The sequence below is a fragment of the Poecilia reticulata genome, linkage group LG3 (assembly GCF_000633615.1).
Source record: "Poecilia reticulata strain Guanapo linkage group LG3, Guppy_female_1.0+MT, whole genome shotgun sequence".
Taxonomy (NCBI): Eukaryota; Metazoa; Chordata; class Actinopteri; order Cyprinodontiformes; family Poeciliidae; genus Poecilia; species Poecilia reticulata.
Genome location: NC_024333.1, coordinates 4742251 through 4814339, shown reverse-complemented (window position 1 = coordinate 4814339; position 72089 = coordinate 4742251). Strand labels below are relative to the sequence as shown.

The window sequence follows — 72089 nt, the reverse complement described above, 5'->3', positions numbered from 1 at the left end:
CACACACACACACACACACACACACACACACACACACACACACACACACACACACACACACACACACACACACACACACACACACACACACTTACTTCACTTCCTCCAGCTCTTAAAAGCAATTTAGATAAGACTCGTTCTCGTCTCGGACAGACGTTTCCAAAGAGGTAATGCCGATGCTTTAGTTGCTCAGGTATGATTTTCTCTTCAGGCTTAATTTCTTCGACTATTAGATCGCTCCAGCCAGTTGTGCTGTCGTGTTTCTGTCTGAATAGTTGAAATATATAAAAATGAAAGGGGAGGGAAAAAAATGAAGATGACGCTTCTGCTGAATGGAAATGTTTAAAAGCTCAGTATGAAGCGCCTTAAAGCTGCGTTAACGTCAGAGCTCGATTGATGTCCCGTTTTCTTCTTCTCTTTGAGTCTGGTGAATATCAGGTCTGTCTGTTATTTTCCATGGAGTTGCCTTATGGCTTTAACCGTTTCTGACTCTTCACTCAATACTGTTCAAAGAAATGATGGTACAGACTGAGATTTACACGCCTTCATGTTTGGTTGGCAACATATATCTGATGTATATTTATTGCCCCTCTTATGTTTCTGTGGAAATCTTTGAATAAAATCAGGTGGCATCGTGTTATTTGATCTAAACATGATTGGTGTAGAAGTCATTAAACTTTAATGTTTATGATTATAAGTTTGGAAACGTAATGTCCTGTCTTCATTCCTTGGTTTTGGAGTGCAAGTAACATAACCTATACATGGTGGCTTTACATGTGTCAACAGAGTAAGTTAGATACAGGAATGTGAAATAGCAACACAATAAAAAAAACATGAATCATTTTTCTTCCACTTCACAATTATTCTCTTCTGTTTGTCTCAGACATATGACATACATACACTAAGAAACAGGAGTTTGTTTTAAGTCAATAATTCCTCAATATTGATGAAAAGGTTCTAGCTCCATTGGTAGATTATTTCATTTATAACAAGACAGTTTAATCATAAGTGGAATAATCTACCAGTGGAACAACTAGTGCTTTTCCTTCAATATTAAGGAATTATTGACTAAAAACAAGCTCCAATATTTTGCTGAAAAGTTACTTGTAAGTTAGTTTTGTCTTATTCGAAGTGTACGTATATATTCGCACTAAAAACTAGACCAAAATACTTGGTGAGATTTTATGTTTTTGCAGTTGCAATGTAGCAAAATTTGTTCTGTGTGTTTTGCATGAATCAAATGCCTCCATGTAAAGATTTTGTCATTAACAATATGGATGCACGCAGAAAACATCGCCATCATCGGATCACTATCAATGCACCAAAACGAGAGACTTTATACAACTATTTTATTCTATTTCTAAAGTCTACAATATAAATAAAAGAAATGTATAGATTAGCTGTGACGCAAATAAACATTTTTCCACTGAAGATAAATCATTTTCTACATGTCATTTTGATATAAAGATGGAAATAAGAAATAAAAGTGACTCTCCTTGTATTGTTTTTTGTATTCGTATGAATGCATTTTTGTGATTTATAGATTTTCCTCCCATCCACTAAGAGAAATGTGTTTTCTTGTTTCAGTGAAACTATTTTGATACAACAAAGCATTCAAAGTACACGGATGATGTCAGCTGAGTGAATGCTTTGACATATTCCAACAATGCAAAATTTTCAGCATATTTTTAGCACGATACATGTGAAATATGAATACATTCAAGAAGCAGAAACGCGTGCCAAGCAGAAAGTGTTACACATGTACTTTGCTCTGTCATTTGTCATGAGACTGTCATGAAGTTTATCCCTCTGTGTTTGTTTTGAACAATCTGCAGAATTAACCAAAGGAAACAGTTTCCTTTTGTTAAACAGCCTTAAGCCAAACACACGTGTTGAATGTAGAGCAAGTTTACATCTCCATCATGCACCTGAAAAGTGATAGGAAATGTTATTTGTCAATATTATCACTAATCTACCTGCCCCAGTTGGACAATTTATTGTGTACATGCAGCTACAGGTCACTTTGAGCCTTCATCAGTTTCATTTCATTCCTTTTTACGCTCATTTCTTACCTTTAAACAAAATGTCATACAAATGCATTTTTTGTGTGCCAGTTTATTTCATATTACAGGATAGAACTTTACTTAGTTATCAACACCAGAGTGAAAAGCTGAAATGTCATGTGTAAATATGGATCTGCATATAATTTTCTGTCTTCTTTCATTCCGGTTCTGACCCAGGCTTGAGGCCCGATGACTCAGACGAAATATGAGAGTTTGATCCCGTGGGCAAACTAAAATAACCTTGGGGTGCGTCTTGCGGTGAGATGTTTATTAGTGTCACATTACCGCATTTCCATAAGAGGAGACGATGAATAGAAAATGGAAGACTGGTTATGAAAGTGGGTAAGAAGAATCAGGTACAAGCTGATGGTCGGTCAATGCAAAATACCTCAGGCAGGCGACTCCATTTCGTATCTCACAAAACGACTGAAACGCAAAAAAGATGACGTGACAAGCGTTCTTGCTGAATGAGGTGAATCTAACTGTGCTCTCTGTTCATGCATTATATTGAATTTGCCCTCCTCCTGAATGCAGCTTTTGTTAGAGTTTGAGATTTGTGAGAGGCGAGATCTTCTTCTGCAAACATGCAAACACTTGTTCTCGATGGAATTCCTTCGCCGGCCGACACCGAGTGGTGTTTCGAGGCGACATGGACTGACACGGTCTGCAGGGGGGCCTGCAAGTGGAAAGATGCTGTCCATTAGCTGTCAACAATGACCAGTGGGTTTACCCTCCCATGGGACTAGTAACCAAGGCATCGTCTCATCCCGAGTCTGGCTTAGAGATCACACAGGCCCCCCATTGTCTCAAGCAGCCTGGGGTCTTATTGTAGCGGCGCCTCTGGGAAAGGACGAGCCTTCACGTCCACGATCCGGTAAAGAAAGGCCTTTCTCCTTGCCGAGGGCTGGACAACTGTATAGAGATGAACTTGGGGGAACGCGGTGAGGCCACGGACTGGATTTGGAAAGGGGCTCTCCATCGTCCAAACCTCCCTCTCCCTCCTCCCGGGTTGACCTCCCTTCTCCACCTCTGTTTAATAAAGCTTGGGCCTTGGTCATTATTTTGGGCAGATGGAGATGGGGGCAACCCGTGAAAGGAGTTGGTGTCACTCCTGAGGAGAGGATGGTAGGGATGACAGAGAAGAAAAAGCAAATCAGAGAAAAGATCAAAAGCAGAAGCTCGCCTTTCACTCGCCTGAAAGCACTAAAGAGGATAAGGAGCGATCGGGCCTGGGGTCTCCTGTCCTCACTGGCAATTAGACTCAGCTGATAGAGAGAAAGGCATGAATGGCAGGGTTCAAGGCCCTCTCTAGGACTCCCACAACGGGAAGGAGTTTTTTCCCCGACGCCTCCTTTATCTTCCTCTCCTTTCAGAGTGTCAGAAATGCAGCTGAAATATCTCTCCAAAAAGACGGCACAATCCCCAATGCCAAACCTTAATCACAGTGGCTGATGAGATTGAGAGGGGGAGGGGCGCGTTGGAGTAAAAAAAAAAAAAACACACACACACATTCTTTTCACGATTCATCTTTACACTTTTATATGAGCCCAAGATTCAAGGGCGGCATGGTAGGTTTATATGTGCTAATTAAATTGTACAAATAGGGGTTTATACTTTAATGGCAGAAAGACACACATTAAGTCATTGGTGCAATGTTTAATTACCTGTATCTCATTGAAAATACAGAAATAGTCAGAGCTATACAAAAGCCAAACAAACTGGAAGCCCTTTCCATTTCAACATTCCCTACCAAGTACAGAAATTTCAAACTCAAAAGTATCACGCAAAACAGACGCCTGAGTCTTTTAAGTAGCACACATGCACTCAAACATATCTGGTGATTGTGAGAGGCACAATGGGTATGGTACAATGGCTTGGACCGCTTTATTGAATTTAAAATTCATTTTTGAGGGCTACAGCCACAGCAACCTGTCCCACAGGAACCTATTACCATCCTCTGCATATGCAGGAGTATCAAAAGGCCGTCGATCAACCTCACAAAGGGACTCGATGCTTTTGATACAACTTCAACAGCTTGTCAAATGAAACACATGGGGGATTTTCATTATGCAGGTCATGAAGAAGAAGAACGTTTTGAGAGGATGGGGAGTTCACCCAAATTTGATCAGAAAAGGGTGCGAGAAAGTCATTTGTAAATTAAAGGAACATGAAAAAGGCTAAGGTTGTCAGAGCTAACTAGCAATCGAAAACAAATATCAGACAAAATGGACAAAAGACCTTTAGATGACATGTTTAAAGACTAGGTTTGTCTGCGGAGTCCTTCCTTTACAGGTTTACTTTAGGCTTAGCAGAGCAGACCACCACCCATAATCCTCCTACAGACACACCTTTATAAATGTCCTGGACTGAACAGAAGCAGACATCAAACTTCAAGGAGTCTCTCCACAGCAGTTCTCTCCAGAAGCTCCTGAGTTTCCACATTGACCCTGAAGATGACTCCCTCCACTAGCCTCCTGCTGCTGCTAATGCTCGGCCTCTCTCAGGCTCTTCCTCTAAAGGAGGGAGGAGAGCAGGAAGAGAAGAAAGAAGGAGGAGAAGTAACTATGGACATCACCACCAAGATTCTGACCACAAACAACGTCTCAGACAAAATGCTGCTGGAGGGAGACATAGTGCTTCCTAAAAACAGAAATGCCATGAAGTGCTGGTACAACAGCTGCCTGTGGAGCAAAGCCTCCAATGGCTACGTTGTGGTTCCTTATGTGATTGGTCGAGAGTTCACCAGCTATGAGAGGCAGACCATCAAGACCAGCATGAGGGCCTTTGCCAACAGTACCTGTGTTCACTTCCAGGAACGTACCAACAAGCGAGACTTCATCAGCATCTGTGACCACACATTGATGCAATATGCTTAAAGGAAAGCTAATGTCAAAAGGCCTTTTGTAAAAACTAAACTCACAATCAACCGCTTGGCTCAAGCTCAACTAAAATAAGTTAAACTTCACTCTATATTTGAGTATTTACATTTGGAAACATTGAAAAGAGAAGGACAGTATTACCAACAAATTAGATTTTTCCAAACAAGCGATCATCTCTCACCTTTCCTCGCAGTTTTCATCGAACGACTTAATGCAGCTCAGACTGAACAACCGTGTTGTTGTGAAGCAGTGCCGTGAAGAGGGTTGTCTATTGTTGGCTATGTTTTCTTTCTTTTTACCTGAACCAGGCAGGATGTCTTCCACATCAATGGAACCTTCTGTTGGGTCAGGCTAAGGTTGAAGAGATGCTGCAGAGCCCCAAAGAGCTCCTCTACAAGCTGCTCTACACAGACCCTCAGGACTCTGGAGCCGACACCATGCGGACCTGCAGACTTGCTCCAGTTCAGGCTCTCCAGCTGAATTTTTACCTGACTTCTAGGGAGCAGCAGCAACTTCTGATTTGTGTGAAGGAAAACATGTGGAAATAGACGGGTATATGACTCAGTTGGAAGATAAAATATCTCCGATGTGACAGGGAAGCTGTGGGTTAAAGGAGGTCTGTTTGGATGTGGCTGGAGAGATGGTTGAAGAGCTTGTTCCTTTTGAATGAATGTGTTTGGTTCATTTGCTCTGTCCAGGCTTCCAAATATCTGATCCTCCTTTGGCTTGAAGCCTGTGATCATCTTCATCTCTGTCCACTCTCTGATATTGCTCCTCTGTTTGCTCTCCAGCTTCTGTCTGTACTTCTCCTTGCTCTCTCCGATTTTTGCTTCTGTGTACTCCTCAATAATTCCCCGTCTCGTTCCTGAATACCTTTTTTCTTGTCTAGTAGGTCCTTTAAGTCACTGATGATCTAGTTTGTTATTAAGGAAACGTCTCCTAAAAAGGAGAAGGATCTAAAAAGAAGTTTAAATAGTCAGTCCTCTCCATGTGCCTGGCACAGAGCAATCCACTCTGTAGCCTCAAAACAATCCTACAAGACTTCCTGTGACGCCTTTCTCACAGCTCCATTATTTACAGGTTGCTCCTGAACAATTAATTCAGAGGGGATACAAAGATAAGATGAATCTAATTTTCCAAGAAGAGGTCTTTCTTTTGGAAATGCATAAATCCCTGACATTTGCATAAAACAGTCAACATTTTGTTTCCTTTGGTAGAGCTGCTGACAAACTGATGAAACATTGGCAGAGAGCGAGGCATGATTAAAAATCACCAGATACTGCTACGAACGCATTGGAGAGAGGCTGTAGGTTAGAAACAACTGAACTGATGACTTTACATCCATCATCTGTAACACCTGAATGTTGGTGGCTGCTAAAATATCACTGGTGAACTCTCTTGGTAATAATATGGACAGAAACTTACAGTTCAATATCTGGGCTGCAGAGACATTTCACAGTAACGTAACGGCACAGGAACATAACGGCATCTGTTGTTGACAAGCACTGCTCATTCACGTCCTTTTCTTTATCTCCTTTCTTATAAATACATTTTTTTAAATTACATTCACATCTGGGTCTCGCAAAAAATCTGAGAAACTCTGCAACATTGTTGGGGAGGCCAATTCAAAACAAAAGCAGAGACAGCCATGAGGCTTTTGTAAGATGACTGAGCTCACTTACTGAGATTGTTTTGTATCTCCCCTGTCAGTCAGAGCTGCTGGCGGCTCACCGCCTCAGGCTCTTCTGGGTGGAGGACTTTGATGTCGGCCTGCTGCAGGACAACACAGTCATCCACAGGCTGCGGGCAGCAGCACAGCCGGCACACACTACGGCTGTAATTTGCTTGGACCCAGAGACTCCTCGTGGAATTTTTGACACTGTGGGTTAGAGGCAGCAGTGGGGGGGGGGATCCACACGATCAAAACCAGGCTCATTACTACAAGCAACTAATGACTGATGAGTGGATAAAAGGTGAAAGAAAAAAGAGAGGTACGGCTAAAAGTCAGGATCCATTCTGGCAAAATATCCAAGTTGAATGACTGATTGGCAGCAGCGATCTCTTGTAAGCAACCGATTGTTTGAACCAAATTGATTTTACAGATTTGAATTTCCAATTGCACAGTGGTGCAGTTGGTAGAGCTGTTGCCTTGCAGCAGGAAGGTTCTGGGTTCAATTCCCGGCCCTGGTCTTTCTGCATGGAGTTTGCATGTTCTCCCTGTGCATGCGTGGGTTTTCTCCAGGTACTCCAGTTTCCTCCCACAGTCCAAAAACATGACTGTTAGGTTAATTGGCCTTTCCAAATTGCCCCTAGGTGTGAGTGTGTGTGTGCATGGTTGTGTGTCTCTGTGTTGCCCTGCGACAGACTGGCAACCTGTCCAGGGTGAACCCCGCCTCTTGCCCGGAACGTTAGCTGGAGATAGGCACCAGCAACCCTCCCGACCCCACTGAGGGACAAGGGTGAAAGAAAATGGATGGATGGATGGATGAATTTCCAATTTTCAGAAGACTTGTGGTATGTGCGAGTTCCCCCACTGTTGCTCAGTGTCTTCCTTGCTTAGAAGTCAGTCATTTGTAGAAGGTTATGTTGTAAAAAGTCTAAAAAATGGAACATAACCACAGATTCTTGTTTGGAGAGTAAAAATGACAAAACAAATAGAAGGTGCAGGCAATCTAAAGAAATAGTTAACTATTAAGAAGCTACTCTCATCAAATAGACTCTGAAATACTTTAGTGTGCGATGGGCAGCAACTCAAAAACTAAAGAACCCCACATAAAATTCTAACATGTTTATCAATGCTACTGTGAAAAATTATTTCTCCCCCTTTGGATGTTCTCCGTTTCTTCACATTTATGTCTCACATCATCAGATAAATCTAAATATCATTGAAAGATAACCTGAGTAAATTCAAAGTGCAGTTTTCAAATGATGATTTAAGTTTTTAGAGGGAAGAAGCTATACAAGCTGTTCCTACGTGAAATGTAATTTCTCCCGCTTTTAAATCAAGAATTATTGCAATTAGCATAACTGTTTTGGCATTATTTCACTAGCTTGATCCAGGAGTAAGAATCATTAAATCTTTTACATGACAACTGTCTGACATGAACATGAAGTCGGCCAAAAAGAATCTCAAAAAGCAACACAAAAAGCTGGAGATGACTTTGGTTTAGGAACGGAGTCAACTTCAGCAAATCACAGTGACGGTGGTAAAAAGTGGTTTTCCTGTCGACATTTCTCCACATTCATTGACATTTGCAGCTTCCAGAGTAGCAAGCAGTTCCCTTAAACCGAACTGCATCAGTAGTTTACCATTTGGTTCAAGTATTTCGCTCTGTGGTCTCTACATTTCCCATGACTGAAATATTCATTTTGAAGTATTTTAGTCTTCTGCCACCTGACTGGATAACATGGCAAAGTGTAGATCTAATTCAAACCAGATCACACCTGGTGTCTGTGCTTTGATAATCTGGTCTCAGGTTTTTATTTGTGTTTGAGAATGCTGGGGGTCAGATGACCTTTATATTGAAGCTGTTAAGGATCCTAATTACTCAGTTTTTCCCTCAAAGCACAAAATTGACATCTCTGTGTGGATCACGGTCTCTGTTCCGCTGTAAGGTGAACCATCCATCGTCCATCAACTCTGACCTGCTTTTTTGTCGCTTTTGAAGGAAAACAGAACAACGCTTCCCCCACCATCGTTCACAGATGTGGACGGTCTGTCAAAGGTGATGTGCGGCTATAGTTCTCCATCACACATGGCTTCCTCTTACAGCTGCGACACTGAGTTTGATAATGGCTGCCAAACAGAAACCGTTTTTTCCTCTCAACTCCTGGTGTGTTAGCCGCTAGAAACGGGGGTCAAAGGGTCACGTTTTTTTCCGTCAATGAAGCGCTTTGGTGTCATCAAAACTTACATCAGATGTCTAACAAAGGTAACACACCCAGAATTTTCCAATTTTATCTTCTTTTTGGGAGCCGGCTTGCATTAACGCTGGTCAGGTTTACGCCAACGCCTCATTTTAATCAAGTTTTAGGCTTAACATAAAAATAAGCACATAAATGGTTTGGCAGTCGCTTGCAAGAGGTCAGCAGCAATAATGATGATGGTAATAGCTATTATTATCCACACAATTATACTATAATTACATATCTCTTGTGATAAGTGGCGATGTTACGGAAGAGGAATACATGATTGGACAGCTGCGATCCGCTCGGCTGAACTGGGTCGCAAAATTCTTACATGCATTTGAGTTGAAATTATGTGAATTTGAATGTGTATTGTAGTTTCTTGATACACATGTTACATGACCCTGCTAGTGTTCATAAAAATGACAAAGAGTTGGTTTGAAAGGGTTGAGAGAAACTGAGTAACAAGCTCACCAGCCAGCAACATGAAAACCCCCAACTGCTGTTTGCTCAGTCAGGTTCTGTAGTTTTTTACTAATTTCACTTGGTTTGTACTTAGGAGGCACAGGTCAGTTACCAGGATCAGGATATACCAAGTATTGAAAATGTGAAAAATGCTACACTTTTCAGTCATATCTAGAGTTTATTATTCTGGCAGTTTTTTTTCCCTCTGGCATAAGAAAAAAACTGAAACTTGAACATAATTTAAAAGGATGTTTGGTTACTTTTACTTTTTCCAGCATCTCACGAGTTTACTTTGTCTGCATACAATATGAAGTAACGCAGCATGTCCCTCCGCCAGGTGTTGCTGAGCACTGCTAGTCATCTGGATGAAAGAAGGCTACATGTTTCGTTTGCTAAGGGCACTAGCCCAGGGCCCCAACTATTTGGGGGATACCAAAGATGTTTTTTAAACAATGTGCGTTTTTCAAGCATTTTATGTTATATAAAACTGTATTATGTATAAATACATACCATGCAACATTAAAGTAATTGAAAATTGTGAAGTTATAGTAGATTTACTTTGGACACAACCTGTAGCTACTGACCAGGGAAGGTATTAAACTAAAACTACTACGCATCAATTCACACTTGTTCATATACAGGACAACCTATTCATGTGGTCATTTGTATTAGTGAAATAGTTGTTCTGTAGTTACACGACACCAAATAAGGGACCCACATCCTCGTAAATCTGGCCCCATTTGTGTCATTTTACCATTTTACACCCACATGGTTGCACCATAATGTGAACGTTTGGTTTGAAGAAGTTTGGGGCATAAAACTGTCATATCATTATCAATTTCATTTATTTATTTATTTATTTCGAACATGCAAAAAGTAACAAGTAAAAAATAAAAATAAAATTAAAACAAATTTAATTTCCCTTTGGGGTCAATAAAGTATTTTTGAAGTGAATGTGAATTTTCATTTGTGCATGTAACAGAGTTTTGCACATTCACATAGGAATATGCAAGTCCTACTGCATCTGAAAACTTTGTATTGCATTCAGTTGGAGGTGAACCTATTAGATTATGTTATACCTCTTTGTATTGAATCTTTGTGGTGGTTTTTTTTTTTACTTCATATGATTTAAGTATCCGGGTAATAGCTAATGTGTATTCAGTCTCTGTATGGTTTCCTCTGCAGCGCTCCTCTCGGCTGAATCTTCTCCCACCTTATGGAACATCACAGCAAGTCTACGGAGACCAATCAGCCGCTGGTTGTGCGGCTCATCGTAACGCCTGTGCCACATCATATTAGTCCCCGTGTGTGAACCATTATTTCACTTGGCAATTCGGAGGCGTCTCGCTGCATATACATATTCATGCTGAGCCTATAAGTGGCAGATTGAGATGTCCTTCCGGTGTCCGTGACAGCAGGTTATTAATATTGAACACCTAAGTCAACATTATAACTAGACAAAGCGACACGCGGGTCACCGTGTGACATGAGCCGTCTTCCAGGAAGTTGGACAAATTTATGGCTATTTTTTGGGGGGGATTTTTGAGGAATTCATTTATAAATATACTGTGATTTATTTAAATTGTTGCTGATTTTACTTGTTTTTCCTTGTCTTAAAAAAAAAAGAAAAAAAAAAGAAGTTGTTACCAAGCAAAACCTTGAAACACCTGAGCCACTTTCTCTGAACAAGAAGGTCCTCCTCCAGGAACCTGGAGGTCTGCCTAGTCTGCTGCGCTTGATGGGACGCAGGCTGCAGGCGTCTCGTCACGGCAGCTGAGAAGGGGTCGCCGGGGTCCTCCCGCTTGTGGCGACGCCCAAGGGCCGTCGGCTCAGCGGGGATCCCGGGGTGCCGGCGAGGTCTCGCGCAGAGCTGCGCAGAGCTTCATGAAAGCCTAATGAAGAGTTGGAGGGAGGAAGGGGAGCATTTGGGGGGGGGGAGGTGGGCTTCAGAAAGTGAGCCGGTAGACGCCCACAATCCTGCAACACAGGAGAAACGAGAAACGGCAAGCAGGAAGCACTTTCAGAGAAACGCACAGCTCTGATGCATGCATTTATTGCTACTGTAACCGGAAGGGAACAGCGTGTTTATGAGCATTACTGGTAATAAATAAGGGGCTGCAGCACAGGATCGAAGGATAAAACAAAGAGTGACAGAAACCGTAAACTGAACGCAGGCACTTTTCTTTGCATGCAAAACATTCATATTGACACAATTAAATAAACTTTAGTGATTACATTTTTGCATTAAAAGTAAAGATCTAATACATAACTGCTGACTTCTATATGAAAACTATGATTTAGAAAATGACTTATACTTTTCTAAAATACAAAGACATTTACATTCATCCCAAAAGCTGCATAGTTTTGTGTTTTTCTTCCCAGATAGAGAAAAATAAAAACCTACAAGTGTCATAATGCACCAACAATCAAACATACAGCAGTCACTAACTGATCAATATTAAAAGTAAAACTGTACACACGGTAAAACACCTACATTCATGACAAGTATGACCATAAGCTGCTCGGGAAATGCACAAACGGGCGCATTCATTAATTCAACTTTCTTTGGTAGAGAAACGCCGGCCGATTTGAGCTGGGGAGATTAACGAACAACCTGCAAGCAAGACGAAAGGTGAGTTCCCCCCCCCTTTTTTTTTCTCAGATGGAGACGCAATCCTCCGTATGGTGGCTTTCTGCACGACGACGCCTGGCAACGACAGCATCAGGACCGCCATGGAAAAGAACCTCCTTCTTCTACAGGACCTTCTTCTTCCGAGTAGTTTTCAGCTCGCTGTACTGAACCTGCAGGAAGTCGGAACATAAATTATCTTTAGTTACGTGTTAAATGAACAAAACAAGCAAAAAAAAAAAAAAAAGGCGCCAGAGACGTGAGTAAATAGATTCAAAGCTGTAATGAATTCAAAGCGGTCCTCCTGAGTTCAGCTGTAACCTGAGGGGAAATATTACCAAAGCAGGGAAAGTATTCATCATTTCCATGAATGCTAATTAAAAACACGAAGCTTCTTTCTTCTTGAAACTGAGTAACACAATATATACATTTCTTACTCAGCAACGCAGGGCGATATAAAAGCATTCTGATGTTATTGCAAAAACAGTAAGCAAGCTTGCTCAATGAGGAACGGCATTGCTAATGAGTGGGATGCCCATCACGGTTGTATGCGCGCACAATGACACTGGGGCATCTCTTTGCGTCTTAGCGCGTCTCTTTCACTCAACTATGTGACCCAAGGGTGGCGAGGAAGGAGACAAACAGAGTTTAACAGCTTAAAGGGAAGGAGCAAGAAAAAAACAGAGAGCAGAGAGGATAAAAGTCCAGAAATAAAAAATAAAATAGAAGCCTGTATGTGTCTCATGAGCAGTAAATGATAAAAAGTGATAATATTGCTTTTGCATGGCCAACCGGGACGTTGAGTCGCTCACAGCTAACTTGTGCGGCTAAAAGCACGGGCAGGGTTTACAGCAGAAGACCGCCACCAGGGATGTATCGCGACCAAAACACGGGTGAAATTACACAGGGAAGCATAATTACACAGAAACAGAGCTAATTATACAGACAAGAGGGGGAAAGGAAAAGCCTGGGAGTCGTCGTGCTTGGAGGGAGAGCCGGCAGCCTCTGGGATTTCAGGCTTCCTGGCTGGCTGATCCCGCCGAGCTTACCTTCTGCACATCTGAAGGCACCCTCGACAGGAAATCAAGCAGCTCATTGTTGTCAATGCAATATGGGTTCCGCAGCTTCTTGGTGAATTTATTGATACCTAAAACAAAAAGTCACACCAGCATATCATTAGGACTAGTCTCTGGTGGCTGCGCGCTTTGTTTCCACACAAACAGAAAACGCTCGGAGGAGAGGCCGTCCAAGAACTGCTGCTCTCAGCGCCGCATGAACAGTTTTTTTTTTTTTTACTGGGGATGCGCTCGCTTTAGGACCGCAAGATTTCCAAAGTTTCAGACAATAAAAAAAAAAAAGTATTCTTTTGAGTTGTAATATTTCAATGTTAGAAAACAAGCAGAGAAAGACTCAAATGGAACGTAAATGGGAAATAAAAGTGACAAGAGAATGAATTAAATTCGTCTCTGCAGTTTAAAGTGAAAATGCTCACCGAAAATGCCAACAACTTTTAGAGTTTTTACCGTTTTCAGGTTATAATCACAAACTCAAAGTATTTTCTTTGGGTCAAACAGCAGAATAACTTATTCTGTTGTTATATATAACAGGAAGCAAATCAAAAACAAAAATCTGAAAACTGTTGCTTTCATTTGTTTTACACTGCATAACCAGGATTCACCGTAACTACAGCTAGAGATTCTTAGGCCTCGACTTTGACTGGGCCATTTTAAACCCTGCATATGCTTCAGTCCTGGCTCTGGCTGTATGTCTGTCCAGTGTTAATCATAATAAATTATGATTATGGAAAAGAACATCAATGATAAAGATGCATCAACACATCTGAAACTTACCCCATAACAGGACTATGTAGCGAATGGGGACGAAGTATGTGATGACTGCAGCGGTGATGAAGATCACGAGAGCAAGGCCAGACAGGAACGGCACTGACCAGTTAAACGTGCTGAAAGTTGAAGTTAAAATGATTTTTAAAATTAAAAGCACTACAGAAAATTCACAGCAGCCTTGCAATTTCTGACGGATCTGAGAACTTATTACTTTTTAATCCTCTCTCCCAGGCAGGCGAGCTCATCCAGCAGGTTCTGGACCGTGATGATGATGTCTTGGACCATGTGGATTTTATCCAGTAGCCCCTTCCTCTCCGACTCCTGCGGTAGAAAACAACACCATGCTTAAAAAAGGTCAAGAAGTAAAACTGTAATGAAAACTGAACAAAGGCTCCAAGACTTGTTATTATGATATTACTGATGATGAAAAACGAGCAGGAAGAAATCACATAAGCTGCTTCTCTCATATTACAGTTTGAGAAAATAGATACAGATTTCCATTCTTACATGAAGTACAAAAACAACCTAGAGTAAAATAGCTTAAAACAAATTTTCTATCAAAAATATTCATCCATTAGATTATAACAAGTTCATTATCTATAACAATAATCACAAACATTATAACAACATTTTTAAGTCATCACAAAGGAAATGCATTATTTTCACCTGTAAAACTGAAGAAATTGAAGTTTTTTGAAAGTCCTGACTCTCAGCCTGGTGGAACGCCACATTTAATTTCTTTAATATTGGAGTTAAACTGTTTTTGTTTTCCAAATAACCACTAATGAACAGCATCTCCACCAATAAGGCTGTAATGTCAAAATGATTAGTTGCATCCCAAAGCCTCTCAAATGATTCTCTGCACTGCCTTCTTTCTAATCTTCTGTAGCCTCTCCAATACATTTGAGTACCAAAAGTAATAGAAATTAAAGCTGAATACATTCAGAGCTAAAAAATGCGTTTAACCCTTCTAAACTGGGGCCAAATTTGCAGTACCGTAATTCCGCCACACTTAGCACTATCTGAAAAATTCCAACGGTTTCCGAAAGGGGAGACTTTGCACTTTCTAGCCAATATCGGGTTATTACGATAATTTCACAGCTGGAGAGAGTGAAATTAATCCGGGGGGCACTCGTTTAATAGACGGCAAATTGCGAAAATAACTCGCTGAATATTGAAAGTTCCTGTTGTTATGGATAAATGGGTAAATATATCATCTCACAGGACATTTAAAGAACTACTTACAATTAAAATAAGGAAGAAATATATAGGCAGACATTTGAAACTTAGGTGTAAAAGGGTTCTGAACCAAGAATGAAACTGATGTAAAAGTATTTTCCATGCCTCACTTTAAATGTTGATGCAAACTGAACTGCTTCCGAAGTCTAAAATGATGCTACATCCTAACATATTTAAAGTAATATTTGTTGTAAATGAAGATGATTTATTTAAGCTTTGGCTTTCAGGGTGATATGTAATCCGTGTGAGTAGGTTTGAAGGTGTAGCCTCTCCAGAGCGCAGGAGGACACTGAATTACAAAAAGAGATGAAGTATTGTCGAGAAGGAACTCCACACCCCAAAGAACGGCTTCAAAGTAAACAGAAGAGACGGGGCTCTTGGAAGATCTTTGTTCGGACCAAAACATGTCCACATCAAAAGCAACGAGACTAACAGATGGTTAAACATCTAAAGAAAGGAGATGGGCCGACGCGGGAAGGATGTTCTCCAAAAACCACAAGTTAAGACAAACGGCGCTTTGCCTCAGCAAAATATCCGTCAGCGCACTGAAACGCCCGGGCCGCTTTAGGGTCGGGTTCCCAGTGGAATCCTGATGAGAACCGCCATGAATCAGAGCCACGCAGGCCATTCACAACGTCAACAATAAACTGCTGTCACTCTGAAGACATATTCCACCGCCTAAAAGCATTTCAGCACAGTCAACACTAACTTTCAGAAAGAGCTCTATAGAGGCATGTCTAAGTGCTGTCATTAGTTCTATATTGATGGTATTATGTAGTTTGTTAAGCTCAGGGACTTTCCCAAATGCAGCAGACCTTTTCCCCCGCCCCTCCATTTCCATATGAATGTGTTGTGACAAGTGGAAACAGGTTGGTGAGATCTTCATTAGGCCTAAACGTCTTTTGATTTCAAAAGGAGTACAACTGGTGGTTGGCAGGAATCAAAACGCAGCGGAAGATTTAGTGCCGAATAAAAGGCTTAGCAACACACAGCCATAGATCAGAGAGGGAGATACCTCTGTCAACATGGGGGTGGGGAGAGAAAATCATAATTCTTTTCTATTCATACACAAGTCGATGCTGAGCTGCTAAAAATACACCCGACTCAAAAGGTACGATACCTTTTCATCGTCCTCGTCCTCATCCGCCAAATCCATGCTGTCCTGGAAGACAAAACAAACACTGAAAGGTGAGATTCAAAGGATTCATAGATCAGGATAAAAAAACAAATAAAAAAACAAAACAAAAACAAAACTAACATGGTGTTGGTGTAACACCGGCAGCCTGGACTAACTCCTGCGGCTGAGCGCTGACCCTGAGATTAGCCCCCTGAAATGCTGGGCCCTGCGACCGACGGGAAGCACCGGCTTTTTCTCAGGTTCAGCCTCGCATACCAGAATATATTAACAACCTATAATCATGGTTTTAACATCAGCGCTGCTCATAAAAACTCAGTCAAGGAAAAGGAGTTGTCTAAGAAGCGGCTAAAAAAAAGATACACGTTACTGTCACTTTAAATCTGTATTTGAGCTGGCAAAACCATGAAAAGAAAATATAAAGAAGCTTCTTCTTGTTAAGCTATTTATATCTATAAGCTATTTATATCTATAGTCATAGCTGATTTTGCTATGACTATAGATATAAAAACTACAATATTTAGCAAGTGGATATTCAATGCATTAATTGAACTGAATCAATGGATTTTAGGTTAAAACTAAAACGGAGTGCATCAGACAGTGCATCAGAAAGTGGAGAAAAGTGGTTCTCAGCCAAAAGCTTCTAAAATAGGTTCTGAGAATATACGAATATATAAATGATCAAAATAAAACAGCTGTGATAGATTACGGATGACTGGAATAAATTGTATTTCATTTAAAAGGATGTGAGTGATGACCACTAAAGCAGATTAATGGGTGACTTCTGCTTTTCTCAATGAATGTTCCGGAATGATTTTGTTGTGATGGTGACCAATCATAAGTCTCGATCTCATTCTGATTTAACATGCTAATAATAAATAATAATAAAAACAATAAAGAAAGTCAATTGAACATCTGCCAATAGCAGTGAGTTAATACTTTTTGTTGAGAAACTTTTAAATTCATTACAGGTTACAGATAGAAAAAGATAGAAATTCAGAGCAAAGTTCACCAAAGTGGTGTCTACAGACAGCATACTTCCTGTTTTATGAAACATGGAGTCTGGCTGCGTTAGGTGAGCTCACATCTGTCACATCTGGTGGGAAGAGGAACAGCAGCACGTATCCAGTTGGTTTTCTGTGACTTTACCGCCAGATGCCATTGTTCTTTTAAAGCCAATTAAAATAATACGCCTCAATGAAGCCAAATAATTTAAAAAAATGATACATTTCCACCATAGTTTCTAGAGTTAAACTTTTCTTCTAGCTGAGTCACATTTAGCCCGACATTCTGTTAGATATTCCATTATTTTCCTATTTTTGATTAGAAAAGATTAAAATGAGAGATGGATTATTGTTACTGTTTTGCTTTGATATGTATAGAAAAATGAAGTATATTGTGGTAAATACAAACAAAACACATTAGCTGACAAAGCACTTACTTAATTTGTAATAATTCTTGTATTTCTTGGTCAGAAAACTAAATTAAAGACACCAAGTTATTCATTGACTATTTTTTTACATGGAATATTTACAAACCCTATTTAGTTGCAAAATTGTAAACATTTAAATCACTGCTAATCACAGTGAGAACATCCTTCACCGACTTGTGACTCAATAGTTTTTCCCTGCTGTCTCTGGACTCGCATCAGTGAAACTGAGAGATCCAAATCCAGAAAAAAATTAAGTAAAATAAAAACACACAATCCTTTCTGAAGAGAGCACTAAGCACTTTTTTTTTTTGCCAAGTTGACTCGTCAAAACAAAAGCTGAGCTGCAGTCCAATTACAGCGAAGCAGAGGAAGGACAAAAACTGAGGACGGGGAAAGCCGAGTTAGTAAAGGCCAAGCTCTGTAAATGAGCTTTGACTATAATGTGCTGTTATATTAGCCTATTTAGTCGGATTTCTAAGCTTTTGTACTCTGTTATTTTTTTTATTAAGACTCGGAAAGCCATATTCAAACTGTTACTATGGCAACGTATGAGCTTCTAATTACGAGCACAAAACACGGTTTGGGTGGCCTTTTTTTTGCACATAATGAAGAAAAAAAAGAGAGCAGAGAAAAGAAGTCATCAGGCTCTCTCTCTTTCTCTCTCTCTATATATATTTGTACTGACTCACCACGTCTTGACTGAGTCGTCCGGAGCGAACCTGGAAGTAGTTCCAGGTGATGAGCAGAACCAGGAAGAAGGGCAGCATGTAAAAATCCCAGTACCACACCGTGACGAGAAAAATCTGCAGGAGGAACAGAACGTTAGCGGAGGCATAGAGAAGGGGGAGGAATCTGGACGTGACACCCAGAAGTTAACGGCTGATCTGACCCGCTCCGGTCCTGATGAAGAGCGTTCTGGTATTGCCTCAGCCCCGACGTTCATGTGGTGCTCAGTTGGACCAACTCAACCCCTCGCTTACGAGTCGATCATAGATACATAAATCTAATTGCTGTTACTCATCCTGAGCACATTGAGGGAAATTGCTTCAGAGCAGCCATGGGGAAGCTGTGTGGGAATGTCATTACCATCCATGATGTCATCCAGAGCACAGATATGGGCAATTTATGAGATACACCAACACTAAGTAAAGTACAGTGGAAGGGAAATATAGCATGGCTTTCACAATTATTTACGAATAAGAAAGTAAGAGAACTTCTTCTACAGTGATACTCCTAGATTCAAACCAATTGGTAAATCGATCCCCTGCAGAAACCACCTGATTGGTAAGCAAATAGCAATATGTTTTATACCCACAGCAAACACAAGAGAATCTATTCACAGGATAACTTGTGATCTATTTGGAAGAGTGGCAAGAGCACTTAAACATACAGCTTTAGTTTAGCTCAGAGGACAGGCATGTGTCCCAGCCAAAGTCCAGAGTAATAAAAAAAGAAAAAAAATCTATACATTTCTAATTAAATTAAATTGAAAATTTGGGGCAAGACTTGAAAATGTTTACACACTGCAAAAATTTAAAAAAGGGTCAATTTAGCATATTATTGACTCTGGAAAACAGAATGCTTTTGTTTTTCTTTTAGCAAAAGCTCCGACAAACTTGTTTGATTTCCCTTCTTCCCCACAGATGAGCAACACTTTGTGATTCAACACATAAAATCTCCCTCAAACTCCACTGAAGTTTGTAGCGGCCAAGTGTTGCAAGACACTGTGTGAAGCAGATAAAATGACAACAATGTAATCTGGATGTTATTGTTTGAGTTTAAGATCTGAATCAAACTGGAATAATCCTGTCAGAGAAGCAACCTCGGCCAAAAAGCAGCAGTGAGTTAAAATGTTTGAGTGAGGCTTACAATTATGTTTTTTTTTAAATAAAGCTAATAAAAAAAAAAAAAAAAAAAGAGGTGAACATCTGCTAAAGACATCGCTCTCCTGGACTTAAAGCTTATCAGATCAGACCGCTCCCGTCCACAGCCGCCAACACCAGCATCAGCCTCAACGTGCCGAGTGCCAAGCGCACGCTCCTCTGTGTTATCACGAGCCAAAGCGGAGCCTGGGAGACGAGGTGGATGTGGTTTCACGCTGCCAGGGTTATGTTTTATTAGGTAGGACTTTGTAATGACTGAGGGTTTGGAGGGAAAAAACCAAGTCACGCTTTAGTGGAAATGTATACTCAGACCATAAAGATCGGGGTAATTGTAGCTCATTTCAACTTGAGATGCATTACACAGACTTCAGCTGTAAAAATAAATAAATAAATAAAAGGATGTGGGAATATTATGCACCTCACAGGAAAAACTTCAGGAGTGAAAAAGGAAAAGGTTGGTACAGATTGGTAGAAAGAGTTTGCATGTGTCCGGAATCTTTTTCTGTACATCCACATGCAGGTTGTTATACAGTCACTATTAGAGTTCACAGCCTCATTTTCCTACATGAAGAACATTCATGTTATTCAGCAGTGAAGTACGAAATTCCTACAGCATAGCTTCAAGAACTGCCTCAAAAAACTGTCAAAAATCTTTTTAAAACAATGAAGAAATCTAAGATTTATTTTAGTACAATATTTTTACGTATATTTTTTTATTCAGTGTATGTAAACATCTGGTTTCAACTGTGATAACATGTTGCTGTGCACTGTTCAACCAAGTTTATGGTATAACTACAAGAAAATTGGAGAAATACCTGAAAAAAGCTCCAAAACACCTGAGAGTGATTTGGAGGTCCACCTTCCAGCAGGACAATTACACTAAACCCACCGCCAGAGCTACGACGGCTTAGATAAATGCGTATTCGATGTGTTAGAATGGTCTAATCAAAGCGCAGATGTAAACCAAGTTGAGAATCTGAGGTAAGACGAGAAAATTGATGTTTACAGAAGGCATGCATCCAGTTGGACTGGGTTTGAGGACAAAATTTGAGTTTAGATGTGCAGAGCTGGTAGAAACACACAATAAAAGCAGCTGTAATTGTTGTGACAGGTGGTTCTGTAAAGTATTGGCGCATAAAAGTAAGCGTCAGATTTTTATTTGTAAAAACTGTGAATCGTACTATTTTCCCTCATTTCACAATTGTGTTGCACTTCGTGATGCCATCAGGTAAAGTGCTACATAAATCCACAGAAGTTAGTTGTCATAGCAAAGAAAAAAATATGTAAAAAGGATATAAAATGATATATTATATTCCATGTACTTCTCAAGACTTCATGGCAGTCCTGTCCTTACATCTCATTTCATCTATATTATCACTAGTTTTTCAGCTAAAAAAGCTTTAGCTTTTTAGCTTATTTTAGCTCTTAAGCTGCTGTGACCTTACAGTTTACACTGCAAAAATACAAAATCTTACCAAGTATTTTTGTCTAGTTTCTAGTGCAAATGTATTAGCCGACTTGAAATAAGACTAAACTAACTAACAAGCAAGTTTAAGATGTAGGAACTTGTTTATGTCAAAAATCCCTTAATATTGATTAAAAAGTTCTAGTTCCACTCCAACATCATTTCACTTATAACAAATAACATTTTCCTATGTTATGAGTGAAACAATATACAGTATAGCATTGTAAAGCAGTGTTAATTAAAACTTCTTAGCTGTGTATTTTTCAATGCCCGAAAGTTTTTACTCCTATTCAAAAGTTTGTCTATACATGTTTTACAGATTATCGCTTTTTTCACCGCTTAAGTCATTTTAAGGACTTAAAATGCTCCTGTAATTTTCACCAAAAACATTCAGCTTACAGTATTCACAGCGGGTTTTCACAGGAAATGCATGTTTTTCTGGATCACTATGCAACGCATAAGGAATAAAAGTATGGCTAGACGAGATGAGCTTTAGAGTTCATGTGTTTTCCGCCTTGGTTCTGCCGCACACCACTGCTAATTATTCTCAGATCCTTCAAGAACCATAGAGATTCTCCTGGTAAGCAAAAGGTGGAAAAATAGTTGGGAAACCAAATGCAGGAATTAAACACAGTGTTTGCATAATGAGGAACACATTTAAAAAGTGACAGATTCACAGTGAGCACCAGCGCAGACAGGAGGCAGGGGAAACCGAGGAAGTGTCGAGGGGTTACCGTTTGGAAACAGACGGCTCGTTTCGTTTCTGATTCTCAGTAAATTATGAAAAACAAAATAAGGCAAATCGTTTTTATGAATCGTTTTTTTTTTAATTATTTTATTTTATTTTTTTAGCTCAGCGGTTCGGCGGAGGAGGACGGCGGCTGCTGGGGTTAAGGCGTCTCGCCGATTTACGGAGCGTTTCAGCTCCCTGTGTGACAGCCGGCAGATGGTGCAGGTGGTTCGTCAGCGCAGGCTGTCACATAGAGCAGAGCTTTGATTCATTATGCTTATGTGGTGGTATTACTGGGCAGCCATTTATTTCTTCTCACTGAGGCTTGACAAGGCAGTGGGCATCAGTGTGAAAACATGGCTACAGATGGTGCTGTCTTTCAAACGGAGGACGTGCGTGTTGCTGTACTTCGCTCCGATTTTTTGCTTGAATAGCTGTCAGTTAAAACTGGAATGCCACAGCGGAAAGTCGGAAGTGTGGAAGAGGGAACGCTTTCTCTTCGCAGCTAAAGTGCAATGTTTTCCCATTAAATCTCGCGTTTTAATACGGCTTAGACGTTTCACTTGCAAGAGGCTGCTGATTAAAGCCTGCGCTGACCTCTGATCCCTCCCCGTTTGATGCATTTTATGGCCATAAAAGACTAAATGCATGACTCAAATCAGATTACAGCTCCACTACAGCTCCTGTTTTTCACAGTAAACTGAGCAAACTGTGCTACTGGCAAGCAAACCGTCTCCTCATTAACCCTGCAGAAGGCTTCCCCCACCACCTCCCGCCCTCCAACCTCCGACTGAGAGCAAAACTTTAGCGCCATCTCTGGGATGGGGAAAGTAAAAACAAAAAGACCTTTCAATGACCCTGATTGCTTGAATTGTTAATGAAAAACTTGCTCTATGCTATTTCCATCGACTGCGATGTGGGGCGGAAGGCAACGACAAAACATCTGCCCACGCTCGAATTTCAAAGTTGAAACTGTATGGCCGACAAGAAAAAGAAGGAGAAGGTTGCTTTCTGTGTTTCTGTCTTCACATTTATATTACATAGAATGGAGAGGTGGTCATATCTCTGAAGAGCTTTCTAATCGAGACGCCAATAACGGCTGAATAACGTGGGGTCCGAATCAAAACGGAGCGCAGAACGGACGGAGGGGTTAATGAGTTGTCAGGGAGAAAATAGGCCATCCCGACTCCGCTGGGACCCGGCTCTCTCACAGCTGAGGCTTAACTCTGCATCCAGGAGGAAACCGAAAGCCAACCTCTCCGACAAAGAGCTAGCTAGCAGTTTTTTTTTTTTTCTTTCTTGTTTTTTCTTGCGCTGCATTGATTAAGAATCTCTCGGGGAGAGTTCAAGTAAGGGTTGGCTGGGGCTACGGTCGTCTTCCGCAGCCTTGCAGGGAAAACAAGAGAGAGAGAAAGAAATGCAGATAGTGTTGTTGATCAGCAGCTGAAGCTCCTCACCAGGAAGGCCAGCAGGCTCCTCTGAACGCTCTCCCACTGGAAGCAGCTTTTGATGTACTGCAGAGTGGACCTGATAGCCGTGTAAATCACCTTCACGCGCGCCACATTCCTGGCCAAAGCCTGAAAGACACGGATTATTAAAACACACACAGAAGACAAACACATTAAGTTGGAGTCAAAAAAAATTAAGAAAAAATACATCTGTGGGTCTGGTTTTCTTTGGTTAATGTGGGACTTTGTGAGATATATCTGACTTGCAATCAGCAAGAAAACATCAGAGAAACATCAAACAGGTTTTCTTGAAATAGTAAAGATCTCATAACTTTTGACATAAGGTAAAATTAACATAAAAGTAACTCTTTTATGTTACATAAGATATATAAGCTTCCTTTAAGTAAATAACTCCACTTGCAGATTTTCTCACTTAGGTGAAAAAAATCTGTCAGTGGAACTGGTACTTTTTAAAATCTATTTTCAACAAGAACTATTTACTTATAGCAAGCATATATATATATATATATATATATATATATATATATCTTGTTGAAGAGTTACTTTTATGTTAGTTTGGCCTTAAAGGAGAACTGAAATGCTTCAATTGGTAACATTTCAATTAAGTTTTTTAAACTTGATTTATTACATTTGATTAGCTTGACTAATTTAAGTCAGTCATACTAAAATAATTTATTTTACTTCAAATATATAATTCAACATAATTTTATGGAAAGTCATTTCAAAGTTTTAAATGGTTCCAAATAAAAAAAAAGTAAATGATCTAAAAGTACATTTTCACTAACATTAAACTTAAAAATTCAGCTTGAATTTAAATAGTATAAAATGTGTGTTTTATGATGTTATTTCAGTTTGTCCAAATAGGAGTAAAAATACCTTCATGACAATCACAAAAAAAATCTACAATTTCACAAATTAAAGATTTTAAATTTGATTGTGAAAACATAAATTCTGGCTAGTATGAACTATGCATACCAGCCAGTTCTTTTGAAACTTCTTCAGCAATATTACTTGTTGTATTTATGAATATCTAGGTCTTTATTCAGGCAGCAACCTGATATTTGCACTAGAAACTGTCCTTAAAAGAGCGTGTTAAGATGTTGTGTTTTTGCAGTGTCAGTAAAGAAATGTCAGTAATCTGACCTGATTTTGGCAAACGGAGACTTTGAATATTAAAACCGACAGCAGACCTGCACGGTGCAGGCCCAGTCTGCAGTACAGAAGCCAGTTTTGTGGTGCTAGTGAGCAACGTATTGTCTGACAACAATGAGTCGTTGTGGGAAGTGCAGACAGTCAGGCACCCTGTCTCGCACCCTGTCTTACACAAGCTAATGTAGCAGAACAGCAAGCAAGAATTCCCTCCACGTTGGGCTCAATTAAAACGCAGAGAGGAGCTAATTTAGACAAATGTCTGCAGTTCTTCAAAGTTAATCAAAGAACAAAAGACTGGAGTCTGTTTATATCGAGATTTGTTAGTGATTGAAGTGATTCCTTCCTGATGATAGAACTAAAGTCATTTTGTGTTTTGTTGAGATTTTATGTGATTTGACGACACAAAGCAGTGTAGTTACACTCTGCAATAAAAACTTGGAAACAAATAACTTAAAATGAAATCATGCATCATTTCCTTTAACGTTACCCTGAAATTAAATTAAATGCAAATAGTTTCTTCAAAAATTGTGTGTAATTTAATCTCAGTGCAAGTTCAGCTGTTCTGTGAAGGTTTGAGGTTTGTTGAGGAACATAATAAAATATATCTATATATAAATGATCATACAGAATAGAATAGATACATTACGGTATAAGCACATTTGAATTTTCGAGTTTTTTCAACTTGAGAACAGCAAAAGTTTTCAAATATAGAGTAAATACTAAGATAAAATGGACACTTAAAGAAACAAACACACATTTAAGAAATACATTAAACTCCAATGTATAAAAAGATGAACAACTCTATATTGGAACTACTTAGATGGACTTTCACCGTCCTTTTATGAAAACAGCTGATCTTAGTGAGAGTTTTGGGGACATAATGATGATGGAAAATAAAGATGTGGGTTAATTATAATCAATGCTGTTATACAATATTTGACAATATTGCAAAGTTATTATGGTTTCTCAATATTCTGAATGAAGACCGGTTTTGTAGCAGACGGGCAGGAGAGAGAAACCAGAGCCCTCTCCTCCTGCTGCTATTAGCAGCAGAGCGGGTAAGCAAACATTTAGCTGGATTTTTGTGCTCTTCAGAGTGTTCTGGTTGGTCTGTTTAACCAATTACCAGCTCAAATTTTTATTGGACTAACCAAATTTTTTTTTTTTCCAAGGGTGTGATTACACTCGACAGAGCGGCTGAAACGATAATGTGAGGGTCTGTGTCTCCATGAATACAGAAAACCTTCACAATAAAAGCCTAGTGCAAAACCACTTGCAGTTCCCTTTCTGTTCACATGAACACAACAGGAAATGCTGGTTGTGTTGTGTGTTCAGATTAGAACATTCTGAAGACTGTCGCAATAAGCAGTTAATCAATCAATTGCATGATGAATTAAAAATATCTTGATAAAATCCATTCTGATGATAATTATGTTTTTTGAAGAGCAATGTTGTTTACAGAGAAATCATAATACATTTTATTTATGGTTTCTGTGTTTTTCCTCCATTTTATTTATCGTTTTTGGTTGTTGTGTTTTATTTTGGATTTTTAAAATATGCTGCAGGTCCAGTAGGAAGTGTTCTACACAAAGTTAACGTTGGGAGGACTGAATACAACAACTACAGGACATACTTGTCAGATTTTTATTTGTAAACTTAAAAAAAAAAACACTAGCAAGCACTGTGTCTGTATGGGAAATTATCATTTTAATATTTGGTCAAAGCTAGGACCAACCTTTTTGGAAAATTTCAGATTATCCTCCATGAAAGCCCTTTCCTTGGGCTGGAAAGTTCTTATACTTGCTTTGACCTGACGAGAAAGAAAACAGCAGAGGATCGGACGGCATCAAGCTTGTGTTTCAAAGGCTTCCTTCACGTTTCATTGTGTCACAAGTAGAGGCTGAACTTTCACTTACAGGGTTAAAAATAACCTCCAGCTCTAGAGTGATGCTCCCCTTGCACAGTCGGCCCAAGTCCTCCTTCTTCAGCATGTAGACAACCCGTCGTCTCCTCTGGATCTGCAGGACAGAAAGGCCACGAGGTGCTGAACTCAGCCATGAACCCGACCAGCAGTCACGCTGGATTAGATCTCAGAGTCTCCCGTCTGCTGAGGTGTTATCACCCGCTTCACTTTAATTTAAGCCCAAAGTGTAAATAGATTGGCCTATTGTCTGCGTCAGAGTCGAACGCATACCGAGAGCAGCGGAATGGCAACTTTTCCTAGAAAGTCTGGCGCCTTGTCGCCGTCATCATCAAACACGGACACCATGAGGACCTCATGAATGTCCCTGACAGGCCTGTGGGAGCGGAACAAGGAGGTCAGGGACAGACGGAGCAGGAAACAGAGTCGTGTTTGTCATTATTTAAATCTGAGACTCAAACTAACAGAGTGAAGACTTGGTTCCACTCTGGATTGAGGTTCTTGTAGACTGTGTGGGTCTGCAGCCGGTCGTTGCCCAGTTCCAACACGCAGAAAGGGTCACTCTTTCCTGAGGACGAGAGCAAACACTGAAGAGGAACAACAACAAAACTAACTGCGAATGATAAAATTAAGTCTAAATATGTAAATACCGTTTAAATCAGCAGCGATCAGGTCTGCGGCCTTGAAGACTTTGACTTGAAGTAGACCGATATCTCGCAGGTTCGCCAAAGATCTTTGCAAACTCTACAGAGATGATAAGCAGACAGAGTGAGCTGTAGAAGCATAATGATTAGAGACATGCACCGATCCGATATTAATATCTGTATTGCTCCCCATATTGAAAAAAATTCTGCATCGGGTATCGTGCAATGATCAAATTAATTTGGAAGTTTATTTATGTTTGTGTTCAAAAAATAGAAAGGTTCTAAGTAAATACAGTAGTAGTTTTCTGTATTGCATCGAATTTGGCCAATACTAAACCTCAGATACCTGCATCGGCATCAGAAGTGAAAATAGTGGATCTATGCATCCCTAATAATGACTAAAGGAAAAAAACTCAGCAAACTTTAAATCATAATGTGTTATTAATAGAGATTTACCAACACTACATAAACACAAAGTCTTACCAAGTATTTTTGTCTAGTTTATAGTGCAAATACTGGAAAAAAGACTAAACTAACGCACAGGTAACTTTCCAGCAAATATATAAGAGCTGCTGTTAAGTACATAATTCCTTATTATTGATGAAAAATGCTAATTCCATTCATGGAAAACATGTCTTGTTATCAGTGAAATAACCTGGCAGTAGAAGAAGGACCTTTTCATCAATAAAGAAGTTATTTACTTGTCTTGATGAAAAGTTACTTGTAAGTTAGTTTTGTCTTCTTTCAAGTGAACTAAGATATTTGCACTAAAAACTACACCAACAATACTCAGTCAGGTTTTTTTTTTTGTTTGTTTGTCTTGCAGTGAATGGTTTTGATGTATTATTACATACAATAATAAAAAAAAAACCCTTTCTGTTTCTATAACCAAAGACATCTTGGTCATGCAACATTAGCGAGTTCTCTCTTCTGCATCTCTCTTCTCCCATCAAACCTTCAATCAGGACAAAGTTTTCACAACATTTCCATACATGGAGCTGACAGTCAACCCAAATAAATACTCCCTGTGACAGATTACAAGCAACATTCAAGTCCCTGCAATTAAATTCATACTTTTAGGCATTAAGTGTAACTAGCCTTGCAAATCTGACACTCACAAGCGCCTATAATAGTTGACGTGAAAGCTTCTCCCAACAACGTTTAAGCAGATTGCAATAGGGTGCTTTCTCCAAAACAGTAGTTACCCCCTTCTTGTCTTTAAACACGAGCAAGTATAGTTTACCCAGACGACAAACCTGGACTCTCTGCCTGTTGTATACTCCTGATTTCTACAAAGGGACATCATTCGGCCTCCAGGTTGGACTTTATTAAATGTTGTTATTCCGAGTTCACTTTATGATTGCTGCTTGCTGCCATTTAAAACTGCATGAAAACCATTTAACCCGCTTTTTTTCCTTTGAAATTAAACAGATGATTATTTTCAGACCTTTTCTGAACATGTACTGCCATCTACAGAACAATTCCTTCAAGTTTTTACCTCCATCATTTATTTATTGAACCCTTTTTAAACCCATTTTAGGAAATCGATTAAGTGTCCCTGGTTTTTTTGTTTGGATGAGATGCCTGTGATCATCACCGTGCTGTTTTTAAAAAATAAATATAAAAAATTGGGAAGTCTCCAATGTTGTTCAGTGACTTTTTGATTCTTCCTGAAACTACTGGTTCAACTGGTCAAACATTTCTGGGTAATGGTGGGGTCAACATGCAGACTTCCCTTCCTGCACAACTAAAACCGAACTAACAAAAAGGATCCGTAGTCAGAAATGACTGCCAAATTTCAACTCCTTGATAGTGTTTTTCCATTACTGCTCTAATAAATTTCCAAGTTTGTATATCTTTATTTGCATTTCACATTTTGCATCATGTTTTTACTGTTTTATGTGACCGAACGTTCAGGTAGGGACACACATTGCAAATGAACTCTGGCTATAAATGTTAAAGTGTTTGATATTTGTTAATATTTAACATTCTCCTCTATACAAATAAATAAATCCATTTCAATTTAAAGGTAGTGATTCACCTTCTCTCAGAAAAAAACAAAAAACAAACAAACAGAGGCTGCTATTTACCGTTAGTGGCTAACCGCTAATGTGTCAAAGAGTTTAAACAGGTTTGACTCGGCCTGACGTTGCCTCTGCTCCTTGTTTAAATAGTAATAAAACCATTTAGGAGGAAATATGATTGTAACATTGTTAATTATGGTTCTTCAAGAAAAAGGATTCTGTTAAATTTATTTACAAAACCCCCCTGAAATTTCCCAAAACTCTGATCAAGTCTGGAAAAAGCAACAATTGAATCCCAAAAACCTGCAACTTGTGATGACCATCACCTTTTCCTAAAGCTGCATCCATCAGCTGAACTGAAACATTGACTAAATGTAATGTTTGAACTGTTGATTTTATGTTGCACGACATTGTGCTTCTATGATGTAAAGCCCTTTGAAATGCCTTGTTGCTGAAATGTGTTAAACAAATAAAATTTGGTTGATTGATCAATAGATTCAACCAGTCATGTTTTCAGTCCAAAAGAACAAGATTGTTCAGGCAACAAACGGAGTTCCAGAGGTGTTTTAAATGAAGTGTTTAGAGTGTGAACAGCAGAAGAGTAGGTGGGTGGTGAAGTGCACAGTCTGGATACTGACATAGTTCTCCTTCTGGTTCTTCAATTCCTGCGGCTCATCGAGCGGCGCGGCGCTCAGGTCGGAGATGGAGACGCCGCTGCATGTGTTTCGTGTGATCAGGAAAACCAAGGTTCCTCTGTTGGGACTCAGGGACTCCTTAAACAACGCCCGCGTGTTCAACGGGATCTGGGACAGGTCCACTTCACACCTGGACGGGCACACACACACACACGCACGCACGCACGCACGCACGCACGCACGCACGCACGCACACATACACACACACACATACACACACGGAGCAGTTTGATTACAGAAGTGAAAAGCTAGGGTGATTAAAGAAGCAAAGGTTCAGCAGTGTGAGCAAAATATTCAAAAAAATAGAGGCATAAATAATTATTTTGGATTTATTTTAAATTAATTAGTGTTATATTTGTATTATACATACATAAATGTCAAAATAATAAAAACAATAAAAGTAAAAAAAAAGTATAAAGCAAACAAAATATGGATTCTTGGAAACGTAACAGGTGGTTGTTTAATTTCTAACCACCCCAATTGATGCTAATCCTGTACATTTAATTTTCCAAAATCTATATTATAGCACACATTTTGGATATGTGCACCCAGATTTTTTAACAAAAATTGTGTTAATACACATTCAGAAGAACACATTAGAATCACATTAGATCTATGTTTTCGCATCCACCTGAATAATGTGTAGTTGTGCCACTGCCCTCACTTTATATCCCTCTGAAAAATTAACCCATTTAAATAAAGAAATCCCTCCATGGGTGTTACAACGATAGAGATTGTTCATTTTATAGCGGTCCGGTATGAAACGGGTGTGATAGAACAACGGTACCACAGCACTTTTAAATTTCAATAATCAGAATACCAAGATTGTTTCCGTTGTTTTAAAAGGTTTATGTCAGTCTGCCTTTTCCCCATCGATACGCTTCCCAACCGCTGCGCACCTTAGGGGGTTAAAAAAAAAAAAAGACGACGCGCACATTGTGCAAAACTCTGAAACAGGAGAAGTGGGACATAAAACGGAGTGACAAACTCTGTTTTATATTTGTCATAAAAATGGAAAATCCGATGCTGAACAGTGAAAAATCAACACATGATGACGATTAGGCGGCGCAGCAGAAGATTACTGATGGTGAGCGTCAATAAATAAGTGATGCCCCTCCTGAAAGCTCTAGTTTGCACAGTAAATGCCATGTGGATGAAGTTTTATGGATGATAGTCTGATGTCCCATTCTCCTGAAGGCAGCACAGAGCTGCACCACCAGAAACTGACAAACACTGAAGAAAAGAAGAGCTATGATTAATGTAGTTACAGTTCTGTCCATGTTTTAATGTTGCAGAGCTCAGTCGTTTTGCAAATAGATCAAAGTTTAAACTGGCATGTTGTACATCTTTTATCTGGTCATTTTGTGGAATATTTAACAACTAGAAAATGACACAGAATAAGAATATTTGTCCACTCTGATTGGCTGCGGTTAGGCCTACAAATTTTAAGTTGAATGTTCGTTGCATTTTTCATAGACACCTGTGAAAATAATTTCTATTCCCATGGCTTTTTTGTTCTCTGGGAAATTATTTTTGATGATAAATACAGAAACAAGCATAAAAATCAAAACATCTACAATAGTGATAGTAATATTAATGATAAAATAATGGTCAGTGCAAAGTAGCCTACAAATTCTTTGGTGGGGGGCGGTGAGGGACCTGGATAAAGGGTGGGGGGGGCGCTGGCCCAAAAAAGGTTGAGAAACACTGTAATAGAGTGAACAGAGGTGTTCAAAATGTAGGATTCTGCTTTTTAACCTAAACTGTCTTTAACTTCAATGACCCCCTCCCTGACTGTGTTCCTGAATCCCAAAGGCAACAGTTTACACTCCATTTCATTTTAGGGTAGCAGTGGAAAGGCAGCTGAATTAATAGTTTTTGAAATAATAACAATAATAACTTGAGGAGTAGAGTCTTACATTGCCAAACGCTCCTCGTTCCTTCGTGATTCTCTGGACCAGAGCTCCACCTCCAGGATTTGAGGGACTTGCAGGAACTGTCTCATAGTGAATCTCTCTCTCCACTGAGGATTGGTCACTTTGCAGTGATTCTGAATAAAAAAACACATAAAACATAAAGAAAAACACTTTAATTTCCTACAAATTATATTAGAAAAGCACTTAGCGATAGTGTAGGGGTTTGCATGAAGGGGGAAAGAACAAAACGGAAAAAAAGACCAACAGAAAGGAGAAACAAAACAAACGAGGAGAAAGACATTTATGGAAGAGATGGTTTATTTTGTACCTTGCTTTTAAACTGCTGCTCTCCGAGTTTGAAGCGAACAAAGAGATCACCTGTCTGACCGTCCAAATTCAACCCCCGACCTTCAACCAGCGTCACCGAGACAAGCGACGTCCAGATCTGACTCTTCTTCATCGAATCCGACAACTGAGAGTTCTGGGAAGGCCCTCCCTGTAAGAGGAGGTCGGCATCCGAATGAGAAAAATGGGGGAAAGTGTTTGAAGAAGGATGGAAATCAGGAGAGAGAACAAAAGATATAACTAACAAAAAAATCAAGCTAAATTAAATATCCAAGAAAGGCACATAAACAGCAGAGATAGGATCAGAAAAGATAGAAACAAATGAGAAACCAGCCTACTGAAAATGATATTTTTATCATAAACACCTCGCAAAAAAAAAAAAATAAAACCTGTCAAATTTTTGTGGACATTGATTCACATTTTGGATTTTAAAGAATCCATCATTAAGGTAAGCTTAATTAATTTTATTATCCCTGACACCCAACAGAAAAAGTCATAAGCCGAACCAGAGCTGATTACCCGAACAAAAGTTTACCTCTATTCTCTTCTAGATTTCTTCCTCACAGATGGATTTTTTCTATCAGTCATGAAAAACACAAATAGTCACAGTATGGAAACCAAAGATGCATCACCCATCACTGTTAAGAACATAACAGTGTTTTAAAACGACAGGCAGTGAGCTATAAGCAACGTGCCGCATTACCTGGTTAACTAATTACATAGGCCGACTAAAATGTACTCATTAAATTCACGTGTTGCACCTAATACTTTTTTATCTTAAGAATGTTTCTGAGTGTGAAAATAACATCATAAGGAAGCAGTCACTACTTAGTCTATTTTAATCAAACTCTAATTTGTTGGCTTAGAAAGTCCGGTTTGTTGGAAAAGGCACCGATGTAAAATCAAACTCTGGTCCACCTAAAATCCTTCTATTAAATTGAACTCTGGTGCAGTTCGAATGCGTATGTGGATGCAAGTGGACCAGAGCCAGCTCCAAAAGCAGGAAGTGGACTACAGTGCATAGCATTCTGGCTAAAAACAACCAAACCAAATGCATGAGTGTAGCGCTAGCTGGAAAAATGACTCTTCCTGCAACTGACACCACTCCTGTGTTGTTTACATTTTGTGAAGGACGAAGTTGAACTCATGTCTTCTTTAGAGGTTTTTCTGTTGTTTCCTTCAGTGGTTCTTGGTGCAGTGCCACCGCAGGTGAGGAAGGGAACATGTTTTTCAACTGGTTTGGATTGTTTGACACAGAAGAGTGTGAAATCAATCCAAGTCTACGAGGTGTGAAAACACCATGGAAAATAAAACGAAATGTCCCTCTGCCTCTACTGCCACAAATGGCTAATGGGCCACACTTTGGACATCCCTGAATCAGATAACATTATACCGTCACCTTGACATCATGACACTGTGAAAGTGTTTTTTAAAAGTAAAAGTCATCAAACACAGAGGATCCCGCCTAGCTTGATGACGATCACAAACCCTCTCTGTCTGCCAGGTGATGAACAGCTGACGTTACTGTTCTGACACTGGCTAAAGCAGAAAATCTTCCACACTGCATCATGTACACCTGTCCAGTTACACAAGTTACATAAACAAGAGTGTAGTTAATGTGCATGCACATAGTCTCAAGAAGACCACAAGAAGACCGTCTCATGCTGTAACAACAGATTCATGCACTATGCTAAGCCAGCAGCAAGAGAAGCCACAAGACATGCATTTAGAAACTGCTGAGAGTTTAACACCCCTTCGTCACGGTGAATTCAGAACACAACGGTCAGACTTCTTCTCCACTGTGGTCAGGAGGAGGTTTGTAATTGTCTCTTGTGCTAATAAACTACAGAGCATAAAATGTGTGACAATGTTTTGTTCTTAAAAGTGGAACGTTGAATGTAGAAGAAAATCTACTGGCTAAAGGTTAATATGGAAGAAAGATTATTGATCAATTTGCAGACTTGTATTTCAAATACACACACAGATTAAAAGAGAAAACCAAATTAAAATTGGTACAAAAAGGTGTGATTGCATACATCTATCACATCTTAGCTAGAGACAGATGCCCTAAATTATGGTAATTTGCTGCCCTCTTGTGACAGAAAGACACATTTTACATTAAAAGATATCTGCCAAAATACAGACAGTAGCTGACACTGTTTCTTTAATTTCGAGCATGTCTGATCAGAATGAGGTAAAGCCAAACATGATTGTTCTCTTGAGCTTTTTATTGCTGATTCTGTGTTTTTTTTTGTGTGTGTGTTTTTTTTTGGCAGATACCCGTCATAAAGCTGACCGAGTTGATTGTTGCTTATTGTCTGTCCAGTGTGTTCCCTCCACCATGCCTTACCCTACTACTTCGTTTTCTGGACCACTTCTGCTGACAGGAGCATGCATGTTAAGTGCAAAACAAAATGGCACTGAGGTTAGTAAGCCATACAGAAAACATTTAAAATAAAATAAAAACAGATTCAAACAGACACAATTTTAAAAAAGCACAATTTCTCCCAAATCTAAGGTTTTATGTATCAGGACAGTTTACAAAATTAATCGCCCGGAACGTTAGCTGGAGATAGGCACCAGCAACCCTCCCGACCCCACTGAGGGACAAGGGTGTAAAGAAAATGGATGGATGGATTAGTTCTTATTAGAGGTTTGGTTTTTTACCACTGTGTCTTTGAACATAATGTAATATTTCCACTTGGGTTACTTCTGTCAAACAAACATTGCTTCAAAGTCTATTGATAAAAACTTTAATGATAGACTAAACCTTTATTAAGGATTGTTTTTTTAAACATTAAGCAAAAAACAAACAAACAACAGAATAGTTGTGCTTTTTTTCCACCATGCCTGATTGGTGGTAGATCGAACGTAAACAGACATTTCTACTTCCAGAACACATGCAGTCAATACATGAAGGGCTTGCCATACAATGCCTTTCTTGCTGCTTCCGTTTCTGTAGGAGATTGTCATGTCGACCAGCAGGTAGCCCATATCTTCCTCCAGAGTGTTTGGGTCATTCAGCGTGAGCGACAGTTCATTGGGCCTAAGGAAAAGGTCAATAAAAGGTTAAACAGTTTAAGAGAAGTACAAACAAATCAAACCAAGAGTACAAAACCAATAGTTGTCCTGCTGGAAAATGTAGGTTTGCTATTTACAATATTCATATAATGAATGGTACATTCTTTGCTCATTTTTTTGCGCTGCATCTTATTTAGGGATGGAGAAGTAGATAAATACTTATGCGAGCCAAACTTTTAAGATTTATTTTTGTAGCATTTTGAAAACTTTGCATCCTTTTCCTTCCACTTTAAAAATGTGGACTATTTGTGTTCATCTATCAGATAAAATCAAAAATAAAAATACCTTAAGGTTTTGCTCTGTACCCTATGTCAAAAGTTAGAAGGAATTTAGAGGGGGGAAAAAACTTTATTTGATCTACTCCATCATAAAATATCATGTTTAAATGTATTTTTGATTTTACATTTGCTCATTTTATAGTTTAAAATATAACAGTATAGGAATTGTAGTTCCCTTAAAGAAGAAAAACTGACTTTCTCTTTGATTCTGAAATAAACTTCTGAGGCTATTTGAGTAAACTTAATGGGATAAAACATCTTAATGCAAAGATAATTCACAACTGTGAAAGATAATTCACAACTCACAAAATTTACGACTTCTTTGTTGACAAAGAAGTGATAATAAATGGTAACACATGATTGAACATCCTCAGAAAAGCCCACCAGGGGGCACCATTTATCTGGATTCTAACTACACAGGCAAATACACTGAAACTGCCAAAGGTGTTTCCCCATTTTTACTGGCAAACGCTGTTATGAATGAAAGATAAGTTTCTACCAAGTTCACACCAAGACTACGCCCCTCAGACATTCACTGCACTCATAATTCATGACACTTACTTGTCAATTTCTAAATCACTCAGGAGAACGGAGGCTGAGCCCATAAAATCATCTGTAGTCAGATCGCTGTCATACACCTGTGTCATAACAGAAAACAAAGTGTTAACCCCGAGGAACAACACGGGAAGTCACAGTTGCTGAACTTCACCCACAACACTGACTGTGGAAACAATTGTTAGTCTGCAGAGCTAATGTGCTAACCAAGCGTTGCTTTTTTATAACGTGTCTTATTCAGTTTGCTTATTGAAACATTTAATTCCCACACAGCTAAAAGTGACATAACTCAACAGAGGCCAAGCAGCGTGTTGACCTTTACGAACGAGTTCCAGCTGATCCCTACGACTGACTTGCGAACGAGGCGTTACCTTGACGTAAATCTTCTGGTTCAGATCCTTTACTGGCACGGCGAAGAACTCGTTCCATACAGGGTTCAGGTTTTTCTGGATCACTTTGCTCTTAAAGATGCTTTTCCCGTCAAACTTGAACTTCACGTAAGGGTCGCTGGTACCTAAAGAGCATTTTAGGACACACACGAAAAAAATAGAAAGAGGGTGAGAGGAGACATTTTTGAAATTGTAAATTAAGGCTGCAACAACACAAAATCTTTTAAGGTATTTTTGGTCAAGTTTCTAATGCAAATATTCTGTACGAAATAATTAATCAATAGAACAAGCACTTTTTCATCAACATCAAGGAATTATTGACTTAAACAAGCTGCTTTATCTTGATGAAAAGTTGTGTGAAAGTTAGTACATTTGAAATAAGGCAAAACTAAGATATTTGACTATAAAAGTAGACCAAAAATCCTTAGTGAGACTTTGTGTTTTTTGCTGTCTGTGATATTTGAGAATCTGAAATTAACAATTGCACTCAGACTCAATGCTTTCATCCAGCTGTTTTGGCTTCATAAATCTACTTTTCATTATGAAGTTAAAAACAGACTTGACCTAAAAACACAGAAACCCCAACAAACACAGACCTGCTTTTGTTTCATTATGTTTATATAAAGTTATTCACAGCTCTATTGTCTATATAATATATTTACAAGGAAATGTACCAATTTCCAGTAAAGAGGTGGCCTGGCCTGCTCACTTTATTTCTCATGTGTGTGTGGAGGATGTGGGGGTTTTTTCTTTCCTCCCCAGGCAGCAGGACCACAACTTCCTGCTCTAAAAGCCAACTAAACTTCAGCCGCATGAAACCTGATGGCAGTTCAAAACGCTAATTATGTGTGATTGCTCGTCTTGAACTCGGTTTCACATGCAGGAGGCCAAACTTGGAGTTCATGCCAACATTTGTATGGATGTAGTATTTTCTCGTTGTTTTATGATACTTTCACTTCAGAAGTTCCTCCAAGCTAATCGTGATGGCTCTGTCAGCTATGTGAGAAAGAGTGGGGGCTGCCACCAACCAATCGTGGTTGGAGAACCTTTCACAGATCGGCAAGTGCCAATAGGAAAGTTGGTTTGTTGTTTTAGGCCAAAATGCATTTGGCCTAAAACCTGCCATGCTGCCTCCTGTTGCTCAGTACTAACCCAATGATGGACTCAAAGTTCAGCAAAAGCTGATGTTAGTGAGGTCGTATAAGGAGTGTTATGCAACTATCTGTTGCTTAGTCAATCCTCTGAGAGCAGATGCATCAGTTCCCAGATGACATTTGTTGTCAAACACCTTAATGAACAATTTCCATCATTAGCTACAACTTTTATTTATTTATTTTTATGTTTTTCAATGTATTCACACAAAAGTGAGCAGATTTTATTGGTATTTTATCAATTATGTGTTTTTTTAACTACTAATTGAACCCAACCGCAATCAGACGTGTGTGTGAACTGTTTACGTCCGCAAAGCGACCCGTATGTGCAGAAGAAGAACGTTGACGTCATGCAGCAGCGCACTGATTATGGAAGTAATAATGGATGGAGCTGTTTATGGATCGATTTTGGCCTTTTGTGGAGCATTGATAGCAACTTCTGCAGGGAAGTCAGAGTGTGTTGATGTGATGAGCTTCAGTGACAGACGTCTTTCAGAAGTTCATAAACATAATTTTCAGTCATTGTTTATGTCTGGATTCACAGTGTTTGGCTTGTTCTAGCGCAAAATTATGACAGATGTAATCAATGATATGAATGCCGAGATACGACGCAGCATGACCTGTGGAAAAGTCGAAAATGTGTCACATATGAACACAAAAAAGCAGATTTAGGTTGCATTTGTCTGCTGTGTGCGTACTTGTCAGATATTTGCAAAAAACAACAACAAAAAAAACAATGTAAATAGCTCTGTATCATTTTTACTCTACTTTATGCACAGCTTAGTGTTGGGCGACAAGGAAACTGAAATAAAGTACATAGATTTTTAATATGGTAATGTGACATCATGAAAAACAGTTTGAGTATGAACAGGTTTGCTAGACATGGTCTATTGTACCGAGCGTTTGTCTTGAAAAAGCAACACCCAGGATTTGTCTGACTTATTTAACTCGACGGCTTATCTGCTTTTTAGGCTTGATCACGTCTGGCTCTGCTTAACGTGCATCTTAAAATCAGTAGTAAACGACTCAAATGTTTGTGTCTGTAATCTGATCAAAATAGAAAAAATATCCTTAATGCTTTAAAAAAAAGAAAACTCATTTTCTTTTTTTTTTTTTTTACCAACACTGTATAGAAACAAACCCATCTTCATTTCCTACGCTACCTTCACCCTGTGTGTTCACGTGTAAACAAACACCCGGGGAATCGAGGGAAAATTAATTCAAATGCGTCCCAGGAACCTGAGGTATTCAGTGCTGGGTGTGGCTGAAACAGGTTCTTGTATGTTTGAGCTGTATGCAGATCTGCCAAGGTGCAGCAAGAACCATGCAGCATGCCTAACACCCAGGTGTCTTTGTTGATCCTCGACTCAATGGCACCTGTATTCAAACGAGCATTCCTGGCCCCTGTGAAGGAAACGAGGCAGAGCAAACTAAGCGGTGGCGGTGGAAGCAGAAAAGGCGCACCAATCGCGAGGAGGCCAGTATTTTCAGAGAGGTTCGAATGTCCCGTACAATGGATTCAGACGATTGGCTCACGTCACACGAGAAGCAAACAGGCTGGAAGAATAAATAATCAATATTTGCTCCTACTCACCGGTCCAGCCATGCAAGTGTCAAAGCAGTTCAAAAACAGACGGGTGTCAAAAACACTCAACTGGAAGTGACTGATATGTGGGATAGATGCCATAAAGGCATATATGAGAATGAGTAGGTCCCATTCTATGTATGCTCGTGAGGAACTAAACACTTCATATTTCCACCATCAAACTTCTCTATTTATGTTCATTTGCTTCCTTATCAACGCAGTTTCCTTGTTGAAAAGATAAAGGCATCACATTCTGGCTCAGACGGCTGTTTAAAAGATTATCTGGGGGGGAGGGTATCTGCTTTTTCGAAATCTTTTCACCTCCAAAACGTATGCAAATACCAAACTGAGCACTAACTCCTTCTTCCTAAAGTCTGTTGAAATGTGTGTCATTATTCTGCAGAAGGACAAAGTTTCAAACGGGGAACGGTTGAGCGGGTCACGGCACCGTCCACTTCAGTTTGTTTATTAGCAGCAGGATGGAGTCATTACCACAGCGGTCTCTGATAACCAGGTTGCGTCCTTCCTTTAGGGTGATGGACAGCAGATAGGAGCGCGGAAGATCTTGGACGTTGTTCGACGGACTTTCGGGCTCCATCACCATCTCAGCCTGGACAAAGAAAGCAAAGCATTTCTTAAAAGACAGAAAAGTAGCTTTAGCTTTGAAAACAGTGTCTCAAAGTGAACAGCTGCATGAATAAAATACAGAACATTGTTTAAATAAGATTCTAAAATTGAAAAATAAAAATGACAACAGCAAATAAAACCTTTAAACCAACCAGTTTGAGAAGTCATTTAAAGTCTTTTAAGCTCTTGTTTTTGATGGCGTTTGGGTGTCTCAGGTCGCTGTTTTCACCTTTTTCAGAGTCATTCATAACAGCATGTTGAATAATGTATGATAAACAAATGAGGAAACAGTGGAGAACAAACATGCCTCATCTACACAAAATATTACAGAATGGAAGGAAAAATGATACATGATTGAAAAAAATAAAATAAAACTAACCAAAAAAATCAATAGGGACACTGCAAAAATAAAATCATACTAAGTATTTTCGGTCTAGTTTCTAGTGCAAATGTCAATTTCTCAATGCTGATGATAAAGTTCTATTTCCAATGGTGGATTATTTCCATTATAACATGAGGAAAATGTTTTGTTAGAAGTGAAATAATCTACTGGTGTAACTGGTACTTTGTTTAAATGAATGTTACATGATTTACTCAAAACAAGATCATCTAACTTGATAAAAAGTTCCTTGTGAATTAGTTTTGTCTCGTTTCAAGTGCACCAAGATATTGGCACAATAAACTAGACCAAAATACTTGGTCAGATGTTGTGTTTTTGCAGTGTGTAAACAGTCTCATGACAAAGACTGTTCGTCTTTAACAAACAGGCCAAAATATGGCAAATGTTCAAACAGAAACCTTCTGGGATTCATTTTGTTGCTTCTCTAAAACACCATTTTCAGTCTGTCTGTGTGGTATATTTTCTTTACTTTAATTCTTTTCAGATTAAACTAAAAGAAATTAGGACTCACTGAGTTTTTGTGACAAGTAAAGCCCCTTTAGAGATAATTTAAGTATTTTTACAAGAGGCCAGAATTGTTGGTATGCAGGTTGACTCCATGAGTTTAGGATTGTTTTTCTTTAACAGAAGCCAAAGGGAAGTTACTTAACAAGCATGTGAACAACTTCAAAATGTTGGAAGACTTTCAGCTCCTGGAAAATGACGCATTAGAAATTAGTTTGGGCTCGACAGTTTTGAAATGTTGATTTCAATCAGGAGCAGGCCCATAAGCAAAAATCAAAGTGAACATCTGCGTGAATAAAATACACGTTTAAATAAGATTCTAAAATTAAAAAATAAAAATAGCAGTACTGGATAAAACCACTGACAAAACTTGGCCCCATTAAGTCATTTAAAGTCTTATGTCTCATTTTTGATGGCGTTTGGGTTCATATTTTATAGATGTGAACAGATAAAACATGCACAGTCACTGGATAACTACAACATTAAACCACTGAAATGTGAATGGAATAATACTTGTCTGTGTTTGCTTATCAGTAGGCTGATAAATTAACAATCATTAATCGGGAAAGGCAACAAAAGTCACAGAGACCAAGGTATGCCAAGCCATGCTAAGTCAGACAGAAAGTCAAGAAAAAAAATTTAAAAACAGAATAAGTTTAGAAGTGAAACATAAAGGGGAGAAAGAGCTTGAACAACTACTGATATGTTTAAGTAACCAGTGGTGACCCACTGCAGGGGAAACTGGCCTTTAATCAATACCTGAATCTGTTCAAATGAGCTTTAAGCAGCTCATTAGTCTTTAGGTTTGTTCTCAAATCTGAAGAACAAATCAACACAATTTGTAGTTACACTCTGCAGAATGCATTAGACAGATTAACAAGTAATGATCTACTTTTAAAAAGAAAGGAGTTATGGCCTGTCATTAACATCAACCATGAAAGAAAAGGCCTGATTTGTTTTCTATGTGTTGAATCGGTCAGTTTAGGTTTGTTCTCAAATGAGTCTTTTTCTTTTTTAATTGGTTACCAAGTTAGTGACTTAAATCCTGAAAATAATTTAGGTACAAGCCTGATCTCCAGTCTCAAAGGTAGCTAATAATTTAGCTAGTAGGTAGCTAAAAAGAAAATAGTTCTTAGTTATTGAAGACAATAGCACATTTTTAGAGCCATTTCTGACTATGAATTTTAAAAAATGACTCAGGATTAACTAACCATGACTGATACCACGGTTGGGAAAATTGTATTGCTGTTTTTTTTGGTGAAACTTACATCAATGGTCATGACTGGAAAATCCCCTCTGGTTCTTGTGAAATGACCCCCTCCTCATCTTTGCCTCCTGTCAGACTGTGAACTCGTCTCCTTTGCTGCTTCCAGTTAGTCGTGCTTTCTGCTTTTCCTTTTACTCACCGTCACAGTTTGTGCCGTTCTGCACTATGCTCTTGTCTTATGCTCTTGATTTCTTTATTACCTTTATTTGCGATTACGTAACCCAGCTGTACTTTCAGTCTTCTTCACTCTCTGCCTGATCAGTCTTGCGTTTTAGTCCTTTTTAACCGAGTATTGACTTATAAATCATTGAAAAGATGTAATAAATTGAATAATTCTAAAGAATTGCACTGGCCTCATTTCTCAAATAGGCCAGAGAGTCCTCCTTAAGACTTTGTATTTTACAGACAGATTTGCACCACAAAAAAAAAAAACCGGCTAGTGAGGAGTCTCACCACTTGCTTTGTTTTTGCATTTTTGTGGCCATTTGATGTTCCTTAAACTCACTCCAATGGTTGCACTTTAAGCAGTTTTTATTAACTTTTCTCTATAAAACAAAAAACAAATTTTTGCGTCGTCACCAAGAATTCAGTTGTCTTCAATAAACCGGTTCAATGAATAAACAGAACAATGAACAACGCCTTTAAAAACTGGACACATGCTGAAATACGATCTTTAATCTAAAACTATAACAGCCAACATATAAACAAAATATCACTTTCTAAATAATCTATATTATATATATATAACTGAGATCTTCTGATCTCAGCCATCCAACTTAAAGTCATCTGCTATTCGTCAGTGTGCAAAGACCTCCATACTTCATATTAACACCAAAAATGAAACCATTTAAAAAGGAAAAGGAATCATGCTATTTTCACAATCTTTCAAAGAAAAACATTTCACAATACGTATTGCATTCATTAGCCAAACATCAAAAGCTTAAGTTGCTCAACAGCATAGTTGCACTTACATTCCACATGGCCTTGTCCTTTGGTAAGAGGCTGCAGAAATCAGGAGTTTTATATTGTACAGATAAAGACGAGACATCCTTTAGAAGTCATATGACACTAAAGGAAAGTGTTTTTTAAAAGGCATATAGTTACAGGTAATAAAGGACTGAGGTAGTTTAGCAACTACTGGGTCAGGTATTGATTCCTGTTTGGCATTTCTGCCATGGACACAAATCCTCTGAGCAAGTTATTAAAAATTCCTGAGTCCCAGGGAGCAAACAGACTTAACCCTAAAAACGCACAATGAAAAAAGAGAAATCATGGGAAAGAGAGGATCCTTGAGATCACTTTTTTCACTATTGTTGTGAGGGAATGTGTTTACAGCATGCCCAAAAGTGCATTGTCATTTCCTGTGAACTTTGCACTAACCATTTAGGCAACTGTATATTCAGGCGTAAAATGGCTGCTGTAAACTGGGAGAGAAATTCAGGACCCATTTTGGCTGCTTCGTGCAGAAAGGAGTCTCCGATAATGAGGACAGGATCTAGTTACCTGCTGTGTGCACACCACATGGTCGTGTTGCTAAGCACACATCCGTGTAATGAACAGCACCTTAACAAGGCATTCAGTCACTCCAAAGTGTTCACCTGTTCAGTGTTCTTTACAAAGTTAAAGTTTATTGGTATTTGAAAGGGCATTAATGCAATAATGCACTTGCATTATTATGCCATTATTAGTATATTTCTTGAAAATTGTCTGAAAACAAAAAAAGATTTTTTATCAAAATATTTACTGAGGAAATTAAAAAAAGCACAAAATCGTACATGTTTTTGGTTTAGTTTCTATTATGTAGTGCAAAATATTAGTACACATGAAATAAGACAAAACTAACTCACAGGTAACTTTCTCTGCAAGTTATCAGAGCTCATCTTAGATCAATAATTCCTTAATGTTGATGAAAAAGTTCTAGTTCCACTGGCAGATTATTTCACTTATAACATGGGAAAAAATGTCGTTACACATGAAATAATCTGCCAGTGGAACAAGTACTTTTTTAAATCAATAGTAAGGGATTACTGACTTAAACAAAGCTCCTAAATCCTTCTGAAAAATTAGTTTTGTCTTATTTTAAGATAACTAAGATATTTGCACTAGCAACTAGACATACAATACTTAATGTTTTGTGTTTTTGCAGTGGATGCACAGTGGAGTCGTTGGTAACACTGTTGTCATGCAGCAAAACGATCTTCAGTTCAAATCCCAGTCTGGGGTCTTTCTGCAGGCCTTCTGCCCAATGACCGGTGAAGACAGGAAGCTCCGTCCTCTTTTCAGCTACATCCATTATTCCATCAACTCTACCAGCTAGAGAAAAGCATTCCCACAGAATGATGCTGCTACTACCATGTTTAACTACAGGGATGGTGACACGCAGCATCAGTTTTCCTCCTCAAAGTGTGAACCCACAAACTAATGTTTGCTGCATTCCTACAGGAGATGGCTTTTGGCTTTCTCTGAACTATTTCCAATTCCTTTCCACTCTTTGATTGATTTATTTATTGATTTACATCATGCTTAACAACAACCAAGTAAGATGACCAAAACACTTCCACTTTTGCCAATCATCAAAATTAGGTAATCAATCATCAATTGAGACTTTCATTTTCTTTAAATGCCTGCATCTCCATGTAATTGAAAAACAGACTTACCATCACTTCCTACAACAAAAAACTACCCAAGTCGTCCACGTCCAGTGTTTACACACTCTCCAAGAGTTGGTGTGATAAAATGTGAAGCATGAGGAGTAAAGACGAGTTGAGGAGTCAAATTTGAACTTTCTGACCACAACCTTGGACTTGGAAATGAGTCAATAACTGTAAACGCAAACATGTTTCATTGTATCGGCTGCAGAAACTGCACACCAAAAACACAAAAAAATATATATCCCCGGTTGTTATCCTTGCTCTTTAAAACATGACAAACATAGGTTAGGGAAAGCTGGTCCGGAGCGAACAAGGAAAACAAATAAATAAAAGTGAACTACTTCACTTTGAGAGGGTGGATTTATATTTAAGCTCCCTGTAAATCAAAGCCCCCCTCTTTTCATAAAAAGGGAACTGCAAACGTAAAACACCTCAGCTTTAATCTTTTGTAGCTAAAACGTGAAGCTTGTTTTTGTGAAGAGAAAACTTGCACAACATTTCTTGTCCCTGTTTAAAGGAAAACCGATTAAGAATGAAGCCACCAGTCACACAGGCATAGTTTACACAGAGCTGCTGTGGACTGTTGGTTTTGGGTGGAGATCCTGCACCACCAGCAGCTTATCCAGCTCCTCCAAGTTAAACTTTCTCATTTTTATGCAAATACACCTGATACCTTCCCCCACACCAATGTACACAACAAAGTCTTATTTCATTAAAGTGTCTTATTACCTTCATCCTGAACGTCTAGCTGTAAAGTTCTTCATTTGTAACGTTAGTTAGTTTTTTAAAGCTTGTCTTCAAATATGTTTCATATTTAATTCGTTGTTGTTTGTAATTTAAATGCAGTTTATTTTAGGCCTGTCGCAATAAGCAGTACATCAATTAATCGCATAATAAATTAAAACTAATTCAATAAGTTCCATTTGCACGATTTACATTTTTTCTGTTTCTATAAAAACCTGAAACTTCATCATTCACTTTATTTATTGTTTCTATTTTGTTTATTTATTCTGGATATTTAAAATGTTCATTAGAATATAAAGTTAATTGATCTCGGAGAATGTGTTCTTTAATTATTATACCGTTATGTTACTAACAAAACAATATTACTGCAATAACTTCTGGGACACTTTGTTGTCCAACAAAACGTGTTACCATGACAGGCCTGGTCTGTATAGGATATTTAATGTTTAGTCTTTTCATATATTTATTAGTTTACTTTTAAATGAACAAGCTAGCAGTTTTTAATTTGCTGCTTTCTGAAAACAAAGAAGTTTAAACCATTATCACTCAATACACAAACTCTCACTTATCTCTGAAGACTTGATTCATATCAGTGTGTTTTAATTAAAGAGCAGTTAGCATACCTGTGTGTTGTCTGGTGAAGAGTCCTCTGCAGGCCCGTCTGGTGAGTAAACAGTCATTATCTCTGGCAGGGCCAGCTCCTCGGGCTCCATGCCTGAAACGGTTCTCTGCTGCGTCTCCATCGAGATCGTCTCTTCTCCAGAGAAACCATTCACTGCCTCCTGGGAAAAATCCCAGTCTGTGCTGTCTGCAGGCATGCTCCGCCTGTAGACGCTCTTGTTGGCTGCGCTGGGCACCTGTAGGCCACTCCCAGTCGCACGCCTGTCCAGCAGTGGCGAGACGCTGCCGTGGTTCTGAGAGTTGTAGAGGTGGTGCTGCGTGCTGGAGGCGACGCGCTCGTACTCCTGCCTCATGTCCCTTATGTCCGGGACGGACGTGCTCATCCGGTTGTCCATGATGTGGTTGGGTTGGAGGACATGCTTGGTGGGACTTGTCTTGCCCCGGCGCAGACGAGGCAGTACTTTCTTCCGGAAAACGTCCAGCTTGCTCCGCTTCTTGGATTCCATCGTGGGCAGAGGTGCGGGCATCAATAACAGCTGGAGTGAGAAACAGAAACACGGAGGAGCATTAGGTTTAAGCCAACAGCCAAAACGACTTTTAACGTGATCCTCAAGCTGTTTCACTCTTGAACAGTTCGGAGCTGCAACAGAAACAGCTGCCACGCAAACAGACAACAAAAGGTAAGTTTCCACTGCAGGAACTTGGGTCATTTTTGTGATTCCATTTAAGGAAACAAAAGCACCTGGAAGATAGAAAACAGATTCTGTAGAAAAGCACAGGTCCAAGTCTTGAGAATTCTGAATTAGTTTGAAATGTTCAGAAATTGATTTTAAAATGCGTTAATGTTTGTCTTCTAAGCTAATATTTGCGAGTGTGCTTCATCTTGCATTACGCTTCTTCTGCCATCGTAGGAGGTCGCCTCTCTCACTGTATGTATTTGGAGTAATTCTTTGGTATTTTTTATTAAAGAAAAATCCAGACATCTAGCCGACTTCATCCTGGTAACTTGGGTTAGAGAATTGTATGCACAAATCTATTTTTCCCTTCTATCAATCACATAAATTACACATAATCTCTGGACCGTTTCAATAGAAAAAAATGGTTTCTGACTCAAAAATTGTCTTTGAATCGAATTGCGACCTTAAAGACACTAAAATATTCACATCTCTAACAGAACAAGGACGATATCTGCCTGAAAGCATCTCTGCTCATGAGGTGGAACTTCTAGAATCAACCTAATCCTTGGCCTCTTATTTATAATTATGTCTTCTTTTGTATTTTTAATTTCAATCAAGATTTAAATGCAGCAAACTATTGCTGAATATCAAGGTGTTTGACAGAAAATACATTCAAATATGCTGACAAAATCCTGCAATCTGCTATGGAAATATTTCAGGAGAAGAAACGAATTCCACTTTCAGCTGAGATGGAAAAAATACCAAGAGTTTCAGACCTCACACTGGGAAGGGTCATGTGGAAAAGGAAAGAAAAATCAGCCTGGGGAAATTCATGTTTCAAGAATTCAGAGTCAAAATGCATCTAAGGTTCTTTTGAAGGTGATAAAGATTTGTACTGCCAAAACCCATTTCCTCACTGCATGCAAGAGAGCAGTGTGCATAAACATTTATTACCAATATAGTCATAGGGCCTTTAAAAATAAAGACTCTGCAGTATAGTTTAAGTGTGACAGAAAATACTATTTTTATTGCTTAAAACAGGCAATCTGCATTAAAAAAAATTTTTTTTTTGGAAACAAGTTTAATTTTTTTGTTCATTTACTGTTATTTGTTAGTTTTGTAAAATAAACATAAATCAATTGAAAAAGTAAACAAGTATCTCCATTTAAATAAAAAATTTAAATAAAAACATTCAAAACCCCAGAAAAAGACATGCACAATGCTTGAAACCAGTCATTTTCAGAATAATACTGTTCCTGGAAGCATTAAAATACTTACTAACTCATAAATACGGGATATGGACCTGTTTGACATATAAGAGACGATGGAGAGTTTATGTTAGCAGTTAATAAAAATTGTTATTTAATTTATTCATCAAACTATTCATTAATAATCTCAGGAAACAAAACCAATCAGTTTGTCATCATTCAAAAATATTTTAACTATTTTTCTGAAATCAGAGAAAATAAATATGAAAAATACATTTAACAATCACAGTACTGGCATTTTAACCACTTTGTGTTTCCATCACGATATCAAGACCAAAATAGGAACTTATGTTTTGTTTTTTTATAAACCTCTATTGTTAAAAGTCTTCTCATGGTTCCAAAACACTAGCCAGCACCTTTCTAGCTAAAAGCAGAAGTCCAATTTAAGCTCTGAAATAATGAGCTATAATACTGAGAATACTCCAAGAATGCATTCCTTTCATAAGACTCCAAAAGTGAGTTCTCAGTCAGCATCACAGTCCTTCCCTTTAAGCAGGTTTATACTGACAACCATCTAACTAAGGCAGCGCTTCAGATGAGGGGTCATAAACCTTGGACAGGGTTCAACAGCCTGAGCAGCATCACCTGCAGGATAAAGGGCCATTTCACAAAGAAAGCCTTTCCCAAACGTCTGATTAGAGTAAATGTGCAACATGATGTATGTTAAAGAATAAATCAGCAGTTTGCTTTCTCAACTTAAGATGAAATCCTTTGTATTGAATCCATCACAGATTAACAATTAGTTGCTGATTATTTTCTCATAAAGCATTTAGTTTACGAACAACACGAATCCCTTTTATTTCCCTTTCAGATCAATAAAGTATGTTGGAAATCTAATGTAGGCACCAATCAAACCTTTTTACCGCTACCGTTTTTAAATCGCTTTCTTTTAATTAAGACATTAGTGACAGACATCTGATGTTCTAACTAAACCAGAAGATCAACTCTTACCTCAGACAACAGTGAGATTTTACAAAAAGCACAAGATATTGTTAAGGAGTCAGATAAGATTGCTGTGCTGACAGCTTTCATTCTGCATCAACTTTCACAATGTTGATTGGCAGGAAACAAGCAAAGGAGTGGAAAAGGAGGAAGAAGGAAAGAGAAAAAGATTCAACAAACTATTAGTGGTCTGAAGCAAATATCTGCATCCTCATTCCAGAGCAGACGCCTGCATAAATAAATTGTTTTATTCATTTATGTTTGTGTGATTTGCTGAAAGAGGAATTTAATTCTTGTTCAAATAAGAGACTTCTCCCATCCTTTGGTATATCTCTCGTTTTTCAGGGGGCGGGGGGTTGTTTGGTTAACACTGCAGTCCACCAATGCATCACATAAAACATGCTAGAGTCAAAAAAAAAAAAGAAGTTAATATTTAGCACAATCACTAGACTGTATGTCTGAGTTTCTGTTTCCTGGGTCAGGATGTGAGGAAAGCAACAGGAAGCTTACCTGACGTGTGATTATGATCTGCAAAATCTGGTTTTATTTACAAGGAAGAAGGTCGAAAACTAAACAATGCGACGCCTTCCTCTGACTCAGCTCATCTCAAAACACAGCGATCAATTCATGGATTTGTTTGTATTGCCCAGAATCGACTCCCTTTGTCTTACAAAACATACAGCAGGGTTATGCATCTAATAAGTATTTAGAAATCCAATAAATACTGTTCCAACTCCATAAACATCCATGAACTGCATTACATTAGTCAGTGTAATGCGATGCAGAGGGTAAGGAGCAGGATTTACCGTCTGTTCACTTTGCTTTTTACCAAACAGAAGCCGAAGAGCCGAGAGGGAGGAAGGAAAGGAAAAACTCTGCAATCTACAAGAAGATCTTCAGCCTCAATTAAGGTCTGCATTCCACCCAAGACATATTAAATCCATCTCCTCTCTGAGATTAAATACCCAAAAGTTAAGAGGCAAACTCTAAAACCTATAAGAAATGGTCACTTTTTATATATTTGCATCTTGTAAACAGCTTGAAAAATCCCAAATATTACTAACGGCCTCAGTCAGGAAACTAAAAACTGTCACTTGTCTGGAGGCTCCAGAGCAGCAACCCAATGGCGATGGCAGTGCCGGAGTGGTTTCCACTTCTCTCCTCCTGACTATCTTCTAGTGCATCAGTCAGCTGGGCGCATGTCACTGTGAGATTCCCACAGTATGATAACCTTCAGTAAGAAAGGGTGTTTCATCATAGTGAAAAAAGAAAAATTATAATCTATGATCTAATCGCTTATATTTCAAGCAGAAGCAATTCTGCAGAACAAATAGGTCAGTATAGTTGTGGCCTTGTTTCTATGAGGGGCCGTTTAGGACAGAAATCTATGTTTCGTCTCTCACATACTACAAAAAACTCACGCACACTCAAAAAATACTTAAATTGTGTATACAGACTACTAAAATGTCACACACGCACACAAATGTTATCTTTCTCGCACACATACACTGTACTAACATCTCGCACACGCACACACAAAATACTACAATTGCGCACATACTCTACTAAAATCTCACACGCAGACAATATTTTTTTGTCTTACTCACAAGACTAAGATTGCACATATAAACTAATAAAATATAGATTTGTTATTTTGTATGTGAGAGACTCAGTTTTGCATGTGTGAGAGAGACTCAAGTTTTGTATGTGTGAGAGAGACTCAAGTTTTGTATGTGTGAGAGGTGTCACGGAAGAGGCGGGGCATAATTTGGAGATCAGATCGCACATGCGTTATACCACAGTGAAGTTAGCTTCAAGTTAGATATTGGAGCTCCACAGTGTAAGCAGCGTTTTGCTCAAGGTTAATCCGATTTATGAACGCTAATTTCGGCCAGCCGTTCTCTACCACTCCCTCCTCAAGCGCTTGGAGGTTCACCTAGAGTAGCGGTTCTCAACGTGGGCGGTACCGCCCCTCAGGGGGGGTTCAGAGGACGGCAGGGGGCGCTGGTGGACATTTTTACAAAAGGGGGGCGCTGGGATGCCTTTGGGGGGCGTTTAGTCAAAGGTAAACTTTACACCTTAAATGCACAACAATACCAGTTTAGACTTTGAGCAACTTGGTAAAACTGTATTGTGTAACATTAAAACATGCTTGGCTGCATCTGTATTGATGGCAGCTCTTCTTCTATTCAGTGTTTGTTAGCTTCTGTTAAGCTTCTTGGCGCAGCTCCGTTCTCCTGCTACTGGTAGCTAAAATCACGATACCCTCACCATGTATTCCTCTGAAAAATGAACCCATTTAAATAAAGAAATCCCTCCATGGGTGATACCATAGAGAGCATTCATTTTATAGCGTTAACACCGGTGCAGTAGTGGTCCGGTATGAAACGGGGGTGATAGAACAACACAGCACTTTTAAATTTCAATAATCAGAATGCAGAAATTGTTTCCGTTGTTTTAAAAGGTTTATGTCAGTTTGCCTTTTCCCCATCGATACGCTTCCCAACCGCCCTGTTTTAAAAAAACCTTATGGGAGATTTACTTACAATTTTCAAAGAATAAAGTGTGGATAGATTATAAAAAAATATACATAGTTACTTGAAAAGTGTTGGATGTTTAGAAAAGTTTGAATCAGACTGAGCCCATATTTTAGAATAAAACATGCTTATACCCTCTTTTGATATAAAACCACAGGAGTCGTCGGCTGACACACATTTCTACCACTAGTGCTTTTGCTCAGGGGCTTTTAAAAAATAAAGACGAGCACATTGCGCAAAACTCTGAAACAGGAGAAGTGGGACATAAAACGGAGCGATGAACTAGATGTGAATTATGGCATAAAAACAGAGAATCCGACGCTGAACGGTGAAAAAAATCAACACGATGTGGAACACATTATGACAATTAGGCGGCGCAGCAGGTGATGAGTGAAGATTACTGATGGTCAATAAACGATAAGATAAATCTAGGAAAGAAACTAAAGTGGACATAGCAATAGACCAGGAGAGGATAATACTAATCAAAGGAAACTAAATGGAAATGAATGAAGAACAAAATGCAAGAATAAACTAAGAAACTAAAGTAAATAAATACAGAGGAATAAACTGGTATGGCAAGACCTTTCGAGCACAGGGCTGCACCACCAGAAACTGACAAACACTGAAGAGAAGAAGAGCTATGATTAATGTAGTTACAGTTCTATCCATGTTTTAATGTTGCAGAGCTCAGTCATTTTGCAAATAGTTCAAAGTTTAAACTGGCATTCCTGTACATCTTTTATCTGGTCATTTTGTGTAATATTTAACAACTATAAAATGGCCCAAAATAAGAATATTTTTTCCACTCTGGCTGCTCTTAGGCCTACCAATTTTAACTTGAATGTTCATTGCATTTTTCGTAGACGCTTGTGAAAATAATTTTTATTACCATGGCTTTTTTGTTCTCTGGGAAATTATTTTTGATGATAAATACAGAAACAAGCATAAAAATCAAAACATCTACTATAGTGATAGTAATATTAATGATAAAATAATGGTCAGTGCAAAGTAGCCTGCAAATTCTTTGGTGGGGGGCGGTGAGGGACCTGGATAAAGGCCAGGGGGGCGCTGGCCCAAAAAAGGTTGAGAAACACTGACCTATGGCTTATTCCGGTTCTAAGGCCGCTTACTCCGACTATAACGCCAGTGTTACATCAATCCGAAATTTCCCCATCAGATACGGGTAATATTGAGCATTAAAATGGATTGCCCTGTTTTTTATTTTTATTACTAAATTAATTGACGATTATTTCAATGATCGATTTGTCACGATTAATCGCTTCAACCCTACTTCACATTAATTTGTACTACAAAGTACATGTTGCGTTTTATTTTTTGTCGCAACAGTTTTCATTCCTACATATTTTTGCATCACTAAGACATGAATTAAAAGTTAGCATTAGATAGTAACATGTGTTTCTACCTTTCCTGTAATTCTGATCTCCGATTTTTCTCAAACAGATGTGAAGATGTCCAGATGTTTGTTATTATATTCCACTGTAGCTGAGAGTCTTCATGCCACCCTTACAGTGTGTGCACAGACTGAGACGCGAATCTCACTGCTTGCTGTTTTAAAGCCTTAGGAAAGCTGCCTAATTGAACTCGTAACACCTTAAAAAGTGAAACTAAAAGAAATGAAAAGGAAGCATTTGATAAAGTGCTTTGCATTCTTTGCCTAGCTTGTGAATGTCTGAGTATCTCGTAGTAAACAGTGAGACTTATGTTCAACCTCATTCTTTCATGTCAGTCACAGCTCCAGTTAGTGCAATTCAAACGCTACACACAACAACCTTCCTGCTTTTCAAAAGGAAATCAAACAGACCAAAACAGGTAATGCCTGCCTAGAGGAGTCAACTTTAAGAGCTCAGATCTCTTTGCGTCCGTCCGCTTGGTGTGACCAAACGTCACAGAGCACGACCATCGGTCTGGCCTGCATCAGTCTTTTACAGCACTATGTATTATCTCATAAGGCAGATAATGAACTGTAAAGTCATCAGTCTGCAGCTGGGTGTGAAGGTGGGTCAAGGAACGTGACAAGCATGAATCTTGACAGCTCACACAAGCAGGTATTATCTTCTGTTGAGACCATTGTCTGGAAAAATGTGGCCCTTATCTCAATAGAAAACTCGTAAACACGACTACCAACAGACAGATGGAGACTTACAGATGCAGCAGGATTCAATGATTATTTTTACTCTGAGACGCATGTTTGTTGCAACACGAGTCCAACAACTGCTCCAAATAAAGAGGCATATTTTTTGCTTGGCATGGCAAATAAAAGGTTTTCACAAAATCTAATTTCATCACATAACAATTCAAACTATTCCTATTTCTTTCATCACTTTAAGCGATTTCAAAAAGGAGAGTTTTAACAATTCTTCTTCAATCTTTGAGAAAATTGTGGAAGTGCTTATATGCAGCTTCCTTTTAAAATCCTGTAGAAATTAACTCTGGCTGATTCCAAGTTACAACACAACGTCATGGTGTTTCAGCAACAGTTCAACCTATCGCAGACTACCATCTGCATCATAACGTCACACTGACTCTGTCTATTTCTTTAGAAATTCAGCCGATAACGAATTGACCAGCCAATATGCAGACACTTTCTTAGGTTATTCACTCGCTGATGTGGGGCTAACACTCACATCGAAAACAGAAAATAAAAGAAAGACAAAACAAATCGCAGGAAAATAGGCAATAGCATCCCAGCAAAGACTGAATGTGGGGTCTCTGGTAAAGAACAATTTAGCCCAGAAATACCTGATTTACATCTGAAGCAGCCTCTGGGGGTCTCACCCACACAAATCTCAGAAATATGAACTGTTCTTCCATCACAGGGCAGAGAGCAGGACTGAAACAATTAATCGAGTTAATCGTGATGAATTGGTAGGTGAAATAATCGTCAACTAATTTTGTGGAAATTGAGCCAAAATTGTACAATATCTACACTTTGCACTAAAAAAAAATATATATATATATGTACATCTGTAAATATGTTCTACCCAAAACTCCACAAGTGGCATAATTTTAGCTTCACTTGGTTCAAATTCTGTAAAATACAAAGATAAAAATCTACAAGGCACATTTTGCTATCCAATTAGCAATCAGATAAACAAAAAAAAATCATCAAAACATTAGTCCTACAGTGAAGATAAGCGGAGCAGAAAGGGCTGAGCTTTTTACATGATGATGTTGTTTTAACTGCAGACGTTTCTTATGCTAAAAATAATCATTTGTGCACTAAAAGAATTGCATCATTTGTTCATATTGATGTACTTTCTAATATTGTATTTAAAAAAAAAGGCTTACATGCAAAATCTGCAAAACGTGCCATTTTTAAAATTCGATTAATCATCAGAATAAGTCAACGATTAATCGATAAGATAATTGTTAGTTGCATCTCTAGCTAAGTGCGATCATAGAGCAGTAAAAAAAGAAGAAAAAAAAAAGAAAACAAGGCCTTGGACAGGGAGGGACATTTAAGGAAATATCTTTCTGCCAAACATATTTAAGTCATAAGTTTCCTCATACTCTAAAATGAAGCAGTATATATCCTGCTGACTAAACAACAATAGGCGCTGCTCCAACACTAGCTTCAAACACTTTGGTTTTGAAAGTGCAACAATGCTGCAATCATTAAGTTTGACAGTATGGAATTTACAGAAATAACAAACACCTTTCAGTCTGTAACCTGCTGGTAACTACAAAATACCTGAAAGGTTGAGTAGGTTCTGTAGTTTGGTTGGTACATATGTAAAACTCATTTAAAACTATATTTGCAGCACTAATGTATCCAGTTATGACCTACTAACTAAACCTTCCAGGTTCAAAGTAAAAACATTAAACATCAATATAAGTGAATAACGTCACTTTCTGTACATAAACCTCTCCTTATGCACACCAAGTGCTGCTGTCCTGTCACTTCTGTTTTTATCTACAGATTTTCCAATTTTTTTTATTTTATCTTTATTGATTCCCAAGGAAGCAAATTTTACATAACATTTGACCTCAACCTCATTATCTTATGATAAATTAAACAAAGATACAACTCCACTTCCCCGAGAAAGATTTTGACTGTGGGAATAAAAAATAAAATGTAAAAGAAGAAAAACTGAAATAGAAATGTAAAAAACAAACCAAATACACACAAAAAAAGCATGATATTAAGCAATTATGATTATCTATTACAGGAGAGTGAATTATCAGGATGGTTTAATCAAGTTTGGTCTCTGAAAATAAAATCTGACCATTTAGGTTTCAAATCTGCCACCAAAGACAAAATTGTGATTGAGAGAGGCAGTTATTTTTCTCATTGTATGTTGAATGTTATAGCCATTAAGTGGTCTAAGGTTGGTTTGTCCATTTTCTTGTAATGCTCTTTTTACTTGCTCTTAATAAAATATTCACCAAAAAATTGTTTCTTTTTGAAACTTCTTGAGGTATTATGCCAAAATACATAAGCTTGAACTCTAAAGAAATGTTCAGATTTTTAACAATTTTATTATCCCCTTTTATTTTCATTTGCAGATTTCTTCTTAAATCGTATTTCTGGATCTATGATAATCGGTTCTTGGATAATGGATAATGGATCTTGTGTTTAAAGATCGGTTTTGTTTCTTTGTTTAGTGCCAGAGTCAGTGAAAAAAGAGAACAAGAAAATGACTGCATAATATTGGGATGTTAATATATTTTTATTGTGATAACAATGTGGCTTATGAATTAAACAGCAGTACTCTCAACTTTCTAAATATTCCTAATCAAAATGTCTACATCAGAAAGCTTCAGAATTTCTGTGTGAGAATCAAGTACAGCAGAAACCAAACACAAAAATCATCTTTCAGTATTGAGTTAAGAAATCTCATGATTAGATCATGCCAAAATAAAAATATATGATTTTTTTTTGTTAGCAGTACATAAAGATTCATATTTCATATTTTATTTCTAAATTAAACATATTTTTTATTATGTTCTAATAATGCTTTTTAAAAAAACCTTATGGGAGATTTACTTACAATTTTCAAAGAATAAAGTGTGGATAGATTATAAAAAAATATACATAGTTACTTGAAAAGTGTTGGATGTTTAGAAAAGTTTGAATCAGACTGAGCCCATATTTTAGAATAAAACATGCTTATACCCTCTTTTGATATAAAACCACAGGAGTCGTCGGCTGACACACATTTCTACCACTAGTGCTTTTGCTCAAGTCAACCTGCCAATGTGAGCTTGAGCCAGGAAAAGTTCATTCAGTCCCTTTTACATAGAACAAAACCAAAATGTGTTGCAGACGTATTTAACCTTTAGCTAACACTTACAACTCCACTTCATGCCTCCTGTTGCTCTGCGATGCTGGTTTGATTTTTGAATCTCACATGCGTTCTGATTTGTGAACAGAAAAGAGAGGCCAGTCTTATCAGTATTTTTGACAGACTTACTTTGTGAGAAAAGACGTATGATGGATGCATTTGAGGTTAGCCTTTGCAGCAAAAATAGCTGCAAAAAGACATTGAGTAACCACCAAAGTATCAAAGTGTGCTCCTTATGGAGTGACATCACTGCAAATCAGTCTTGATCCTAATCTGACTTAAATTCGCATTTAAGATGGCCAACAATAAGCCAAGGAAAGCATGTTAGCTGACCTAGAAGCAATGGATTCATGGTTGGATGACGTCAATTTAATTACCCTGTGAAGACGCACTATCAGGATGTACAATGGAGGACTGCAGACAGCAGGCACTCCTTTCACTTCATTGTGTTTTACTACCTAAAAAATAAACCTGACAAAGGTTTTTGTTTTTTTATGTCGAACTAAAACCACAACCAATCAGCATGTGTAGGAATCAAAGGTAAACATCCTTGATGTACAAACATTTGACGGTATCTAAGCGCCACCAATTAGTAGGTGATCGTTTCTGCGATCATTTATAGCCTGTCCCTCCCACCTTACACAAACACAGTCACCTGCTGTCTTTAAACAGAGACCATAAAGGTCAATGATTAACTCTGGCCATCCTGATGATGCCATCAGCTCGGTCGCTAACCACCACCACAGCCGTAAGGCACAGATTGATCTGTTATGATCGAATATTGCTTCAAACACCTTCAGTAACAGTCCGGTGCAGATAAATAACTGTTCCTGTTTGCCCCTGAAACACAGATAAACCCGCTGCTGTTCTCGTAGCGGCGAAGGCTACAAGGATATTCAAATACTCCAGATGTGACAAATGATACAAGTTCTGCAAAACCAACACTGGTCCCACTACAGCTGAAACACCAACAGATGCATTAATCAGGGATGAAACAACATGCAATGTTTTTTACAGTATTTGCATTTTTTCTCCTTGATCTCACATGGTGTTGTCAAGGACAGAAAGGGGAGCATTCAGATTTTATGGAGAAGAAATCATTTTTTTAAAATACGGACATAGTTTTTTGAATCTTTGTTTTGCACTAACACAATAACAGATGAAATCATATGACTTGCATATATTCTAATTTTAACTTATTGGGCAAAACAAAATTTATTTCCTCCTGTTAATCTCAAGCCATTGTACTATCATGGTTGGCTGAACCATGACTGAGTGTGTTTGAGTTTTAGCAAGTTACAAAGAGAGACTGAAACAATTACATTTTTTTCTTTTCTGTGCTCACCACAGTACTGATGACTGCCCTCATCAAATGTTCAGTGGGACATTTATCTTTCACCACATTGATTACTGCAACAGTGCCTTCACAGGTCCTTCCCCTGGCTCCCTGTAGCTCAGAGACTTTCAAATACTTCTGATTCACTGAAAGGCTTAGAAACACAATACTTTAAAGATCTGTTGTCATATCAACCTTCCAGACCTCTCAGGTCTTCTGGTTAAAGTCTACTCACCAATCCCAGAACCAGAACCAAACATGGTGAAGCAGCATTCAGTTTCTATGCTCCTCTAATCTGGAACAAACTTCCAGAAAACTGTAAAACTGCTGAAATACTGAGTTCGTTTAAATCAAGACTAAAAAGTAACTTTTTTTTAAAGCTGCCTTTGATTAATAACTGAGAAACAGATTAAATCTAATCCAGATTACAAGTTATTGCTTCTCTATACTTTGCCACTGTTATGTTATATTTATTTATGTCTTTACAATGAAGAACAATTAAACTGCCATTATTGCTGAAATTTGCTATACATTTCCCCCTTTACAAATGAGGTCTGTGGTATTTCTGCAGGGTTTTGAATTAGTGTGACTTGCAGCAAACACACATTGAGACCTGCAGCTGCAATAATCAGAGAGTTAGACGCATTGAAAGAAAAATTTTCTTGTTTACATGTGAAGGCTGCAGTCAGCAAAGGTCAAGGAGCTGCCTGAGGTCAGCCTGGCCCTGGAACTCTCAGTTCTTATCAGATTCTCTTATTAAAAAAACGAGGATTCAGAGAGGATCTGTGTAAAAGAAAAACAGCAATAACAAAAAGCAAGGTCGAGTCAATATGGTCATGATAAATAAAGAGATGTGAAAGTTTAGAATATTACAGAGTGATGGAAAAACAAGTTCAGACACAGAACAGGTTTGGTCCTAAAAGTTTAAAATTTCAAAAGCATTCACATATTCTCATCAAAAGTGAGAAAATTAATGTTTAAAATTAAAAAGAAAATGTCTGATCATTTTATTGGGACTTTATGTGATTGATCAACACTCAATACAGCACGACAATGTTGGAATGAATGGAAGAATGGAACAATTAAATGAAACAATGGAAGGATACAAGTTTTCCCTTTTTTTTAAAGAAAAATCTAAATTCTAGCATGCATTTGTATTCAGTCATTTCTACTGCGCCAATATTAAATAAAACGCGATGAAAACATCTGCACCAGAAGTCACATCTGTTACTGGTGGAGTACAGCTGTTTTGCTAGGCAACAAGAACGTTAATAAAGCAAGAGCAGCAGAGATCTAACGTTCAAAGATGAACATAAAAAGTCAAATTTGCTGTTTAATCACAAGCAACGTAGAGAACACACTATTCAGAAGGTGAAACACGGCAGTGGCAGTATAATGCTACTGATCGATACTTTCTCAATGCTCCATATGTAAAATTTCATCCAGACAAATATGCTATTGTACCAACTGATTTTCAGACCTTTGCAGAAGTGGAAAACGATTTTTTTCATATGCAAGTATCGGCTGATTACCGACCTTCCAAAATTAAACATGCAGTGTCATGCAACTTTTGTGTTTTTGAGCTTTACATAATGTTATAATGTTATTCCTTCATCAAAAACATACCTGGAGTGTCGCTTCGATTTTTTCATGCATGTTTGTGAAATTGGTTATCGTGGGAGATTAAACTTTCAGCTGTGCAAAACGTCTGGATGGACCTAGTCCCGCCTTCAAGAACAAAGCTCCTCCTTCAAGCTGCAGTTTCCAAAACTTCTGCCTCACAGAGCAGCTCTCCCCCAGAACTCCCTCACTCAGCTCCTTCAGACTAGCCAGGAGCTATTAGCAAACAGCTGGCGGAACTGCGCATTCTGCTGAGCTCATCATATGAGCAACTTATGAGTGAAATGTTGGTTTAAAAAAAAAAAAATGTTGCTAAAGTGTAAACAGAGGAGCCATGTTGTGATGACTTCCTGAAGGCGGGGTTTCAGAAAGAGCAGGAGTTTTTAAAGAGACAAAGACCCAATTTTAAGGCGTTACATTGCAAAGTCAAATTGGATATACATAGGATTTTTATAACAACTGAAGGTGATGATTGTGCTACAAAGTATAAAGTGAGACTATGTGCCTGGAAAACATAACACTGTCCCTATAAAGAAATGAGAGCTGATTTGTCGGTGTGCCCCAACATGAAACTTTAATATCATCATTTGGTCAACTTTGGGAAACTTTATTTGGAATACACAGATCTAAAAGCCATGAGCTATGGTTGTGTTTTTCTTCCATCAGGACATTTCCACGTGAGGCGGCTTTGGCAGTGGAATCAATGCGATAACAATAATCCTAATGATGTTCAAGTTGTGCTTTTCTAGTCTGGCAATGCAATCTGGCAAAGCAATCCTGAGCATTTTGTCATTACTAACCGTGAAGCATGCAGACACACGTATCTGCAACAATGCCTGAGCATGTACTGCTCTCATTCCCAAATCAGGTCACTGTTATTGGATAAAAATAAAAAAAATAAAAAGAGTAAAACAAAACAAACAAAAAAAGGCCACAGACCACAAAAGAATGCACAGCAGCATTCCAGGATGAGTACTGGGTTAATCCCTTGCTAAACACCAAAGCACTTCTGTTCACTGCATCCTCTAAATCTTAGATATATTGAATTAGGGGCAATGAATCTGAATTTCTAACTGCAATTTGACCACCAGATGTTGACAAAGCTGTCATGCAAAATGTAGAACCTTGCATCTGTTTGTTTCTCGGCCGGTGGGGTTGAGAAACTGCGTTACTGCTCGGTGTTGTCAGAGCAAGCGATGAAGCGATTTCCTGAAACTGTTTCAAAGTCTGTGGTTCCTTCACACTGATATGAGGCAAGACATGTTCACAGCAAAGCCCGAGTAACTAAATAATTACCCCCAAACAACGGAGCCACGGCGTCTTACATGCAGACACACTCTTTGTCTCAAACAGGAGTGTGTGCGAGTGCTGTTTATATTAAATATAAATTATTCTAGTTTGCCATTGAAAAGTTAGACATGTCTAACTTCTTATATGCTTAATGGTTTTAACTAAAAACCATCGACCTTGTCATACAAAATGATAAATTGTAGATCAGTCAAGTCTCAGGAGGGCAACAGTAATAAACGCGAAGCAATATATAATGTATTCTAGTGATTTGAGAAGAGAAAAAAATTCATACAGCCTACTAGAAACTATGTAGCAAGGCGCGGCTATTTTGGTATACATTTTTTTTTTTTAAACAGGAATGCTCTCACGGAGAAATGCTTTCATCTTTTATGAGTCAACCGCCCTCTAGGCGAGGCATTTCAGGAAAGGAAGGAAAGTGCTCACCTGGCCAGCCTCACCTGAACGACCCTCACAGGTAACTTTCTACTCAAGAGGAAGTATGGAGAAAAGTCCTAATGTTTTAATAGTTTACCTCGTAACGCAGCTCCGTAAAGCGTCCGACAGCAGTTCCTGGCTCACATAGCGCCTGGAGAGCATCGTTTCTCTGTCAGGACGAACAGCTTACAGGTCAGAACATCGGCGGTAGGCTGAGTGTCTGACGCAGAGACTTCCTCCTCTCTGCCCCGCAGCAACAGGAGTCAAGCACGCGACTCAGCAACACTGCGCGCGAGCTTCTGAAAAAGTAAAAGCACTTCCTGGTGAGCACTCACGGCAAAAGTAATATTTAGGAATTATTTGTGTGTATTTATGCGACTTATCTAATTTAAAAAAAAAAGTTTTACTCAATACATAATTCTCCCAACATTCCGACTACGGTCGGACTTTCTCAGGCTTTTTGTCTTTTCAAAATAAAATCCATGACTAACCTTTTTTGTTCATAGTGATAGTAAATAATTTCATTCTCACAATTAGCTTATCTGTACAGACGCAGAGACTGTATCAGCGCCATGAGTAATTCAACTCAGTCATTAAAAAAAACATTTTCAGTTTGATTTTAAAGTAAATATGGTGCCTTGAAAAGCATTATCACGTATTTAACCTTTTAACCTTTGATGTATTTTGTTGGGATTTATGTAACAAACCAAGAAAAAGCAATGCATCATTTCATTTTGAGGTGGAGGAGATACATGATGTTCAATGTATTATTGTTATTAGTTTTATTTTACAAACAAAACCTAAGAAAAATGGTATATTAGTCAGCGATTGTCAATACTTTGCGGAACAGTTTTACAGTGGCTGTAAGTCACTTCTGTCTCAGTTTTGTACATCTACAGACTGAAAAGTTGGCCCATTCATTTTCTCTAAATACTTCAAACTCAATCAGTTTTGAGACAGAGCATCTGTGAACAGTAAGTTTCAAGTCTTTTTATATGTTATCCATTGATTTACGTTCAGGCTTTGACTGGGCTTTAACTAGCCCAGTCAAAGCTAAACAGAGGATAGCTAACAGAGCTAAAGCTAAACAGAGGAGCTTTCCTCTGTTTAGCTATCTAGCTAAACAGAGGAGCAATCCTCTGTTTAGCTATCCTGTGGTTGGAGCTAAACACAGGATAGATTTGTCCTGTGTTTAGCTCCAACCATCTTTCAGAAAACATCCACATAGCATGATGCTACTACCACCAGGTTTCGCAGTGGGGATGGTGTACTCAGGGTGATGTAGTTTCTTTCTTCTTTCCACTCTTCCATAATGGCCAAGTTAGCAAAACTAGAAGTTGTCCTGCGCTGTGGATCTCTGCAGCTCTTCCAGAGTTACCTCCTTCCCTTGTTAATGTTCACTGCCTGGCAAGTTGGAAGCACCAGGTAAAAATGCTAAATAATTACTTTGTAAATCTCTCATTTCTGTGATTTAATCATGCAATATTTTCATGAAATAAAGTTAAAAAAAATTATTATTATTTAAAGGTCTTTAAAAAGGTCTGAGGAAGGAGAACTGTTTTCTATCTTTTTGGGTTGAATGCATTTTATTTTTGTTGGACTGGAAAATGTTGTTGATCTTATCCAAATAAGAACTCCTTGCTGTCGTTAGCCAAGTTTTATCGCTGGGTGGGAAATTCTGTTGAGTGAAAAGCTGCTGGAAGTTCATGGCCCGACTTCAATGATATCAAAATCAAGGTATAGGAAATGTGTTGTAGCACGCATTTTCCATTTCAGAAAATCCTAAAGACTCAAGCAAAAGTTTTCATCAGCTCCATTTACTGAAGGATCAATTTGCAACTGAAGTCCGGGACAACATAAAATTAGTCAGAGGGCTGCAAACGGCCCCCGCACCACACTTTGGACACTCCTTGTTTAGGTGGAGGGCCATGTCTTGGTAAGTTTGTCTTAAATCTTGAAAACCATTGATTATTTTCCTTCCACTTTACAAATTATTCTCTATTTTGTGTTGAACTATCACTTAACCTAAATAAAATGTTAAAAAAAAAATTGGTTTTAATGTGACAATGTGAAAAAGTGTAAGGAATATGAATGTCAACAAGAGCTAAGCTAGCACCACCAGCTGGTTGCGTATGTAGATGTTTGTTCAGTGTGGCACTGGAATAAGACTGAGATAATTATTAGTGGTTTTCAGGGGAAATAGCGTCCATATTTTTATCTGTAGAGGGGAATCTTTTTGGTCTATCTGAGGCAATGGACAGAGGGCAAAACAATCCTGCAAGCTAATTATAAAACATACCTTCAGTAGAATGTAGAACATTATTTACATGTGGAAATGTTTTGTGGCATTTAACACTATTCTCATCATTTCCTTTGCACATTTAATCTTAAACTAGCTCTAACGGAAATCTGAAAAGGGTGCAGTCACCCAGCCCCCATTTACACTCTCTTTCGTGCATCATACGTTGCTTCTTTAACTGCTTTTGCACTCATGTTTTTCGCCACATCCAAACAGCGAAACCTTGTCATTGGGAAAATAGTTGCTGTAGAATAACCAGAGGAAATGTTGTGGTCGACTCCTTTGCAGCATTTGCACCATTTACCACATTTACCACCGCGCACCAGCCCACACTGCCCCAATTCCTCGCAGTTCTGCTCGTGCTCTTGTGTGTTTTGGCTTCCTTTTTAAAAGATGGAATAAAATAAAATAAAAATAATCTTAAAGAGAAACACCGGTAGACTGGAGGACTCACTTTTAAAGCATAATTCCAGAACAGTTTTTACAAATAAAAGCTGTGCTCTACTTTCATTGTTAGTGTATTTTAGGTGAGTTATTTTTATGGTTCCATCCATGGAGCTCACCTTAGTGCGTGTCCAGTTTCTACCACATTATCAGATAAAACCTGATGACATATTGTGTCAGATTAGATTAATGTTTTAGCTTTATCTGCTGCCTCTAGTTCACTACAGAATGTCTCTTTGCACATCCAAACACCTCAGAGAAAATAAAAGCTGATTTACTTCATTTAGACTTTACCTTTATGCACAGTGCTAGTCAATTTTATTGGTGTTGTTGTTAAAGATGTGTAAAAAGTCTTAAAATAAATGTATAATTTATGGCAACGGCATAACTGTACACTGCAAAAATGCTAAAAATCAAAGTTTTAATTTAAACACATTTTTTCCATAAGGAGAATAAATCCCACAGTAAGACATGACTGCTTTCTACAAAACCACTGGCAACACAGTTGCTGACATAAAGGTATGAATTACTTTTCATTATTATTATTATTACATTTAAGTGGATCTGAGTTTTTATGGGTCAATAATTTGTCATTTGTGACATGATATTGAGGCTTATTTCTTTTAGGAGCTGGCAAGTTGGCAACAAGGACAGTCCATATTCGTCATGGCACCTCATATAATAAGCAGGATGATAAAGTTTAAATTAAAAACATCTCCAAAGCTCACTGCAGCAAAGCGTGGCTCTGAACTAAGAGTCACCATTTTATCCCCATCCTACCATCACTAACATAAACATGTGGAGTCAGTTTAATTCTACTGGGACTTCAACTGTTCACCGTTTCCTACAGTGGAGGATCTGTGATGCTGTGGAAAGTCATCATGAACTGCTTGAAAAATTAGGTTGTATAAAAATTTTATGCCGTTTACCGTTAAAGTTTTTTGTTTGTTTTTTAAAGGATGATAAGCACAAACATGGTCATTTCTTTGCAGCAATGGTTAAACAGACACAGAACATCAAACCTAGTTTCATGATCATCAAACTCTTCAGGCCTGAATCAAATAGGAGAACCGTTTAGGAGAGAAGAGGATAAGACAGGACCTGGGACTCTGGAGGAATTATCAAAGACTTTTCTCTCTGTAAACTCCAGCTTCGTGTTAGCAGCAGGGAAGACAATAACTGTACTGTAATGCTTCTGCAATTAAACAAGCAAGAAAATTAGATAAAATAAAATAGTGTGAAAGTTTTTGACGAGGGGTGCACAGATGGGGAGGGGAGATCTTAAATACATCCAAGAGAGTCCAAGAATGTTCCCGTCTGAGAACATAAACTACCACAGGAGATGTGTGCTCCAAACACGGCATTTAAACACGTTTAGCCTCTGGTTTGGGTCCGTTTCATAGTTTCTGGTAGGGGTGCACTGATTGCAGTTTTCTGGCCAATGACCAATCTTTAAAAAGAACACTTTTTTTGTTGTTTTATTTTTTGTCTGAATAGTCGCTAAATAAAACAATAAAGTCACTGAGTTAGCAACATTAGAATGAGTATTGTTAACCTCACACATACAGACGTGGCTTTTTGGGCGGGTATGTTAGTCGTTCCTCTCTGCCAGCAGAGCTAATGGGGACAGTGGCTGATTTTTGCGGAGGTAGATAAGGTGGTTGGATAAGATCGGTTGCACATGTTTCAGTGGTTCCCAGTTTTGGGCTTATCACCCAAAACTAGGAACATGTGGGCCGATTTATCAGTGCACCCCGACTACTTCCTGCCAATAAAAACAGCTGTCGCTGCGCTTCACTGAGCAGATTAAGAGGGAAGACGTAAACTTTACGAAACATTAGAACTCTTTACGTGACAATCATAAAACGGACACAGGAGCCACATGTAAAGGTATATTTTTGCAAAACCTGGTGGGAGTGTGAGAATACAGACAATTCTGTGTTGCTACAATACATGTGATACATGATGGAGATATTATGTACAAAACAACAAAGACGTGGTTCAGATGAAGCGGGACGGCGATGACGCTGATGAGACGTTGTGTTGCTGTGTGGACGGTATGGTGCTTTGGCAGAGATATAAATAAGTCATTTTTAGAATTTTTTTTTAAAGGAAGGATTACAGACGTGGGACGTGGAGGGAGTATTGCTTCAAATGTTTCTCGCCCTGAGAAGTTCAGACTTTTTTCAGTTCTGACGGCGATGCTTTTGTCATGACACCGTCAGACAAAAACTGACTGATTGCACCGCAGCTGGGGATTTATCGATCTAATTTTCCGCAGATTGTCAGATTTAAAAAAAAAAAAAAAAGCAGGAGAAACAAACAGAGAAGATAAAAGTTAATCAACAGAAAGCGTGGATGAGATCCATGACTATTTGCATAGCAAGTGTCCCTGCTGTGTTTTGTCCTGATGTCCATGTCGTTTCCCGGGTAAACGCCGGGCTTTCTACGTCACCCAACTGTCCATTCTCATCTGTTTCACAGTTGGGCTCTCGGCGCCGTCCGACCGGGCCGTGGGGAGCGGGTGGAGGTCCGGCCGTCGCTTCTGCTGCTGCTGCTCCTCGCGGTCACTGCCATCCTCGTGGGAGCTGCAGGACGAGCCAACGCTGCCGGTGGGGGACCTGCCCAGGTCCGCCCGGGAGGACAGAGAGCCAGGAGGAGGGGGAGGAGCGGGGCGAGGGGTGGCGGGGTGATGGGTCATGTACCCAGGCTGGGGGAGGTGGTCACGCGGTGGGGAGATGGGCTCCGCTTTGATGTTGATGTTGTGGCTGGTGCTGATGGAGAGGTTGGAGTTGGCCGACCTGCAAAATATAGAAAACGCACAGAGACAACCGAGAGAGTTGAGAGAAAGCGCCATCTGGTGGCAAAAAAGCAGAACTTTCTGCAACAGACTCATTGGATTTTTGTTTGCTTTAGTCCCTGAATGCATTCTTATGCTCATCAATTGAAGATGAAATTTTAATCCGACTCTCAAAACCTCTGAACCAGGGTTGTCCAACATGTAGCGTCCGGGCCATTTGTAGCTCTCCAGCGGATTCTTAGTGGCCCTTCTGACCTAAATTTTAGAATCAGGAACTTTTTTCTTTACTCAGGGTAATTTTTTTACTGGGAAATAATGCAATCAAAACAACATTAAATGCAACAAATAGAATCTAATTTATAACCAAAATTTTTGTGTTCATCTTGATTTTGGAGGAACTAGAACCGCAAACATTTACCATTTACCTGCTTTTACTGAAAGGAGAATATCACAACACATATAAGAACAACATCCGAAACTTTAGAAACTAGATACATTTTACAATAGTTTATTGATCTGTTTTCTACAAAAATCAGACCATTTTGTCAATTTCAATAACATTGTCATTGAGCAGATGAAATAAAAAGGCACAAAGAGCTTGTTTAATTTTTTTAAATGCTTTAAATGAGTCCAAACTTTTTGAAATGAGGGCCAAAATCGTTAATTATTTGTCACAATAATTATTGTGACATGAGGTCACAATATTTATGTTTTTTTACAAACAATTTAGGCCATCACTTTTTGCTGCCATTGCTTAAAATCTTTCAAAATATGCACTCGTTTATTTTAACCTATATTTTATAATAATTATTGAAAACTAGATATGATTTTAGAATTTAAAAAATTATATTGTTTGATTGAAAAATATATTGTATTATTATTTATTTTTTTACATTCTTTCTATCATGTAAAACACTGCTTTACATCATAAAAACATCAAAAAGTCATCAATTCTGGAACAAGCAATAAACATTTTGTCGAATGCCATCATCAAAGTCATCAAACAAATACACATCAAATATATTGATATGTTATTACTAATCATAGCCAGCTCTAAACTGATTAGCCTTAGTTTAATGGAATTCAGTGTTTCTGCAGTCTTGCATTTTTCTGGAATTTTGTTCCAGATTAGCGGAGCACAAAAACTGAACGCTGTTTCTCCACTAACACAGATCCGTTAGAACCAAGACCCATTCCGGTATCAAAAGCCTCCAGGCGCTCACCCCAAGGAGCTGAGATGGTGCTGCTCCCAGGGCACCATGGAGCCCAGAGAGTGGTCCGCGGCCGAGCTGAAGCCCGTCATGTCGGCGCTGTTCAGGGAGTAATCTGGGCAACAGAGAGACAGGATGCGTTCAGCGACAGCTCTCAATGAGAGTCAGAGTGAAAACGGAAGCATTCCTACTGTCTGAAATCCTCATTTTTGTCACGTTACAACCACAAACCTCAATGTGTTTTGTTGGTAATTTATGTGAAAGATGTTAAGTGGAAGGAAGGTGAGAGGATGGTGTCCACATGTTTTACAAATACAAATCTGTAAAAGGCATTTCTGCAAGACTGTATTAACAAAACCCACTGCAGTCTGCAACATTCAGGTGTATTATTAATAAAAATCCAATATAAATCCTCTCTACGTCAGAGGCTTATTAGAGAACATTATCATTTGTCTTCCACTTCACACTTATATGCTACTTTGGATGGATCTATCAGCTAAAATCCACAAAAATATAAACATAAAGTGTGTTGAAATCTGACAAAAAAATGGGATAAAGTTAAAGAAACTGTATACAAATGATTAATATTGGAAACTATTCTGGTCAGAAAGAACCCAAAACAAACCTGCAGCGCTGCTGTAGGCTGAGCTGATGCTGGAGTAACCCAGACCCTGGTGAGTCAGACTGGGTGTGGCGATGGAGACCACTGGGGTGGAGAGAGGCTGAGCGGACTGACCGCCACCCAGCCGCTGGTTGCTCTGAAAATAACAACAATTATGACATTATTAAGTAGAAGAAGAGTATGTTTATGATGAGATTTCAGATTTTTTTCTGTAAACCTTCGCAATGCAGAGTATGCAATGCCCTTTTTCAACCACATGGTGTCAGTATAAACCTTTTTTTTTTTTAAGAAACAGGCTTGGCCTTTGGTCTATCTGTTAATGAACCAAAAATATACTACTAGTTTAATTAGTTTTGCCTTCATATTTTTCATGCTTGTTGAAAATAAATTTATGACTTATCATTTTCTGAATCATTTGCTAACTATGAATGTAGCAAATGTAGCTACGTTTTCCCTTTTTAACACAAGAACCTGATTATGCTTATTGAGCAACTACTAAATGCAGACTAATGAGGTTTGTAAAAGATTCTAGGAAGAAAAAAATATATACATTTTTGTTGAATTTTGTTCTTAGAACCACGTCATGATTTACTTTACAGCAGAAGTTTATGAAGTAAAGCTGTTGCTAGCTTAATGCTACACACAGCAAAGCTAACTCTGTTACAGAGCACTAAGTTTTGTGCTGTTCGTCCCTGAGCTGTTGTTGGCGTTCTGGCCTGATAAAGTGAGTGATGACATCATTCCAAACGATGTCAGTGCTGAATAAACGCACACACACACATACACACACATGTGTGTGTAGAGGGTTAAAAACAACAAAAATAAAAATAGGAAGCTACAACGTTCTAAAATGGATCTCTCTTCTGTGTCCGCAATGTGTCCGACTCTACTGTCGGAGAATCTCCAGTTTAGCTCTTGCAGTAATGAATCTGACGCAGGAGGACATGCTCAGTTCCTCCTGTACATCGCTCTGCTGAATCCGAGCCGGTCCTGGTCCGTGCAGAACAGCCGAGCATGCATGCATGAAGGGGGGAAGTGAAAGGCGGCTTTGGAAATGATCTAATCAAGAGGGCTGCTTCTTAAAACAGTAAAGACTTCCATTTTGTTTACGGTTGTTGCTTCACACCACAGTAAACACAATAAAGCTCAATGCTGTGTGAATAATGGCCAGGAGAGCCGTGTCAGAGGAGTTACCAGCATTACGTCTGAAGATGCGAGATTTCCAGATAATTCAAACTTATTGCAGCCTTACTTTAGCATTTACAATACTGACCAATCATTGCAATGATTTGACTCTGGAAAAGTATCTGTCGGAGAAGGCTTCTTTAAAACTGAAGCTATCACATTGAAAACATATTCAGTACTTTATGTGGACAGGAGCTGGTATATGATTCTCACAGTCAGTAGCATGAGATGAAGTACAAACTAGGGCTGGGACTTTAATGTGTTAATTTTAGTTAATTGATTTAATAGATTTTAATGGATTAAACATTTTAGCACAATTAATTGAAATTTTTTTCTTTCTTTTTTTTTTTTTTTACATTAAAAAGGTTCTGGCCAGGACCATTGTATTTGCACGTTTCCGGTACACCAGTAAATCTGACGCACAAGTGACATGTGGAAACAACAGTAACGTTGAGCTCATGTCTCTATTTATTCAGTAATTTCACAGCAAAAAGGGTTTTTGAACTGAAAATGTTGCTTCGCTTCTTAATGTACAGTTTTCAATTAAGTAAAAAAATTTATCACGATTAATAGTGACTAATTAATTACAGACCCTTAAATTTCTAATCAATGAAATAGCTTTATTTTCAAGAAATGTAACATATCGCTGGAGAATTTTTAATAATATTGGGAAGCCATTTTCTGATCCTGCGTTTAAAACCCGATGACAGCACTTGATGACTAAGAGTGAGTGACGGCTGCTAATGTGGAGTCTCTGGGTGTTGATACCTTCTAAGTTTAAAACAAAATGCTGACATTAATGACTAATACTGGAGAAACTCTTCAGGCTAAATGTGGATCTTATATGCAATTTCCTATGATAACAGACTTTAGGATTGTTTAACAACAGAAAATGTTACAATCCATAAAGAAGCACATTATACAACTCAGTTTATTCTGATTTTTATGTTATCTTAGAATGTAATAAGAAAGAGAAAGGCAACCAAATAAAACTGAATATTTATATATTTATGCATAAATTGCTAGTTTAAAACTCAAGATGCTACATAGATTCATGACACATGAAGTGAATTATCTCCACCTTTTGTTTCTGTTCATTTTGACTTGCAATCAATGACGGAATGAAAATGAGACAATTAGAATGCTAAATGAGACAGATTAAATAGAAATAATAAAAAACGGAATGCTCAGTCATAACCCATGTCCTGGATGTAGCTATGTCTAATGGCTCCATGCCTTGTGAATTTTCCCCCAAACTCTTGAATGGGTTTTATTTCACAAACCCATCAAGGCTGCAGTTTTCCCTGTTGCTTTGGGTCTTTTTCAACCACTGCCCTCGCCCCCTCCCACTCGACTTTCCATTAATATGCCTGGACACGGCCAGCTTATGACTTTTTGTGGTTTGCTTTGTGGAGAGTTTCTGATGGACGGCCCTAGACTCTGGAATCTTCCCCGTGAATGTGCAGTATTTTCTTTTTACTCATAACATACACTATCTTGGGGTTTTCATAAGCGGAAAGCCATGACAATCCAAATCAACCAGGAACAAGGAGAGCGATCGGAACACCCTTTTACTCAAGGGTCACCTGACGTGACCTCAGGTGTGGGTGAGAACGTTTGGGACTCAGGGGAATCCATACCAGCATCATTCCTTTGCAGTGAGGGATGACCACCCGCAGGTCACTTTTGCGGCCACCAGGGATTGGGCCGCTGGCCTGGTGTGGGAGAGAAGGAGGAGATTTGGTGGGTCCGGTCTTCCCCAGGATGCCTCCACCGCTGGAGCCCATGAATCCGTTCACTGAGAAAGAGACGTCTGATCAGTGGCGGAAAGCAGAATCCGAACGGTCTTGTTAAAACATCTCGTTTGTTGGTTCTTAAAAGACTCGACTGGTTCAGGAATCAGGAAAGAAAGACTTTATATGTGTTGAAGTCATACTGTCCACAACAGAATGGAGACAGAGCAGCTATACATTATACAAGAGATAATAATTAATAATTCATTCTCTCTCTCTCTCTCTCTCTCTTTCTCCTAACATTATGTAATAACATTTCCAGGATTCAGCTCTGGTAAAATTGTTGTAAGGTTTGAACAAACACGATATATAAGCATGTGAAGAAGAGTTGATCATAAACACCCTGGACCTCGAAACAGCTTATCACACTCCAGCAGCACTCCAGGTAAATTAATGCGATTCTATTGGCACCGCAGCATTCCAAAATCAGTCCGGCTTCTCCGGCTTGGATCTATGGAATGGATGGGAATCTATGTATGAGTAGTGAGGAGGCCACACACCTCCAAATTGCACGGTTGCTCTGCAAAGTTTGACTGCAGCGAAAATCAGGACTTGTTTACGAGAAAGGCTCATAGAAAGTATGCATTTAATCCATATTTATTTATCCAAACCATAACCACGTGACTAGGTTGTTG

General features: G+C 38.6%; 3 protein-coding genes and 1 long non-coding RNA gene across 10 annotated transcripts in view; 1 reads left to right on the top strand and 3 right to left on the bottom strand.

Annotated features, from left to right (window-relative positions):
* LOC103462204 (uncharacterized) overlaps positions 1–913 on the bottom strand; it is a 5386-nt gene extending 4473 nt beyond the window's left edge. Inside the window, exon 1 of the long non-coding RNA XR_001776445.1 lies at positions 96–913. This is a non-coding gene — a long non-coding RNA (uncharacterized LOC103462204). The remainder of the gene's footprint in view (positions 1–95) is intronic.
* A 3603-nt stretch (positions 914–4516) lies between these two features.
* On the top strand, positions 4517–4939 carry LOC103462302 (high choriolytic enzyme 1-like). The gene has a single exon (XM_008404993.1). The coding sequence runs from the start codon at positions 4517–4519 to the stop codon at positions 4937–4939; it is 423 nt and encodes a 140-aa protein (XP_008403215.1).
* Positions 4940–11350: 6411 nt separating this feature from the next.
* Positions 11351–61394, bottom strand: mctp2b (multiple C2 domains, transmembrane 2b). Of its 3 annotated transcripts, XM_008404854.2 has the most exons (22): positions 61198–61394; positions 45692–46225; positions 39368–39485; positions 36122–36264; positions 35757–35833; positions 34768–34882; positions 34187–34213; positions 31820–31987; positions 31495–31625; positions 29519–29705; positions 26863–26956; positions 26678–26780; positions 26486–26588; positions 26208–26309; positions 26027–26101; positions 23128–23247; positions 18282–18395; positions 16146–16187; positions 13998–14107; positions 13793–13902; positions 12992–13089; positions 11351–12115 (listed from the first exon to the last, which is right to left on the bottom strand). In XM_008404854.2, the coding sequence occupies exons 2-22, from the start codon at positions 46214–46216 to the stop codon at positions 12068–12070; spliced, it is 2610 nt and encodes an 869-aa protein (XP_008403076.1). In that variant the 5' UTR covers positions 46217–46225; positions 61198–61394; the 3' UTR covers positions 11351–12067. The 3 variants fall into 3 exon arrangements, with proteins under 3 accessions (XP_008403076.1, XP_017159295.1, XP_017159296.1); XM_017303806.1 differs by lacking the exon at positions 34187–34213 and having other exon boundaries at positions 61198–61393; XM_017303807.1 differs by lacking the exons at positions 45692–46225; positions 61198–61394 and adding an exon at positions 42645–42735.
* A 4328-nt stretch (positions 61395–65722) lies between these two features.
* LOC103462206 (myocyte-specific enhancer factor 2A-like) overlaps positions 65723–72089 on the bottom strand; it is a 49196-nt gene continuing 42829 nt past the window's right edge. For all 5 annotated transcript variants that reach the window (XM_008404856.2, XM_008404855.2, XM_008404857.2 and 2 more), the window contains 4 exons: positions 71302–71459; positions 68480–68612; positions 67867–67969; positions 65723–66644 (listed from right to left, as the gene is read on the bottom strand). In XM_008404856.2, the coding sequence (XP_008403078.1) occupies positions 66290–66644; positions 67867–67969; positions 68480–68612; positions 71302–71459 (749 nt within the window). In that variant the 3' untranslated portion in view covers positions 65723–66289. The remainder of the gene's footprint in view (positions 66645–67866; positions 67970–68479; positions 68613–71301; positions 71460–72089) is intronic.

What these genes read in the sequence shown, in the direction of transcription:
- LOC103462302 (XM_008404993.1), top strand. Translation starts at nt 4,517, where the DNA reads ATGACTCCCTCCACTAGCCTCCTGCTGCTGCTAATGCTCGGCCTCTCT.
- mctp2b (XM_008404854.2), bottom strand. Translation starts at nt 46,216, where the DNA reads ATGCCCGCACCTCTGCCCACGATGGAATCCAAGAAGCGGAGCAAGCTG. An exon ending in GATCGCTGCTGATTTAAACG is followed by an intron (nt 26,781 to 26,862) that starts GTATTTACATAT and finishes TCTCGTCCTCAG; the next exon opens with GAAAGAGTGACCCTTTCTGC. An exon ending in CTGGGAGAGAGGATTAAAAA is followed by an intron (nt 13,903 to 13,997) that starts GTAATAAGTTCT and finishes TTCAACTTTCAG; the next exon opens with CACGTTTAACTGGTCAGTGC.